At 44.2% G+C, this 72,089-nt stretch overlaps 2 long non-coding RNA genes across 2 annotated transcripts; one reads left to right on the plus strand and one right to left on the minus strand.

Annotated features, from left to right (window-relative positions):
* Positions 1 to 16,654: 16,654 nt before the first annotated feature.
* Positions 16,655 to 25,444, minus strand: LOC103879721. The gene is made up of 2 exons (XR_002518697.2): positions 25,323 to 25,444; positions 16,655 to 16,889 (listed from the first exon to the last, which is right to left on the minus strand). It is a non-coding gene; the product is annotated as an uncharacterized LOC103879721 (long non-coding RNA).
* Positions 25,445 to 25,522: 78 nt separating this feature from the next.
* LOC103879720 lies at positions 25,523 to 58,109 on the plus strand. Its single transcript, XR_640472.4, has 3 exons — positions 25,523 to 25,573; positions 41,943 to 42,090; positions 57,789 to 58,109. It is a non-coding gene; the product is annotated as an uncharacterized LOC103879720 (long non-coding RNA).
* Positions 58,110 to 72,089: the final 13,980 nt, after the last annotated feature.

Here is a 72,089-nt window from a genome sequence, read left to right on the forward strand (position 1 = left end):
GAAGTTATGCATGAGGGAAGGAATGAGATGGGAAAGGCAAGGATTAGGGTTGGCCCACAACTCCAGGCCAGCATACAACTTTTCCAGCTTCAGACATTTGAACTTGAATTAGAACTATGGGATGTTGCCTTAAAAAGATGGCAGCTGGTGACAACGGGCTTATTTCTAGAGCATAGATATTCTTCAGTCAGCTTTGTACTACTCATTGGCATGCATTTTTATATGTTCACCTCTAAGGGATTTCATATGCTTTTATGTGTGTTTGGCCTATCTCCCTATTGAAATTATTCAGTGTTGGGGTTCTGTAAGCTTCATGAGTTTGGTCCAGAATGCTGGTGTTCAGATTTTTTGTGTGTATGGACATAGATTCTGCATGCCATGCTATTCCAGCTCAGTCTCCTCTCTTTCAGCCTGCCCTGAGCTTAGGCCGGGAAGCAAGAAGTGATTAGACAGTATCAGTGATGTGAGATGACCTTACCCTACATAAAATAATGCCATGCGTGCCCTACCGTATCTATGTCTTTCCAGAAATATCGAGTTTTATTTTTGTTTTTGTTTTTTTTTTTTTGGAGACAGGGTCTCATACTGTTACCCAGGCTGGAGTGCAGTGGCACAATCATGGCTTAATGCAGCCTTGATCTCCTGGACTCAACTGATCCTCCCACCTCAGCCTCCTGAGTAGCTGGGACTACAGGCACATATCATCACACCTGGCTAATTTTTGTATTTTGTGTGTGTGTGTATGTGATGGGGTTTCACCATGTTGCCCAGGCTGATCTTGAATTCCTGGGTTCAAGAGATCCTCCTGTCTTGGCCTCCCAAAGTGCTGGAATTACAGGCTGTGAACCACCACGTCTGCCCTAGAAGTACCTGGTTTTAGAGCAGTTTAATTTCACTTTTTCCTGAGCCCCTGGTATTTGAATCCTATCAGAAAATTTCAGTGAGTTTTATGATACAGAGTCTTCCCCTCTCCCTGTTTTCTCAGTTATAACTGGCAGCTTCTATTCTATTTTGCTTTTATGCAATACCATGCCAACAGAGTTTCAGGGCACCTTAGGATAAGCCATGTCTCTAAGCCTCATGTCTCTGAGCAGTATGTGCCAAAAGTTTATTGTTTGGGTACTCACTGATGGCCCTGGTCTCCCATTCTTGAATCTTCTCCTTTTGATAAAACATGCTCTTTAATTAAAAACATCCTCCAGACACCAAGACGGCTGTTCATTCTCCATTCAGCAGCTACAAAGCTGGAGGAGGAGAGGGAAGGGCCAGGGAAATGGCTGAGGCCCATAACTTAATTCCTGTACATTAGCCCTGGCCTGCATTCGCCCTTTCCAATCTTGGCTTCTCTGCTGGTGAAACAAGCAGGATTAGCGCATGATAAGAGAAGCTGGGGTCATAATTACACCCTATGCGACAGAGCAGCACAACCACCAAATAAATCCCTGGACAATTATTAAGATGGCCCAATGCATTACACAAACTAGAACAGGCTGGGACTTTTTGGGAGAAGGGAGGGGAGTGAAGACCCAGTATTTAAGTGTTCTTGTAAGCCATCTAAGATATTAATGTTGCAAAGCTCCTTATGAATATTTAAGAACATAAAATGGAGCTTCGCTGCAGCCCCACATCACCACAGAAGCCTGTAATACAGCTGAGTCCACTTAAGAAGTAGAGCCTGTGTCCACAGCAGATAGAAACCAGATGAAGCAGGGCTGCCCGTTTGCGGTGGAAATGCTCCTTACAGACCAATTTAATGAGGTTGCGTTATAACCTCACAGAAGAGAAGTTAGTTAAAGACTCCCACTCACTTTGATGGGTGGGACTCCCCCATGATGGTAGACCATTTCCCCTACTCCTCAAGGATTTTAGGGGACTGACACAGAACTGATGAAATCTTTATTTACCCATTCTGTTCAGGTCTCAGTTACACATAACCCTCTTAGAACCAGACATGTGGGACCCTTTGGCTCGCTGGGCAGTGATTCTCAGAGCTGCATTTGGGGCAGCTGATTCTTCTCAGGGAGCAATTAGCTCCAAGTTCTTATAAGGAGTGAATGAAGTCTCCTGGATAAAAGAGAGGGCTGCTCTGGTGGGAGAAGGGTCATATTCTGAAATCAAGTTAGACGGTGTCTTTCCCAGGACTGGCCCTGGTGCATCCTTATATTGAGAATGGGGGTGTGGACTCTTGTAAGGTGGCTGGAGAAACCAAGTCAGCAGGACACAGGGGAGGATGCTGGACAGAACCGCGGGGGCCTTGAGTTCTGGCTTAAGCTCAGTCATGTTCTCACTTTCTCTCCTGCTTTCTCCACATCTGTCAAATGGGAATAAAATTATTGGGAAGTCTGATCATTAATGGAATAATAGATCTAGGTACACTTGGGAAGAAGGGTACTATAGAATGTGATGCCAGTATTATTTCTATTTTTACTTGTATTTGATAGCGGTTCTGCTTTACACCCTTCAGAGCTTCTCTGACTTCGTTCTGCCTCCAGATAAAGGAAAAGAAGGAAATGATCCTATCCCTGATCATTGACTCCATTCCCCACTTCTAGGCTTCTGGCTGCCTCTTTCAGAATTAGGGAAACCCCAAGGGCAGTAGACCCCATAACTTCTGTGGCAACCCTCAGGTGTGGAGGCCTGTGAGAAGGTAGAGCAAGTCTCTGCCTGCACAGAGGGATCTGAAAATGCCAACCTTCTTTATGACACAGAGATGTTGGGGTGGGAGAGGAAAGGAAGACTCCACACCTCCTAGGGTTCCAGGCCCTAGCGGTAGGGAAGGGAATGTAGCATGAGGGGCAGATGGACAGACAGACAGCCTGTATAAGTGCAGAGGAAAGGAAGCCTGGCCACAGAATATTCTTTGCTTGCAGGGTCCTCCCTATAGTCCAGGAGGAGAGTAGCACTTGTCCAGCCAAGCCTGGCTTTTCACACCCCATGGTGCCCATAACACACAGGAGACTATTAATTGGCAGTGCATGCATTTTCTCAGAAGCTAATAACAGAACAATTCCTTGATCTCATTATTTTTCAAACTTTGATGATGATAGCTACTATATATTGAGACACCACACAAGCACCCTGAGAGCTAGAGCTAACTATTATCATCTCCACTTGACACACAGAGCTCAGGGAAGTCTGGGCTCTCATTGATTGCCTCTCTCTCTCTTTTTCTCTCTTTTTCTCTTTCTCTTTCTTCCCTGTCTTTTCTCTGTCTCTATCTGAAGGGTTCAAATACATACACAAAGGTATCGTCATCTCAGGAAGAATTTTCTGTCTGGCCCAGACCCATTGACACCCAATACTAGCCCTCATAGTCACCTTCAGCCTGGCTTAACCATGCAAGAATCTATAAGCCATTGATTATAGCTTTATTAAAACTCAACAAATCTAGCCCTAAAAAGACAGCTGAAATGGGTTTAGGTCATATCTTCTTACTTACTAGCTGTGTGACCTTGTACAACTTATCCTCTTTAAGCCTCAGTTTCCTCATGGAAGAAGGGGTGGGAGACAAATGAGGGTACCCACCTCTGGGTTAACATGAGGATTCTGTGAGACAATGTCTGGAAAGGGCTTGGTACGTGGCACAGATTCTGTATGCATGACGTAGTAGGTACCATCATCGTCTTCATCACAGGTCTGAGATTCCTCTTGCAGAGACTCATTCCACTGAGAGCTTAAAACTCAGACACCTGCGGGGAACAGATCACATATGAGGTCTTTATCTTCCAACAGTGTTATAAGTCCAACAGCATGCAGTGTAGACAGACGCCTTCCATGGTCCCTGTCAATGCAGGGCTTTTCTAATTCTATTAAGTATCTGAGGGTGATGGGGACCTTGTACGAAGGGGGCACACATGATGTGCCTAGAGGCATAGGAATGAGGTGTCAAGAAGGAAAAGAAAGCCTACAGCAAGGAAAGAATAATCTTTAGGAGGACTATGTTTCTCTAGGTTTCTGGGCCAGTCTTATTCTTCACATAGTGGGTTCTTTGGATTGTTTTGTTAGATGTCTGAGGCAAAGATTACCAAATCTGACTTTTCCCTGAGTAACAGGTGACTTGCAAATACCATCAATCAACCTTTTGAAGTTACCATTAATTACTGTTTGTTAACCATGATGCAAAATACTTTGTCATTTAACCCCTGCTCACAATAACTATCATCTTTACGTTGCAATTGCAGAAACAAAGGCTCAAAGTCACACAGTTGGGAAGTGGTGGCCCTGAATTTGAAATCAGACATCTGTACCTCGATGATACACCCTTTACAAATGTTGCTGAGATTGTGATGCTTTCAGCCTGGCCCTGGCTTCAAATTCACCTTGTAGTTATAGAATACATGTGGTCCCTTTCATCTAAACACTTACCACTCAAAAACGTTTAGTATATACCTTTGGGCCAGGTACTGATGTAGTCTGTTGTTGGAAAAGATGCTACTGACTCATCATTACTAGGGCTTAAAGGAGGGTTGGGTTGGGGTTTGTGTTGGGACATCCATACTCTCTCAACTCCCTTTAACTGGGGGCTTGCATGCATTTATAGCATGCATCAGAGACACAGTCTGGAGCCAGCGATCAGAGGGTTTCTGTCTTCATGTGAGACTAACTGGCTTCCAGGTACAATGATGGTTCCCTGAGGATTATCGGGTCACAGAATTATGGAGCTGGAAAAGTCTTTGATCTCATCAGCATTTCGACTAACTGAGCTGACCAGGACATGTGAGGAAGACAGTAAAGACAAACACCTGCAGAGCAAAGGCACTTACATGCCTGCCATGTGTGGCTCCTTCACTCTTGCTTAGGAAACCTTCATCTTTCTCCTTTTGCTGTCTAAACCCCATTCTTTTTCATGAGATCTTTTGTCTATTTTAGCCCTCACTTGTTTCCTTTTCCTTTGAATGCAAGGGGCACTTATAATCTGTAGACACCTATATTATTGTATTCTTTTGGTGTTCTCTAATTGTTTTATGTGTAAGAGTTTTGTTTCTACTAGGCTCTGGTATCTAGGATGGTGAGTGCTTTGAGAAATGGGGTTGTGTTCACCAGCTTAGTGCCTGAAACACAATAGTTACTCAGTAAATATTCACTGGTTTAAGAAATGAACGGATGGAGAGAAAGTATGTCTTCTCTTGAATTCTGCATTAAGCCTAGCACAGGACTGAGCACATCATGGATACATAGTGGTTCCTTGATACTACTGAGCCTGCTTATATAAATTATTTTTAGAAAATTACTTAAAGGCAACTTCCAGTACCTAGATATGATGGAGAGTGCCACACAGGTCCTGGTATGGCCTCTAAGGTGCTGTGCTTTTCATCAAGAGAAGTATATGTCATAGTGTGCTCTTGGAAGGAAAGAGATGTGGTTTCCTGACAGGGTTGGTGGATTTAGGAAAGCAGGAATGCAATCATTTCTGGGGGCTCCCCTAGAATCCCACGAGGAACATCAAACCAACCCATGGTAACTAGAAAATCATGGAGTCTGCCAGGTGGACTTCAAAGATGATTGATTTTAGTGGCTTCCTAACCATTTTTTTTTAAAGTTGTAGATCTCTTCCTCAAATGAAAGCTGGAAGTTGAATTTGAAGTTTCTCTGATTAAAGTAGAGCGTAGGGCCCAGAACCTTGTATTCTTAGCTTCTAGAGGGATTCTGAGAGTCTCCTAGAGCTTCTTGGAGAACACTTTGAGAAACACATTGGTGACTGTAGGGGACAAGTGTTATTCATTTTGGTGACCTAGCATCTAAACTGGCTTTTAATTTTGGGGAAATATAATTTTAAGTGAAGCTGAATTTATGGATATGGGTACATCAGAGATATTAGATTCAACATGCTGTCTCAAGTATCTGAGATTTCTAAGTATTTTCTCAGATGGCTTACTGAAACCTGCTAATGGCTCATAAGGAATCAAGATGCCAGAAAACTTGATATAATGTAAAGAACCAAAAAAAGCTAGGAAGGCTGACATGGGTTTATCCTGTGTAACCTGTGTAATTTATCCATGTGTAACCTGCTCACACACCCTTAACTGTATCACCTAGGAGGGATCCGAAGATGCTTCCTTTACCAAAGCATTGTGAAATACTACAATGGGGAGGGCCAACATCTTTGATGAGTGCCATAAGGGCTGTGACTTTATGCTGAGAGTGCTGTGGCTGAAATGGGATCCCTGATTTCACAGGGGATGCCAGGATCCTCAGGGGAAGAAACCAAGGAGTGACAATTGTAAAACCTCCAGAGGCAAGGTGGTACATGCATTATTTAATGTTCTTAATTGCATCAGAATCCATGCTGGCTAACTTAAACAGAAAAGATATTTTATAAAAGGATATGAGGTAGCACACAAGATGCCTTTGGACAAAGCCCATGGCTGTGGGGCAGCTTTAGTCAGACGCTGCCACCCCTGGCACTGGTAACACTCAGGACTGGATGCCTGAGCTCTGCAGTCTCCCCCTTACATAGCTGGCGGTCTCTACCACTGTGCTTGCTAGGTATCAGTTCCACTGCATTTAGCTTCCTCTTCATCTTGCTCACTTCCAAATCCAATTTTCACGTAGATGTGTCTGAATTTTCAGAATCTAAGTCACATACCTATAACCTAATTACAAGGGAATATGAGAACTTTTAGCTAGGCATTTTACTGCACTACAAAAAAAAATTGCATTTCAGTTAGCAAGGAAAAAGTGGGGAATGGCTATTGGATAAGCAGCTAAGAATGTCCAATATTGCATGATTCCATAATAAGCAGCAGGCTAGTTTGCTAATTAGAATGGTCTGGATCCATAGGGATCTTCAGGATGGCTAATTGATTATGAGGTCTTTGCACTGAAATATATGGACAGTCTCCTAAGATCCTTCTTGGTCCATAGAGTCAAAACAAACAAACAAACAACGAACACTAGACTTAGAGGACAAAACCTTCTTTGAGTCACCAAGTATAGAGAATAATTGCTCCTAATTCAATTTCTAAACTCAAACCATAGACCCAAAGCCCACAGGAAAAAGGAGAGGCTAGATACCTCTGGGGAAGAACCCTGAAATTAAAGCAAACGTATATACTGCAAATCCTACTCCTGACTGTCTTTAAAGAGATCTGGAGTGATTTACCAAGGTAACAATGGCTTGGGAGAAATAGAATCTATACCTTTTAGATCTTTCATTGACTTTGGTTGGATCCAGTATACCACTTTGGTTCACTAGTCAGGAGGGGAACCTTGTAGGGGTCAGATGATACAGTTTGAAATCATAGTTGGCCTAGTAGACTCCAAGCCATTCTATGTTATTTTTCTCAGTTCCTGACTATATGGTTGGAATGGATATGTTCAGTACAAGAGAGAATTGTCTCCCCGAGTTTCTAAAAGATTTCTATGTTAGAAAGTGCCAAATGAAAGACTTAAAGTAGTAAACCAAAAGCAATACCTTGTCTCCAGGGGATATCACTGAAACCATCAGAGACTTGGAAGGTGCAGATGTTGTGATTTTTATCACAACCCCATTTTAATCACTTATTTGGCCATTGCAGAAAGTGGAGATATCCTGAAAAATGGTAGTAGATTATTATAAATGAGAAGAAGTAGCCTCCAATGACAGCTACTCCAGATATAGCCACTTCACTGGAGCAAATAACTCAGCTCTTGACACTTACTCTGCAGCTATTTATATGGCAAGTGGTTTTTTTAAAAATTTGGTTCCAATAGAAAGACAACATTTGCTTTCACCTGGCAAGGATTGCAGTATACTTTATTGCTCTGGCTCCCCATCTCTATGTCATAATTTAGTCCACAGAGATATTTAATCATCTCTTACACCTACAAGAAATCAGGCTGGTTTAGCATATTGATAACATGCTGAAAGGACTTGGAGAACAGGAGATGTATGTACTATAGATATCTGAATAAGATACATCAATGGCAGAGGATAGAGGTTGAATTACATGAAAATACAGGCACCGAATGGTCTTAAACAATTTCTTATTTCTGTTTAGTATTTTGCAATATACAAGCATAGATTTCTAAATAAAATTTTATGTAGTTATAATTTGTTGTTTCTATTTTATGTTTTTTTCACTTACAATAATTAGATATATATATACGTTTATGTGTGAACATTGTGAGTTTCACCTGTACCTAAAATGCCATCATCTGCTTAGCCTTGCTGCCCCATTAGAGCTTGGGTTGTTACTGATTTTTCTCTATTCTAAATACTGTTGCTATAAATGTCTTCAGAGAAATTGCTTCTTTTTTGGTTTGGGTTATTTCCTTAGGGTGTATTTCCTTAAAATGGAATTATTATGTCAAAAGGTACAAACAATTTTATAGCTTTTGTTACATATTGCCCTATTGCTCTCCAGACAGATTGAACCAATTTACAATGCTACTGACAGTACCTACGCATACTATTTTCCCACAGTTGACCCAGTTGGATTTTCGATGTTTTATTTATTTTGGTCAATTTAATATTGTGCAATGATACCCTGTGGTTGTGTTAATATGCATTTCTTTAATTGTTAGGAAGTCTGCACATTGCATAATATGACAACACTATTTGTGATTCTATAGTTTGCTCATATTATTCTGGTTTCCCTGATGGGTTTGTAAGTCTATCAGTGGTAGAGACTGTGAATCATCCATGTATCTATCTATCTGTCCATAATTTATTGACTGCTTATTATGTTTTAGTCCAGGCACTGTGCTAGGGCGAAGGGATACAGGAGAAAAGATGCAGTGCTGATCCTCAAGGGGTTTTCATTGTAGTTGGAGAGAGCAAAAAAGATCAGTGATTGTAATTAAATGTGACTTTACATGTGCACAAAGTGTTATGGGGTTCAGAAAAGGGGCATGAGGGAGGTTGATCCAAGTTGTCCTGTAAGAACATGGAATGCTTCTAAAAGGAACCATGCTTGTGTTCAGGTAGCCAACCTCAAAGAGGATGAATCAAGCTTCAGATGATAAGTAAAAGTTAGCTATGGGGAAAAGGAGTGAAAGATGGGTTGTGCACTCAAGGATAGAGAACAGCATGTGTAAAGTGGTCATGAACTGAGACCTCAAAGAGAGGGCTGAGCAGTGACATGTTGGGAGAAAGGCTATAAACTTAAGTGAATCTGTTAGAATGTTTTTGGCTTTGAAAAACAGAAAACTGACTCAACTAATTTAGATAGTAAGACAAACTTGTTTGTTATCTCGTTAAGCAAGAAGTTCAGAGGTTGAGCTGCTCCAGGGGGCTTGACAATGGCATTTAGGATCCAAGTTCTTTCCATTTTTCTGCCTTGTCATCCTATGGGGCTTCCGTCATGGTTACCAGATGGCAGTACCACTGTGCAAGGCATCTTTTGTAGACAGAACAATATGGGGTGGAAGAAAAGGGACTTCCTCTTCCTTACGTCTCTTTTCAAGAACAAAGAAACCTTTCCCAAAAGCCCCACAGAGGACATTCTGCTTCTCAGCACATGCTAGGTCACAGGCTTATCCCCAACCCAAGCTCCAGACAAGAGGATGGCATTACCATGACTGACTGAGATGTTTTAGGACTTATTTATGGATTGAAAATAGGCTCACCTTCCCTGAGCATTGGAACTGATCAAAATCATAGATAAGCAAAGAAAAATGGGGAAAGGGATGTTGGATACATAATCAATTGCATTTTCTATATTAGAGATTTAATATTTGTATTCCCTGTGAGGCTAGTTGATTCATAGATGGTCACTTCTAAATTATTTCACATGGAGATCTTATAATTAATCAGTTTTGAGCCATGTTCCAGTAGTATTTGGGGAGTCATAGATAGCAGTACCCTCCTCACTCTTCCCTAATAAAACTGTGAGTGAAGGGAGATGAAAAGAGTTATTACATAAATATTCATTGCATGCCTATGATGTGTTAGACACAGTGCTAGGTGCCATAGAGGCAGAACAGAATAAGATGATACAGTACTCAGCTTTTGCCCCCAAACAGTTCACAATGAAGGTTGAGGTGAGGAGATAGGTGAAAGGATAAATAGATATACTGATAATATATAATTATAAATATAACAAAGCTGTCCTTTATTGAGTATCTGCTATATTATACCTAAGAACTTTACCAAGTTTTACATTTAATCTTTACAGTTACCCTGATTTCTCCCATTTGCCATTGAGTGAAGTGAGCCTCAGAAGGAGTAGGTGCCTTGTTCAAGTTTTCATGGCTAGTAAGTGTGAGAGCTAGAACTCAATCTAAGGTCTGCTGACTCAGAGCCCATGCTCATCATTGCTTTTCTCTGTCATCTCCTTGTCATTGACTCAAACACCAAAGTGCCATGAATCTCCAGAGGAGGGTTATGCTCATGTTGTCAGGAGTAGGGCTATGGCCATTCTGCAAAAGAACTGCAGTGTGAGCTGCATTTTGGAGGGCTGGAGGAGTAACCAGATGAACAGGGTGTGAAAGATCTAGCCATGAGGAAGAACATGTATAAAAGCTCAGAGCATAAAAGAGCTGGAAGATGGAATACATTAAAAGTTGGGACTGAAGAGGTGGGGTGGGGCCAGATGGAGACTTCCTCTTCCTTATATCTCTTTTCAAGAGTAAAGAAACCTTTTCCAAAGCTCCACAGAGGACATTCTGCTTCTCAGCACATGCCGAGTCACAGGCTTATCCCCAACCGAGCTCCAGACAGGGGGATGGCATTACCATGACTGATTGAGATGTTTTAGGCCAGTACCTTGTGTTTAGAAGTTTAGACTTGTCTTTGAGGCAAAGTTTTTGAAGCAAAGACCACCTTGGTAGCATTTTGGAAGATGAATTTGAAGGATTCAAGATCCCGGGGAGGCCAGTTAGAAAGCTGTTGTATGATCCAGATGAGAGACAAGAGACCTTTTTGGAGATAGAATCAAGAGAATTTGGTAGATTGATTAGATTTTGGGGTGAAAGAAAAAGATTTGAAGATGACTCCCACATGCCTGGAGTGAGCAACTAGGTGGATTATGACACAGTGTATTCATGAATTGGCTTAATCAAAAAGAAACGTAAAGTTGTCTGTAGCTGGGAAGAAATTGAGGTAGCTCCTAGAGCTGAAGGAAGAGATGTAGGAACCTAGGTCCCAAGACTTGTAGGGAGTTATTTGTCTCTCCTGTTTGCTTATATCTGCTTGGCGTTTTCTGTATGCCAGCAAAGATGACCACCAATAACTTTAAATATGCATCCCCAATCATTGCAGTGGAAAGATAACTTTTCTTACCCATAAGCTTGCTTGAGTTGTAGGTTCATTCTGGACCAATCCCTGTATCCAGGGAGATAAGATATTATGGTGGCCAAGCCAGGATCAAATACTCAATTATGTGGTCAGAAGAAAGCAGATGGGGCAGAATGTACTGGGCAGCCCAAGATAATACCTATAATGCTTCACTTTAGATGCGTTGACCAAGAGAGAAGGCAATGGGGGAAGAACATTAAGTGGCTTTCAATCTAATTCTAATTTGAATGTGTGGGATTCACAGCATCAAACTCCCCAGCAGACTCCAAGTGCCGTAATATTTTATTGAAATCAACATGCTGGTGAGACAAGGAGCCTGACAGACAGCAGATGGCTCCCACACAGAAAGACTAATCAATTCAGACAAACAACAGTCATCATAAAAGAGTGGAACGTACACAGCATGCACACTCATCTGAGCAGCTCAGAGACAAAGCCTTTTGCTTGGCCTAACCAGGAAAGAGAAACAGCCTCTTTGAGACAATGCTGTGGGAACGTCTGGGCATCCTAGACCCTCTCTGGCTGACCTTACCTTCCACCACTCACCCACACAGATCTGTGCACCACTCGCACAGGCTACATTAGACTCCTTGAGCTTTCCCACCTCTGCACCTCTGCTCGCTTCCTCCCCTCTTCCTGGGCTAACCTATCCCCTCCCTTCTTTTGGACCCAATCCCCAAGGTCCAGCTTAAGTCCCCGCTCTTCCTAAAGACTTGGAGTGTTGTTAATGCTCCATGGATGTGTTTGTGACTGATATAGTTTGAATGTGTGTCCCTGCCCAAATCTCATGTTGAAATGCAATCCCCAGTGTTGGAGGTGGGGCCTGGCGGGAGGTGATTGGATCATGGGGGAGGTTTCTTATGAATGGTTTAGCACCATACTCTTGGTGCTATCCTCATGATGGTAACTTCTCATAAGATCTGGTCATTTAAAAGTGTGTAGACCTCCTGCCTCACTCTCCTGCTCCTGCTTTTGCCATGTGATGTGCCTGCTTGCCCTTTGCCTTCTTCCATGATTGTAAGTTTCTTGAGGCCTCCTCAGAAGCTGAGCAGATGCCAGCACCATGCTTTCTGGTCAGCCTGCAGAACTGTGATTCAATTAAACCTCTTTTCTTTATAAATTACCCAGCCTCAGGTATATATTTATAGCAACGTGAGAATGGACTAAAAAAGTACCTAATCATCTGAATTAGATATACTAGGCTGCAGATTTCTTGAGAACAGGTGGCATGCTTTATACATCCTTGCATACCCAGGAGCATTTGGCTCAGGACCTTGAACTAAGTTCTTAATACAGTTTCATTAATTCACTTCCAATCTTGGGGTGGGAGAGTTATATTTCTTAAGAGATGGAAAAAGTATTTACAATATATAGTAAAGGATTAATAATGTTAATATATTAAAATAAGCCTTTACAAATCAATAATAAAGGACAAGAAATCCAACTGGGAAGTAGGCCAAGAAAATTAACATGAAATTCACAGAACAACCCATACTTATCAAAAACATCAACTTTAGTAGTTATCAAAGAGACGCAAATTAAAACAATTTTATTAAACTGTTGCTTATCAAATTGGGTAAGATTGAAAAATAGATTCTGTAGTGTTGGTAAGACAGTGGTGAAACAGCTACTCATATGATACAAGGTGGGACTGCACATGGGTACAACTTTCCTGAAGATAAATTTGGCAATTTTGATTAAAAGTCTTTAAAATGTTCAAACTTTTAAAATCTGTAATTCTGTTTCTAGGCTTTTATCCTAAGAATGTTATCAAAGCTTCACACATAGATTACATGTGAGGATGCATATCTTAGTATGGTGGTGAATTAACTGGCTAATTCTCACTTATTCAGTGTCTAGAAGGCAGCCCATAAAGAGAAGTGAGATTTATACAGCTCCTTCTACTTGCCTGACTTACAGGTTGATAATTGATTTGATGCCTGCTGGAATGTGGTAAGCAGCTTTCTTTCCATTGGTAGGGGATGTTCTACCCTACCCGATGAACCTCCACCTGTGATCTTTTACTTTAATCGAAGCTTCTGTTATGAAGACCTCTATTTCCCATACCATGCTGCAACTTCTATCATTATTCTGCTCACCTCTCAGATCCTGAATGTCTTTGGAGAGCCTGATACACTATACAAGAGACTGAACCAGCAGATGAGGTACACACAGGAAGGAGGAACCATGCTTTATTACTCCTCAGGTTATTTAAGCACTATCAACCCATCCATCCATCCATCCATCCAAATGTCCATCCATCCATCCATCCAAATGTCCATCCATCCATCCATCCATCCATCCATCCATCCATCCATGCAAATGTCCATCCATCCAAATGTCCATCCATCCATCCATCCATCCATCCATCCATCCATCCATCCATCCATCCATCCATCCATCCATGCAAATGTCCATCCAAACATCTCTCCCTCTTTCCCACCCAGTAGTGATTGAGCACATGCTGTATGCCAGAGACTGTGCTGAGTGTTGGGTGCTAGATTTGCACAAGTAATAGGCATGTTCCCTACCACAAAATTACTCACAATTCAGGGGCATGATGGACTAGTAAAGAGGTAGTTAACTGTTTCTTCTAGAGGTCAACACACACAAAGAATCTGGAGCATGGGGTAGGGAGGGAGTGTACTCCCCTCAGATGGTAGATTCTGGAGGTAGAACCTGAGAAGGGCTTTCAGAGTTAACTGTGGGTTAACATAGGAATAAGGGGAAATGGGCATAAGGTATTTGACTGAAAGAGAGAGAGAGGGAAAGAAGGAGAGGGAGAGAGGGAGGGAGGGAGGGAGGATTAGAGAGAGAGAAAGAAGAGAAAAGAAGAAAAGAAAAGAGAGAGATGTTTAAAGGCCCAAGTATGAGAGGAAGCACGAAGCATTAGAGGACACGTGACTATGGAGTTTGAGGGTTCAAGGGAAAAATAAGAGCCTGGAAGGGCAGAGTGGGGCAGAGCATGAAGGTCTTGCTGGTCATTCCTAGGAGTCCAAGCTGTATCTGAGAGGCAAGGTCGGGGGAATTGAAAGGTTTAAGGGAGAGAAGATTTAGGTATTTTTGAAAAATCAGAGTAGGATCAGGGAGATGGATGGATTGGAAGCTTAAGGCCAGTTGGAACATGACTGCAGTGATACAGATGAGAAGTTATAATTATCCCAAGGAGGAGCTGGACTAAGATATGGGGGCAAAGGAGAGGGAATAGAGTCAAGAGATATTACCAAGGCCAAGTCGTCAGGACCCAGGGACTGGTCAGGAGTGTGTGGGGTGGGGAGGGTAAAGCAGTCATTGCAGGGATGAGGAGCAAGGAGGCATCAGCCCCAAGGAGGCTTCATCAGAAACTCATAGGTTCTTGGCATGAGCTAGCCAATCTAGATCTAGATGTTCTGGGGGAAGGCAGAGAAAATGATTTCCACTCTTGCCCCATTTCCTGTGGAAGCCCACCTCAGCATTCAGCTCTCCTCTGTTTCTTTTTCTCTTCTAGTCTGTCTCCTGGAGCTCCTCAGAAGTAGCTTCAGCTCATGGCTCAAACATGGCTCTGTGGCCAAGGCCTAGCATCCCCACAATTTCCTGGACCACAAATGGCTTTCCTGACAGCAAGTTCTGCAGCGTGGTCTCAGGAATGGGCAACTGCGGACACTTGACCCAGCTGAGAAGCTTCCTGAGTGGAGTTTGTACTTCATTTAACAAAATATTGCTGAGGGAAGGCCTGCTTTGTACTCTGCATAGAGCAAGGTGCTATGCAAAAACAATCTCTTAGATACTGATTGCATTTTTTATTCTGCTTTCAAGATCCAGCTTACATGGCACCTATCCTACAAAGTCTTTCTTAAGACTCCTCATCCCCCTGCAACCCTGGGTTCCCATGGTTTAACCCTCTATCCCATTCCATTTCACCTCAAATTATCAGTATTTCTTCATACATATATTCCTTCTGCTAGGCTGGAAATTCCTTGGGGGCAAGGGACAAATACAGTCCGCTTTCCCCCTTCAGCATATCCCATCTTTGCTCTTCCTCATCTCTCAGCATTTCGAAAGTGTTTGATACAGTTAGTACTCACCACTAGGACTTCTAACTTCTTTGGTGGGGCAATGCTGTTGTTTATTTCTTCACCACGAGTATTTGCTAACATTCTTGAGGGGCAGACACAGAAAACTCTCCCAGGTTTAAAAAGCTGGTAGCTGTGGCCTGAAGCTCTTAACACTCTCCTTAGTTACCTGATTTCCTCCGGTGGGTCTGGCCTACTCCAGGGAAGGCATTTTGCCCTGAAAATGTGATGCTTTCAAGACTCCATAGAAAGCAAAACAAACACTCAGCTTTCCGCTTGGGAAAGGGGCTTGTGCCTTTAAGACCTGCCTTGGGAAATCAGCCTGAGCAACATAATTGCTGTGAAATTACCTCAGATCACACCCACACATTCATTATGAGATTCCTTATTGACACCTTGACAATTTGTTTCAGAAGACATTATCGCATATTCCTCCCTCTGGAATAGATACAGACGCATATAGACATACGAGCCCACACATAATGTATATGCATATCAGTGTGTTTTTATTATATAATTATACAAGGCTATCAATCAGTTTTCATTTGGAACTCTTTGCATTTATAGTTCAGGAAGTTATTTAAAATCAAGAGGTGGAGAAGAGAGCCTCCTAGAAGAACCAAAGATGAAGAGTAGAATTGAGTAAGACAGTGGGCATGTCTTTGCTATTTGAGAACAGCACCTACCCCCACACCACACACATTCTTTCCTTCTTCACAATGCCAGGTTTTTTGCTACCAGTGGGAATTCAGTCCTGGAAAGCACTCTCAAGAGGAGGGTGCCAGTGGAACAACTCCATGGGGAACCTCTTCAGGGACATAGCAGTGTCATCTTTGGCCTCTCCAGGCCGTTCCCTTGGCTCTGGGGTAACCTCATGGCCACACTGATATGCATACAATGGCAAAGGGACAGCTGGGTGCCAGTCAGTTTCATACATCTCCCCAGGTCCCTGAAGATCAAGCATAGTATCTGAGAGCAGAACTTCCCAACCTTTTAAAGTCATGATACACATGAAAATGAGAATATTCATATTGCACACTATAGTAAACTGCAGAGGATTTGGGGCATTTATACAGGGCTTGGAAAAAAAAGTCATTCCATTTTCTTTATATTATACAAAATGAAAACTAAAATGTAGTATATTAGGAAAGACATTATATATTAGTATAAAACATTTTTCTAGTTCTAATGAGAAACTTGACTTTGCTTCCTTCCGTGAATATAACTGTTTCATATCAGGGTTTATGCTCAAAATGGTTATACACAGTGCCTGATGATGACTTTAAAATGATGATCTCTACAAATTCTTGGTAGTCACCCTTGATAAGAAACTTTGCACAAGTGGGTGATAAAAAATTTAAAGCAATTTTTATAACCATTAAAGTTTCATAACAGTTGAAATTATATTTAAAGAATTTAACAGCTCTTCCTTTTATTTCATTGACAAATGTAGTGTTGAAAGTTTTTGTGATGATGCAGATGGGTTTCAAATCCAATAGAACTTATTCACGTCAAGGAATCAGAAGAACGATTGCTCTCTCATTTGCAGAACTTGGTGGATGTGTTGCTGGAACGTTCACTCTGCAGCTGGCTTGGATGACTCTTGAAGGGCACAACCACTGCAAGCAGATAAAAGTATATAGCATATATGAAGCTCAATCCAGAGCCATTTCCACTATGCCCACCGTTAAACCGCACCTGTGTCTCTGCCACTTTTCTTCTCTGATAGGTGCACTTGGAGCTGCACACAGTACCCTTGACACATGAACATCTCCAACAGTTCATCAGACTTCTGTCCCTATCATGGTGACAAGTGGGGCTTGCAGCTGTCTGCTGGAGTAGGTGTCTGGAGGTAGAGTATCTCCTTGGTTATTCTTATTGCAACTCTGCAGAGCAGCATGGGTCAGGCACTACTAGTCATGCACACCGTCCCTGGGGACCACAGTATATGCCATGAGACCCTGCTTACCTTGGGTGGCCTTCTGCGGAGCCACTGATAGGGTTACTTGTGGCTACAGGAGACCATTCCTAGGTACTCTGTCTACCCTCAATGTCCTGGAGCTGAGAGGGTCAGATTTTACATGACTGTAATTCATTTGTAGCATGGCGGCTGGGAAGCACATGTTAGACAAGTCCCTTCTCCTCTCTGAGCTGCATTTTCTCATCTGTGACTTCCCTGGTTGCTTCCAGTAAGAAATACAGTCATGAAATAGAAAATCAGATATTGTTGAATATAACTAGGCAAACAAATGAGTAATTTAAGGAAGTGTTCTTGGCCCTTGTCTGGAGGTTGCTAGGCAGGGAGGGATCCGTAGAGTTGTGTTAAAAGGGGCAAAGGCAAGACCATCATATCTCTAGCACCCTTCCAAGGTTGCACGAGCTTTGTGGTGGGTGTTCTGGTAAACCTGTTAGGAATACTGGCCCAGCAAGCATAGGATAGTGTCCTGGAGCTGGTAAGAACAGGCTAAATTGTTTCAAAAAGTAGCTGAATAGATTCTGGAAACCATAGAAAGAGGACCAAGTGGGATAAAGTTGGAAAAGAGCCAGGGGCAGTGAAGAGATTGACAAAGAGCTGCATATCACTATAGCTCATGTTTATTGACTACTGTTAGGTGCCAGGTAATGTGATCATGTATTTATATATATTGTTAATAACTAATTAATTCTTACAAATCCTGATAAAGTGGGTACTATTTTCACTTAACAGATTTGAACACTGAGGCTTAGAGATGTTATTTAAATTGTCCAAAGCCACAGGGCTGTTAAGGGGCAAAGCCAGGACTGCAGGCCAGTATGAAAGTAGTGCCTGAAATTGGATATAGACTCGTTTTTTGGAGGCCCTGTTTTATCTGTGTGCTGCGTTCTTTGAGGATATTTAAGAGGAGAAGATGTTGCTTTCACTTTTTAAAACTTTCCAACTATTCAAAGATCTAACACCTAAAGAGATCCCATGAATCATTTACAGTGGCCAGGACCTGCTGCCTCTTCCTTTATAGGGTCTGTCTCTGTGTCTTCATTTCTGGCCCCCTTTTCACTGCTGTACTACTTGTAAAAGCTCAAACTCAGGCAGACATTCAAAGTCACTGTAACCTAGCTTCAACTGAATCCTGAAAGAGTAGCTGACATGCAGTATGTGTTCAACTGATGTTAAGTGAGTGAATGAACGGATGGATAAATCATGCCTTGGTCTCTTTCTTCCTTTCCCCCACTCTACACGGCCCTGGCTCTCACCAACTCTGTCGGCTTGCTGTGCCCTTAAACACCCTGTGCATTCTATGCCCAGGCCTTTGCTCCTTCTAGGATTGTGTCCCCAACTTCTATCCTCATCATTAAGTCCTACCTGGCCTGCAAGGCCCAGCTCACCTTCTCTGCCAAGTTCGATCTGACTAACATGTCTTCAAAAGACCTGCCTCCTTTGAACTTCTAGAGTCTGGGCCCTCAGGCAGCACTGACATCAGTGATTTGTGATACATTTTTGAACCTAATATGCTCTTGTCCAGGCTGAAGAGTGAGCACCCAAGTGCAACTAGTGCCTCAGGGGCCCTGTCTCACAGGACTCTGGAAGAGACTTATCTCTTGCTTAGTCCTGCATAGTGCCTTGCATTTAGTAGGTGCTCAATTCATATCATCAGAGTAATTGACAGGAAGCAACTTGTACACAGTAAACATATATAATTGATATGGTTTGGCTGTATGTCCCCACCCAAATCTCATCTTGAATTGTACTCCCATAATTCCCACATGTGGAGGGACCTGGTGGGAGACAATCAAATCATGGGGGGCAGTTTCCCCATACTGTTTTCATAGTAGTGAATAAGTCTCACGAGATCTGATGGTTTGATAAGGGGAAACCTGTTTCACTTGACTCTCATTCTCTCTCTTGCCTGCTGTGATATAAGATGTGCCTTTCAGCTTCCACCATGATTGTGAGGCCTCCTCAACCATGTGGAACTGTGAGTCTATTAAACCTTTTTCTTTTGTAAATTACCTAGTCTCAGGTATGTCTTTATCAGCGGCATGAAAATGAACTAATACAGTAAAGTGGTACCAGTAGAGTGGGGTGCTGCTGAAAAGGTACCCAAAAATGTGGAAGCAACTTTGGAGCTAGGGAACAGTCAAAGGTTGGCACAGTTTGGAGGGCTCAGAAGAAGACAGAAAAATGTGGGAAAGTTTGGAACTCCCTAGAGACTTGTTGAATGGCTTTGACCAAAATGCTGATAGTGATATGCACAACGAAATCCAGGCTGACGTGGTCTCAGATGGAGATGAGAACTTGTTGGAAACTGGAGCAAAGGTGACTCTTGTTATGTTTTAGCCAAGAGACTGGTGGCATTTTGCCCTTGACCTAGAGTTTTGTGGAACTTTGAACTTGAGAGAGATGATTTAGGGTATCTGGTGGAAGAAATTTCTAAGCAGCAAAACATTCAAAATGTGACTTGGGTGCTGTTAAAGGCATTCAGTTTTAAAAGGGAAGCAGAGCATAAAAGCTTTGAAAATTTGCAGCCTGATAATGCAATAGAAAAGAAAATCCCATATTCTGAGGAGAAATCCAAGCCAGCCACAGATATTTGCATAAGTAACATATGCTGGAATGTTAATCCCCAAGACAATGGGGAAAATGTCTCCAGGGCATGTCAGAGGTCTTCATGGCAGCCCCTCCCATCACAGGCCTGATGGTCTAGGGGGGAAAAAGTGGTTTCAAGGGCCAGGCCCAGGGTCCCTGTGCTGTGTGCAGCCTAGTGACTTGGTGCCCTGTGTCCCAGATGCTCCAGCTGTGGCTGAAAGGGGCCAATGTAGAGCTCGGGCTATGGCTTCAGAGGGTGCAAGCCCTAAGCCTTGGCAGCTTCCATGTGGTGTTGAGCCTACAAGTGCTCAGAAGTCAAGAACTGGGGTTTGGGAACCTCTGTCTAGATTTCAGAAGATGTATGAAAATGCCTGGATGCCCAGGCAGAAGTTTGCTGCAGGAGTGGTGCTCTCATGGAGAACCTCTGCTAGGGCAGTGTGGAAGAGAAATGTGGGGTCAGAGCCCCCACACAAAGTCCCTACTGGGGCAACACCTAGTGGAGCTGTGAGAAGAGGGCCACCCTCCTCCAGACCCCAGAATGGTAGATCCACTGACAGCTTGCACCGTGTGCCTGGAAAAGCTGCAGACACTCAACACAAGCCCATGAAAGCGTCCAGGAGGGAGGCTGTACCCTGCAGACCCACAGGGGTGGAGCTGCCCAAGACCATGAGAACTCATGTCTTGCATTAGCGTGACCTGGATGCAAGACATGGTGTCAGAGGAGGTCATTTTGGAGCTTTAAGATTTGACTGCCCTATTGGATTTTGGACTTGCATGGGGCCTGTAGCCCCTTTGTTTTGCCCAATTTCCCCCATTTGGAATTGCTCTATTTACCCCATGTCTGTACTCCCATTGTATTTAGGAAGTAACTAACTTGCTTTTGATTTTACAGGCTCATAGGTGGATGGCATTTGCTTTGTCTCAGATAAGACTTTGGACTGTGGACTTTTGAGTTAATGCTGAAATAAGTTAAGACTTTGGGGGACTGTTGGGAAGGCATGATTGGTTTTGAAATGTGAGGACATGAGATTTGGCAGGGGCCGGGGTGGAATTACATGGTTTGACTCTATGTCTCCACCCAAATCTCATCTTGAATTGTATTCCCGTAATTCCCGTGTGTGATGAGAGGGACCTGGTGGGAGACAGTTGAGTCATGGGGGCAGTTTCTCTCATACTGTTCTCGTGGTAGTGAATAAATCTCACGAGATCTGATGATTTGATAAGGGGAAATCCTTTTCGCTTGACTCTCATTCTTTCTCTTGCTTGCTGTGATGTAAGACATGCCTTTCACCTTCCACAATGATTGTGAGGCCTCCCCAGCCACATGGAACTGTGAATCGAATTAAACCTCTTTCTTTTGTAAATTACCAAGTCTCAGGTATGTCTTTATCAGCAGCATGAAAACAAACTAATACAACAATGATCCTGTTTAATATATTCTATCAAAAATAATAATATTTACCACCCATGTTTTGTGCAAGATTCTGGGAATACCAACAACTTCTCAGAGCAAAGAATGTCTGAATTGTGACTGGCAAAATGTACTAATGTTTCTCTTCTCCCCTCATTAATGGAATATCAAACAAATGCTCAATTAAATATAACATTACAGGCTCCTTGGCATTTTTTTAAAAACTTTTTTACCAGCTAGTTCATCATTTTTGCTTTTTCCAAGAGAGGCATTTCTGCTAAAAGGGAGGGGTATAAAAATGCAGGCTATTTTTGCACTAAATGAGCCCTCCCCACTCTGACTGTTCCTGGAGAAGACTTCACCAACTAGGAAGTGGGTGCAACTGCAGGACCAGGAAGGAGACGGTTAACAGCCACCTTATGGACCTTCTAGGAGTTGAACTTGGAGTTCAGAGTCCTAGGTTGCTTGAGTGCCTGTTTTGTTTTTTTCTTAATTTAAGTTTGTGATTGACTTATGTGCACTGGCACTTTTAAGAGATTAGAATAAAACACAGTGAGAGTTCAGAACAAATGTAAATGGCCTCAAAGAAAAGTGGGGGGAATGACAATAATCTTTTTTAATGGCTGTAAAATGTAGGAAGGATAGATCATGAGCTCTCTGCATGGGGCCCTTGTCTGATCTCAATCCAGTATTGTAATTTAGACATGACTTTTTATTTAATTTCTGACTGAGAAAGGGAAATTAGAAAACAGCATTATCTCAGCTGCTTCGTTATAATGAACAATATTTCACAGTGCCAGCCCTGAAGTTACCTTCAGAACTTCTTTTATGAGGCCGATGTTGACTCCAGCTCTAGGAGAGCTTGAATTTCCCCACACACTTGAGGAGCAGTTGTTGCTTGAGGAACAGAAACGTAAGTATGGTTTTTAATTAGAAGCTGGTTTAAGGCTTAGGCAGCCCACAGGTTTGCAGGTAGGGGAAGGGAACAGAGATCATAAAATGAGGCACTGGAAGATACTAAAACCTGGACTAGTCTGTGCTGGACTTCCTTCCGTGTAAGTAACAGTCCGCTTCTAATCTCCCAACCCATTTATTTGTTTAATTTTTAAATCTGGGGGATTTATCCCATCTGTAATTAACCCTTGCATCTGGCCAGAGCAGACCTGCCTTCTGTCCCTTCTCTTCCCTGCTCCCAGCCACTAAATACATAATGGTCTGATAAATATTTAAGCAGTGATGAGGGAGATAATGCAAGTAATCCATTAGAGCCGCCTGCCTGTGCTGGCACCGGGGAAAATGGGGGTGCTAAAGTGGATGGAGTAAGTGCTGAAATCCCAGGCTGAGCGGCAGGCTCCCTGACCGCAGAGGGCCCTGAGCACCGAGCCCGGCTGTAGATAGACCAGACATTTCAGGCCGAGGGAGCCCTTCCTCCCACTTGGCCTCCTTGAGCACATGCCCCTGCTCCCACAGTCCGCGTCCCTGCTGAGCCGGATGGGGTTGGGCCTGTATTCTGGAGTGGAGGATAACATGGGAATGGAGCTGGCATGAAGAATCGCTGAGGTATCTGGCACTGAGGGATCAGTGAGGTAGATTGGGATGCCTACACTGCTGTTGCTGTGGGGCCTCCAGGACAGCCCACTGCTAACCTCTAGAGCCAGGGCATCGGCAAGCCCCGGTTTGTGCAGGACAGTTCCATGTTATGCCATTTGCCCAGCATAGTGGTGGACAGTGCCCCCTTTCACTTTCACGTATTCCAATTTGGACGATAAATTGTATGGTCACCCCACCTATAATATGGGTCACCCCACCTATAATTGTACGATCACCTCACCTTTCTAATAAGATGCATTAGAATGATGGAGGGAGAAAGTGGTGAGGGGATGATAGCAGCACACTCCTCATAGCATATACCCCAAATGCAGCCATATATAGGGGTTCAAAATCCTACGCTTAACCCCAGGAGCCCTTCACCACACACATACACATACACACACACATAGCTCCCAGCTCAGTGTTGACTATGTTTGTGGAGTGAATGAATGAATTGTGGTTATCTGTGATTATGTTAAATCTCTCCTATTATCTCAGAAGGTCTTTGACTGCAGCAAATATTTTTTGATTCATCTTTACCCAGGGTATTATTCATATATCCAAATACATATCCAAATAAAACTCCCCTTTCAGTGAATGCACTCATCCCAAAATAATTGTATATGCACTTCATGCATACTCTCCTTCAATACCTCCTCTCCAGCCTCAGAAAATAGAAATATCAAGTTCCCCATTTTTTATGATTTAATCTTTACTAGCTTTTTCTTAAGTTTTGCCTCTTTGGAACAAGTAGACAGTAAAAAATTCAAGATGGTCCCTATTATTCATTCAATTAATCCCTTCTATTCCTTCCCTCCATTTCATTCATCTATTTCATTTATTTCTTCATTCATTCAACATTCACTCATTAGATATTCATTGAATACTACATGCTGGGCTAAACCAGTTCCTGGTGTGACTTCAGACAAGTCCTTCTGATGCCTCAATTTCCCCATGAGCAGAATGAATTAAATATTACATTGCTGGCTTTAGAAACATCATCCGGGGTGTTCCTCTAGATCTGACATAAATCCATGGGTCTGCCTCCTTTAAGCTCCCCGGGGGCAAATCCAGAGAGTGAGCAGGGAAAGGGTCTCCAGGGGCTTCACACCCTCAAGTCTATTTGTGCATTGACTTTCCCTCCTGCCCCAACCCTGGGTCAGCTCGTGCTTAATGCCGGTGACTCTGCTCCTCTGGGGAGCTGCCTTGGGCCCAGCCCAGCTGCCCCATCCCTCCAGGGTTATGGGCCTCTATGGCCTTGACGTCAGTCCCCACCACTGCTGTGCCCTTGGGGCTTTTACTTTAGTGCTAAATGCCAGCAGCGCCCCTGCAGTCTCTACCACCTCCCCTTCTCAGAAGTGAACTTGCCTGGACACACAGGTCTTCATGTTCTGTCAGCAACTCTGAGGGTTACCTATCTGCTCACTGACAGTCACATTATCCTTATTCACACACACACACACACACACACACACACACAGGCAGATGCATATGAACCTGCGTTTGCAACATGCATGCACTGATACATACATAAGGCTTGCAACTATTGCCCATAAAATCAACACATGCTTGTGCAACCATAAACTTCATGTGTGCACACATTTTATACACATATAGGCACACACATACACAACATACACATGAGCATACGCACCCTAAAATCATGGAAAACATGAGATAGACACCAGTCTTTAGACATCTGCAGGACTCCCACGTGTAAGGCACTTTGCTATATGCTGTGTGGGACGCGAGGAGTGAGGATGTACACTTGTGCATGCGTATGCACACCCTGAACTTATACACCACCTTTCCTCACTCTCTTTAACACCCCTTCCTTTATGACTGGCATTGCAGGTGGCTGCTTACAGCAATTGGCTTTTGTTGCATGTATTTAGAGATGAGCCTGGACTTTTGCGCTAAAATAAAACTTCAATTTGAATCCGGACCCCTCTTGTCCAAGATCTAAATGTTGCAGGACTGTGTGTTGGTGATGAATGCCCAGGTCCTTGGCATGACCACTTAGCTGAACACTGACCTTGGACATCAGAGGGGGCCACAGGTAAAGAAGCACTTTCAGTCCCTGGAGAGACAAGCATACCCACAACTACAGCAACAAGACAGTGCACAGCTCTGCAGTCAGATCGAGTCAAATGGTAATGATTAGTTAGGTGACCTTGGGCAAGCTCATATCAACCTTGCTAAGCCTCAGTTTCCTCATCTATGAAATGAGTCAATGATGGCCCTTCTTCATAGTGGTGTTGTGAGGACTGAAAGAGGATAATCTAAGCGTTAGCAGAGGGCCTGTCACAGTGTAAGTACCTAATAGAACTATCAGCTATTATTATCAGATGGAATATACACACAAAATATGCTGTCTGCACAGAAGGTAGAAGGGAGCAAGTGAACTCCTTACAGGGCTGGGAGAAGCTGGCACATTCTCGAGTTGCTTCAACTTGATCTTGGCCTCTCTCTCTCCGCTTCCCTTACCTGTACTAGCCACAGGCCACTGCCATCTGAAAGGACAACCCTTTTGGCTGAGTTATGAGGTCTTCACTGTGGAACTTCTTCATAAGTCTTTGGTGGTGTTTTCTTGGGCTGGGAGAGGCCTCTCCCCAGTGGAGAGGGCTGTCATAGCTGGAGACCATTGTGACTTATAGAACCTTCTCCGAAGGCCTCCTTCCCTACAGAGATAAACAGTGGAGTTGTTGGTGCTGCGAAGGCCACGTGCATTAGGACAGGTGTGCAGGCCTATTTTTCCATCATTTGTCCACTTGGGGAACTGTAATTTACCTCGGTTTTCCCATCTCTGCAAGAATGTGGAATAAAATGCCGAGGGAGGTTTATACTTGTAATATTGGAAAATATGTATTTGGCCTGCCACATCATTTCCTGGTAGACAACTCCTAAAATCCTTAGAATCTCCAAAGTGATTCTTTGTATGCTAATAAGTTGACTAATGGCTGGCAGTCTCCAACTAGTTTTAGGATGGGAGTTGGCCAGTGGAAAGACCAAAGCAGGATTAGAGGATTGGTACTTTCAGCTCCATCCCATAACCTCAGGGGAGGGGTGAGGGTCTGAAAGTTAAGTTGATTACCAATGGCCAAGGACTTAATCAAGCCTGTATAATGAAGCCTTCATAAAACCTCCAAAGGACAGGATTTGGAGAATTTCTGGGATAGCCGAACACGCAGAGGTTCCCAGACGGTGGCACATCCACCCAAGGAGGGCATGGGAGCTCTTCGACCCTCCCCTGATACCTCGCCCTATGCATCCTATCATCTGTATCCTTTGTGATATCCTTTATAATGAACCAGCAAACGTAAGTGTTTCTCTGAGTTCTGTGACCCTCTTTAGCAAATTAATCACACCCAGACAGGGGATCATGGAAACCACAACTTGAAGCCAATTGGTCAGAAAGTTGGGAGGCCCGGGCTTGAGACTGGTGTCTGAAATAAGGGTAGTCTTCGGGACCAAACCTATTACAGTAGGTGACTAGTCAGGTATGAGCAGGGCAGGAGAGGGCTCTCCCGCCAACACACAACAGAAGTGTTGGGCAGCCATCAGGTGATGGTTAGGCGATTGTTAATTGTTTCTCTAAAGTAATAATTAATTGATCACAGCTGGCACTAGGGAAAGGCAGTCTCCTAATAGCTGAAGATAGAAAACACCTGAAATTGATCAGCAGCTTCCCAATAAGATCTCAAGAATGGGGAGAAGTAACGCAAGATTCCAGAAGTATGCCAATGTATGAAACCCCAAGTCAAGTGATCAAGACACTTGGTTTCTGAAGTTGCCTGCTTGGCTCTCTTCCAAGAAAACTTCCCTTTCTTTCTTTCCTTACCTTCCTTTCTTTCCTTTCCTTCCTTTCTTTCCTTTCCTTACTCTTCTGAAGCTTTTTAGTAAACGTCCACTCCTGCTCTGAAACTTGCCTTGATCTCTTTTTCTGCATTATGCCCTGCAGTCAAATTATTTCTTCTGAGAATTGAAGTTGCTGCAGAGCCGTACAGATTCACTGCCGGGAACTCAGATACCTTTCACTGGTAACAAACCCTCAACCTGTGGGGTCTGACACTATCTCCAGGTGGGCGGAGTCAGAATTGAATTGGAGGGCACCTAGCTGGTGCCCCCTGCAGAACTGATTGCTTGCTTGGTGTGTGGGGAAAAAAACCACACACATTTGGCCACAAAAGGCTTTTGTGTTGATTGTTGTGGTGTGAGAGCAGAGGAAAGTACAGTTTGTGTTTTTCCACTCACAATCCTTGCTTTGGATGGATGATAGGACTTTGGTGAAACCCAGGGAAAAGCACCCAAGACCTTGACCAAAAAGTCAAACCTGTTACTAAACAGACAGACTGTCCAGCCAGCCAACCAAAAAGCAAAACGACAGAGCGGAGCACAGCCAGACCTCACACAGCAAGGCAAATGCTGGGGAGTTCACAGAAGGCAGGAGCAGGGCCATCGGGGCGGGGGTGCTTGGGTCTCTAATCACACCATGTGAACCTCTCTGCACACCCCAACATTGCTACTTAGGGCACAATGAACATTGTTGACAGCCTTCAAGGGGCACATAAAGTTCAAAGGGCCACTCTGAAAGAATTGGAGGAGGGAGAGAAGCAGTGTCCCCCTCCCCACCACTCCCCGCCCCAAACCTACTCCAATAGTGTGTCTTGGTGATAAGAAGTGACAGGGCAGAGACTTGGGGCATGTGTTCCTGGGCTGACAGTGGGAGTTGCTATGAATTGAATATTTGTGTCCCCACAAATTTCTATGTTGCAACCCTAGTCCCCATGTGATGGTATTTGGAGGTGGGGCCTTTGGGAGGTAATTGGGGTTAGAAGAGGTCATGAGGGTGGGACCCCCGTGATGGGATTAATGTCCTTATAAGGAGATGAAGAGACCAGCACTTGTCAGTCTGCCACATGAGGATACAGTGAGAAGGTACCATCTGCAGGCCAGGAAGAGGACTCTCGTCAGAACCTGACCATGCTGGCACCCTGATCTCAGACCTCCAGTTTCTAGAAGTGTGACAAACAAATGTCTGTTGTTTTGATTACCCGGTCTATGGCAGCAGTCCTCAACCTTTTTGACACCAGGGACTGTTTTCATAGAAGTCAGTTTTTCCAGTCGGGGTGGTGGAGGCAGTGAGAGGGATGGTTTGGTGATGAAACTGTTCCACCTCATTATTAGGCGTTAGATTCTCATAAGGAGCGCACAACCTAGATCCCTCAAATGTGTAGTTCACAATAGGGTGCATGCTCCTATGAGAATCTAATGCTACCGCTGATCTGACTGGAGGCAGGGCTCAGGTGGTAATGTGGTAATGCTCTCTTGCCTGGCACTCACTTCCTGCTGTGTGGCCCAGTTCCTAACAGGCCACAGACCGGTACAGGTCCATGGCCTGGGGGTTGGGGACCCCTGGTCTGTTCTATTCTGTTATAGCCCGAGATGACTAAGACAGGTGTGTATATATATCAGCCATGGCCAGCACTAACTGCAGCCTTCTCTTCTAGCCTCTCGCTCCTCTGCCAGAAGCTTTGTCTTTCAGCAACCAAGGGCCCACAAAACTCAAAGCAGCAATCTGGGGCCCAGAGTGTCTGTCTCAAAGCATTGCTATCTGGAGAGAGGCTCCAAAATATCCCAAGAACAGGTGGGAACAGAACCTGGAGCAAAGCCTTCAGCCCTCAGTGTCGGCAGCTTTTCCTTTGGAGGGTGGTCAGGGACAAAGGTTTGGATCCCAGTGCACAGGTGGGGACTACTCAGAGCCATATGGCACAGAATAAGACTTCATTTCCTGGCCAGGACTTGTTGATGTGATATTAGAGTAGGCTGAGCCCTTGCCTCTGTGCAGGGCCACATCCATCCCTAATTGTGCGGGTGTGAGAGGTCTGTGGGAGTGCTTCCTGCCATTATAAACAGGAGCTCTTTCTTTCATGGAGTTTCACTAGCAGAAGCCCCTGAAATCTGCTGTTGCTTATTAACAAGGTAGTTGTTGTGTTGTGTCCAGTCTGGAAACTTAGTTTAGACTTGGGGATTAGGACAACTAGTTTCTAGTCCTGTAATAACAGAAATCTCTATCTGGATCCCCCAACTGAGTGAGCTGGTTGGCTTTCTTGGAAACCATTGACAAGAAAGAAGACAGATCAAGCAAGGTGTACCTTTGATCCTTCCCACTTCTCTTTGCAGCCCTTTAGTGAGTTTGTCCCCCCTCCCCTTTTTTTTTTTTTTTTTTGCCCTCCTGCAGGTCAAATCTCCTGAAGTCTGATCTTAGCCCTGTGCTTTTGAAGGAAATAACATATACAGTGGTTCATTTCCAAGACAAAGTGCCTTGAATCAGCTTAGGTCAGTAAACTGCAGAAGAAACAGGATGTACTAGGCCCCTGCTTGGATAGCCAATGCCTACTTGTTGACCTCCCGCCCCACCACCCTGCCCCGCCTGAACCAAACTTAGTTGCTCTCACCTGAACCAAAGAAGTGTAGTCTAAAATGAAAGTTTACTAGCCTGCAAAATAACTCGTTTTGTCTATTCTTATCAGCCTGCTCAGCTACTTAGGTCATCAGTCAAATAACTTGAAGAGCCCGTAAGTTAACTAGGATTGCAATATATTGTGGACTGCAACAAAATGCAGCAAGATAACCCTAAGAAAAACACCTAAAGCCCCTACCTAACAATCAGTAGGAAAGATTGTAACCCAATAGTACTCAGCCTATGAGGAACCGGGGGAGGGACCTGCTCACTAGGGGATAAATTGCTTGTTGTGACCATACTGGGTGTGCCTGCTCATCAGACCCCCGAACTTGCAAGACCATCATTACAAGTCCCACTTTCACTGTTCTCCAGGTCTCTAAGTCCATTCTTTGGGTTTGGATGGGTAAGTTCGTTTCTCACACTCTGAACCACACCTTTACCATCAATGTCCCAGATTACTAGAGTTTAACTTCTACAGAGACCTTCCAGCTGGACTTATCTTAGAAAGAACCTGAGAAACGTAAGTCCTGTTAAGCTGTAAAATTTTATGAGGCTGTAACGTGCAGTTCCTTCCTGTGGTTAATTACATACTGATAGAGTCAAGGTCTAACCAAGATGGCAGACTTCCCAAGTAACAGAATTTTAGGCATCAAGAAGTAATAAGTCAGGAGTCTCTAGATAATCTTGGCAGACATTTTATGCCTTTCAGACAAGTCCTAGTTAGGGTTTCCTTCCCAGTGCAGACACCATCAGTTTGCTTCTTGGTGTCAAATAAAGCTCCACCTGTAGCTCAATGGCCCATTGCTTATAACCAAAATAGAAAGGAGAGAGACCAATGCTGTTGAGTCCAGTACTACTTGGTGAGGTCAGGGATTGGAGAAAGTTTTCTTATATATTTGCACAATGCACCTGGATCAATAAACAGGTTTTTTAAATTATTCATTTTACAACTCAATAAAGCTTAATTATGAGAAAGCAGGAAGACAAGCAGAAGCCATGCTCACATAATATTGTATTCCTCGCAGCAATTCCTGCGGGGCCTTCACACTTGCATCAAAATGTAGAACAAACCAAATTACGGGGACTATTCAAAATTCATTTAAAAACATCATTGAGGAGCATCATAATAAAAACAATGAAAAAGACAAGCTTGGGTTGTTAATTTGTAGCACTGTGTGTGTTTATGGGGGTCTGTATGCATGCATATGTGTGGGTGTGAGGTACATGTGGCTTCATTAGCTTTGCAGGGAGTAGCTGAGACCAAGGGCTAGAGGATTTGAGGCAATGGATTGGACTAGCCTGGCCCAAAGGGGACATGGAGAGGGGTTGGGGACTCTTAGGAAGTACCTCCAGCCCTGTTTTCTGTTTGGCCAAAGGTCAGCCAGGCAGTGTTGGGGCTTGAGTCCCAGATCAGTATCTGGGTGGTAGGGGATGGTGGGCAGCCCAGGGGTTGGGCTAAGGGAGTGCCCAGTTGTCTGCCTCTCACTCGCTATGTTTGCCCAGGTGAGCCTTCCTGTCCCCACCTGCAGACAAAGAGCCCCATGTTCTGATTCACTGTGGTTCCAACAGGGAGTACCCAGTAAGTGCTGATGGCTCAGGGGCATTTCATCGTGTGCCAACCACCAGTTGACAGCTGAGTGCCTGTCATTCAAACCCAGCAGACTCTGGTGTGGGTGCCTGTCCTGTGAGGGGCTCTGACCCTTTGTCAGAAGCACACTCAGCCTTTTCTGGATCTAGGGTGCCTGACCTCTTGGTCTTGGAAGGGAAGCACTTGTACCTACAGCCTTAGTTTAATTCCTGCATCTTGGACTCCTCTCACCCTACTTCAGCTTCTCTCTCACCAACTTCCTGCTTCCTTCCTCCTGGGCCTGCCCTGCCCTGCCCTGCCCTTTTGTTGCCCAAGCCTTAAGATGTTGGATTGAAGTTAATGTCACCCCCATCCCCAAATCCCATGTGGCCACTTTTCCTGTTGGGACTTTGAGCCCATTGCTTTGGGCCTCAGTTTACTCATCTGGAAATCAGGTGTCATTAAGTACACCTTCCCTCCCTCCAGGAGTGTTTCCCAAATTAATTCTCTTAATTAAGTAAAGAGCTTTGAGATACTTAGACAAAAGGTGCACTAGAATTGCAAATTACTATTTATTCTTAGTGAACCCTTCTTGGGAGATAATTTACTCCTGATTCTGAAGGGAAACACAAGGGACCCCAGGGGAGGAGAAAATGACAAAGATGGTTTTTTTGTTTGTTTGAGGGGAGTGGAAGAGAAGGGGAGGTTATTGTATGTGATTATTCTCTGGTAGGCTAATAGAGAATTAGCCAAGCATTCTTTCCCCTGCTCTGTGGTGCTGCCTTAGCCAGTAATGTTCACCCATGAAAGTGCAAAGGTGGACAGCTGCAAAGACAGAATGATTTTTAGATTCCAATTGCAATCTGGTTTCAGGACAAAGAAGTCATCAGTAGTAGAGAGAGATGGAAGAAGAGAGAAAGAAGGGGAGAGAGGAGAGAGAGAGGGAGAGCAAGGAAAGAGGGAGAGAGAGAAGAGACAGACTCAGGAAAGAGAGGGAGGGAGAGGAAAGAGGGAGAGAAAGAGGGATGAGAGGGAAAGAGAAAGAGGGATGAGAGAGGGAGAGAGAAGAGAGGGATGAGAGAGGGGAAAGGGGGAGAGAAGAGGAGAGAGATGAGAGGAGGAGAGAGGAAAGGGAGAGAAAACAGGAAAGGGAGAGGAGAGGGAGAGAAAAAAATGAGGGAAGATAGGAAGAGAGGGAGAGAGAGGAAAGAGGGTGAGGGAAGAGAGAGGGAGAGAGGAATGAAAGATGAGAGGGAAGAGAGGAGGGAGAGAGAAATGACAGAGGGAGAAGAAAGAGGAAAGAAGGAGAGAGAAGACAGAGGAAAGAGGAAGGTGTAAGAGATGGAAAGGGAAGGAGAGAGACAAAGATTGATTTTCAGTGTGTATTGTTACCACTGTGGGTACTCCAGGAGAGAAGACACACGGAGAGGGCTATTTATTGGGACTTCCAGCTGTTCCGTATGTATTTCTGAGCCAGATTCTAGGCCCCTGGGCACCCTTTGAGTTTCCTTCCAGTTCTGACCACACCTGGACTTCCAGCAAGCTTCCTTCCCTCCCCTTTTCCTTCCTGGGCCCAGACCTGAGCCAAAGTGTAAAGTTTGCATATTTCATCTACAGTGCTCCTGCCTCCCTACTTTACCATCCCCTCCACCTGAGACCCCATTATCTCCAACCAGGCCCATGGTTATCTTCCCCACTCCCTTCAAACACCTCATCTCAGGAAATGTGTGCATGCATGTGTGTGTTTGCAGAGTGTACATGATTTATTTCATTCACATGAGGGTAAATGACCCAGGGCAATGCAACTGGGTTTCTTTTTTCAGGGGTATTTGTACCTCAACAGAGATCAACTTCTATAATCAAACAACTTACTTTTGGGACCTAGAACCGGGAAGGAGGAAGGAATGGGAAGGAGCTTTAATTATTTCCTTTCTATGTCTTTGTATAGTTTGACATTTTTTCCAGTGAAGATGCATGATTTTTATTATCAGGGTCTCCTATCTCAAGTAGATGAACAAGTAGCCTAAAGAGGACATTTAAGGCATCAGCCAGAGGCAGTTGGCCATTCTTCTCCTTGACAGTTCCAACCCTCTGAAGTCACCTGCCTGCCATGGGAGCTGCTCCTGGGCTGAACTGTGAAGACAGGAGGTTGGTCAGCAAGGCTGGAGAAGGGGGAAGTAAGCCAGGTGGGGCAAATGGGGAGAGAGCCAAGAAACGCCTCCTGAAGCCCTTGTAGAATCTGGATTTTTGGGAGGCATTGAAAGTCTCCCTGCAAGATAAAGAGCAGCTGGGGCTTCATAACTGTGAGACATGTGAATTCCACAAAGCTGTGGAAGAAACATTCTACCTGAAATGAGTGCCTGCTCTGCATTGGCAGGATTTGGAGAGTTTCTGCCCCTGGAGAGACAGAACTACAGGATGACTTTGGTTGTCCCATAGGTGGGCTCTGGAGGCAGAGGGCCCAGATTTGAATTGCAGTTTTATCACTTGCTTTTTAGTAACCTTGGGCAAGTTATTCAAGCACTTTGGACCTCAGTTTTCTCATCTGTAAGGGGGAGTAATAGTAGCATCCACTTCACAGGGATGTTGTAAATTATTGCAATCTTAAACTGTACCTATTAGGAGAGACCTCACATTAATTAAGCACCTTCTATGTCAAGCATTGTTTGGGTGATTTACATGTTTACATACTATCAACAGACATTTTTGAGTGGTTAACTTGTGGTTGACTTATTTTTTAAAATTGTCAAGCATTTATTGAGCACCTGCTACATGCAAGAGGTAGTGGGGAATCCAGATACATTTTAAGAGAAGCCCATTGCGATGTAAACAAAGAAATAAGTTGGTTCTAAATGGGGTGTCAGCCTTCAAAGAAGGATTTTATGCAGTTTTATCTTGAAAAGAGACTTGATTAATTGACCTCTTAAGGACTCTTCCAGCCCCTGGTTCTGCAGTACAGTGTGATAAGAGAGGAAGGTAAATTATTTTCATGAATGTGAAGCTTTGCCAGCTTTGCTTATCTTTGTTCACTTCACTAAGACAGTATTAACAATTTGAACTCTTAAGCAGCTTCTATATTCCACCAAAGCAAAGACTTTTCAGTTGATTTTGTAAAATATCTTATTTTACTTCACTCTCATGATGATTCATAACAAAATAAAAAAATGAGTTATAACCAAACTGGATTACTAGTATGTAACCCATAGCATTGCTTAATTTGGTTTGCTATTAATGTTTTAATAGAAAATATAATTTGATTGCAATTTAGAAATAAAATTTGATTTCCATATTATAACTAATATGAATAATAAGTCCAAAATGTCCAATATACTTAGGCATTTCTATTAACACAACGAATATGTTTCAGATGCTTCCAGCATACTAATTCAAAGTGTCATTGTCTCCTTGTACTCACAGGTTAGCTTTCCTGAGTGCTTACTGACCTCACCCAGGCAGCCTTTACCAGCAATTAGTTCTCAGCTGTATTAGCCCTTTGGAGTGCCACAATAATGAAACTGTTATGCCTCTTTAAATGAAGTTGGCTTCTGGTGCCTGGCTGAATTGCTCTCCTAAGAGTGCCCCTTTCTCTGTGTAATCTGAGGTTGTTGGTAGCTCTGCCATTCTTGTCTCTGGGCTGGGACCTAGAGCTCATTTACTCATAATACTTGCCATTTCCAGATCCACAGGCTTGTTCTGTCTCACCAGAAGGGGAGAGGATATGTGCTTTCCTTCCCTCATAAACAACTGCTATCTATCCATTCATTTATTCATTCATCAATAACTATGAATGGAAAGCCTACTATACACCAGTACTGTGTTAGATGCTGTGGTTACCATAGTGATTAAAAACAGATACAGTACCTACTCTCACAAAATTGAGTAATCATAACAAAGAACGCATAAATGCTTGCTATGGAAAAGTAAAATATGATTCTAAAAGAGCAATAACAAAAGGAAGCTGTCCAAGTTGGATTTCAGGGGAGGGTTTCCTTTCAGAGGCTAAAATCCAAAAAATGAGTAAGAGTCATAAAGAGAAAGTCAAGCTGACGAATGTATCAGCCATGAGCCAGTGCCCTGTGTGTGCAAACAGGCCACTTTCAAGATAGGTTGAGAGGGATTGTGGAGGAGGGATGTATTACAAGATGAGGCTGGGGGACAACCAGGCCATGCTGAGCCTTGCTGGCCAAGGGATGATTTTCTGTATCTTAAGAACAATGGAAAGGTCCTGAAGGGTTTAAGCTACATGGCTAAGTATGCATTTTGCAAAGATCACTCTGGCTACAGTTTGGAGAATGGACTAGACGGATATAAAAAGGGAGGCTGAGAGACCAGTAAGAAAGTGTTTGCAGAATCCAAGCAGGTCACAGCAGCTTGGACTAAGTTGGTGGCAGATGGAGACAAGTGAAATGGATGAAGGATTGGAGGTGAAAGGCAGCAAGGGAAGAGAGATGTCTAAAATGGCCTCCACCAGGTTCACTGATCAAACTCCCTCCAGTGGTGCTGCTGTCTGGCTGCTCTTCTACTGTCAACCCATGGCCCACCCTTGCACTCAATTTGAGCTCTGCTCAACCATCTTCCTTGCCACTCTCCCTCTCCTGATTCTGCTTAGTTATTTTCATGGGAATTTTGAAGACATTATATTAAACATTGATTTGTTTGTTGCCTGTTCTCTCCAGTGGAATGTGAACCTCATGAGGTCATGAATCTCTGCCCCACCATGCCTGAAATATTGTCTGGCACATGGCAGCCTCTGAAAAATGAATGAATGAATGAATGATGCTAGGCTGCTGCCTCATACAATAAGGTAGCATCATGACTCAGAAAGAGATGACTGGAACGGGACTAGGTTTGGGTCAGGCGAGTGGGAGGGTTATTGTGTTCAGGCTCAGTGTGGATTTGGTGCACACTGATGCTTAGTAAAGCCTTCATGGATCTGCCAGTTATTTCAAACTTCTGGGTCTCCTTTTATTGAATACCCAGTATATGCTAGTGTTTTGGGGTCTGAGAGCAAAGGGGACACAATATCTGCCCGTTTTCAAAAGTCCTGAGTTAGTAGTCCCCACTGACTTCGGTTGAAGTGCCTGATGGTATCCGAGTTGGGAAGGCTGGCGTTGGTCATTCCTGGAGAGTGCGGGCAGTCAAAATGCCAGGGCAGCAGGCGTGATTCTAACTCCCTTCCTGTCTCTTGCTCATTGCGGGGATCCCCAAGGGACCAGAGAGCATTGATTGGGTGGCCTGTGAGCCATCTGAACTTTTTGGCATTTTGAGGCGGTGGGCAAAGAGAACAAGAACATAGTTGGGATCAATTTTTAGCACCTCCCTGCCTGGGGTCCTGCTCCTAGTGATGGAATGTGACACGTCTCACCCTTAAACATTGTCCACACATGGGATTTCAAGAATCCCCCCAGTCCGAAGGTCAGAGTTCACTGAGCTTGTCTTCAATTCCTCGAGTATGGCGGGAGCAAGGGAGGAGCCAGCCTCGGAGGAACAAGTACCTGCTGAATGCTCAGGCACAGGCTCAGAGGACAAGCAGGGAACAGCTCTGGGCCTGCAGTATGAGGCAAGGACACCGTTTTGGGAAGTGGGGCACAGGGTCAGAGGAGCAGAAAGTGGGCGTGACCTGATGTTCATCTGCACCGATTCCCCTAGACCCTGGGCAGAGTTGACTCTAGAACCCAAGGGGGTCAGCGGAAGCAGAGATGGGTTGGGAGCAAGAGGCTCTAGTCATGTGGGCTGGAAGGCTGCTAGGACCTGAGTCAGGCAAGACAGGTGCCTCTTCAGGAACAGTTAACTATGGCCCCTGAAACTGCATCCTTGGCACCTCGGGGCATAAACGAAATGAAAACCAAATAAAAAACTGTCTAGAAAGTGGAGTCCCATAGAGATGAATTGCATCCTGCACCTATTGCCTGGTTTCCTGTGGTGTTTCTTTTTACTTCCCACCCCACCCCACCTTCTAGGAGCTAAGGCTTATTGCCATAGCTGCCGTATGTGATTACCTGGAGAAGCAGAGATTGGGTAACCTCTGGGGCTTTGTACAGGCCACAGTTTTCTCCTCTAGAAAATGAAATGAGCTATCCCCTGTATCCCTCACAGGGGCTTTCACAGAAGTGATAAAGTGATTAGAAAGCAACTGTCAATTCTCAACAACATGGGGCCTCACCCAGCTCCTTCCTCTGACACTGGGCCAGAGCAAGGGCAAGGGGTGCCCTCATCAATAGGCAGGGGGCTCTCATCCTTCACTTTGTGGGACACCTGGAATTAAACAAGAAATATGAGTCTCTCTCACAGCAGGCACTCCATAAATATTCAATACTTCCCTCCTAGAAGGATTTGGAAGAGATTCTGGGTTAGCTCAGAGTTGCAATGGGTGAGGAAGGGACCCATTAGGCCCCAAGGGGCTAGGCTAGTGGGCTCCAGGGGACAGAGATTGGGAGGCTGCTGTGGGCCTGAGGGTGCCCTGACTCTCCAGGGCTGAGGCTGTGTTCTGTCCTCCAGTCCTGCTTCCCCTGTGTGGAGGCTGGGTGCTTAATATTATTATTAGGAGGGGGACACAATGAACCTGCCCCAGACCTGGCTCACAAGTGTATGGGTGCAGTCTGCAGGATCTGTTGAGGTGGGGCCTTGCCCCAGGTTCTTAGATAGTGCATTCCCATGTGTGGCCAAAAGCCATCATGTATGCAGCCCCTGCTTGGTTGGGCCACATTCTGGGTCATTAATATTTTCCAGTCCTGGGCTTTGTTAATTCTGTTCCTCCCAGTGAGAATGTTCACCTTGCTATACTCTGTGCATTGGATCCAGCTCAGGCTCTCCTTCTGCTCTAAGATGTTTCCTTTGGGAGCTTCTTCCTCCCTTGGTTCTGAAGTTGGTGCTATGGCAGAGTGGTTGGGCACACAGACTCTGGAGTCTGAGTGCATGGGTTTCAGTCCTTGCTCTGCCACTTGCTAGTTGTGTGGTGTTAGGCAAGTTCCTTAAGCCTTCTCTGCTTCAGTTTTCCCATCTCTAAATGGGTGTACTGAGAGTTCATTCACACAGGTGCAAGGAGCAGTGCTTAATGTTATTATGAGAGGGGACACTATGAATCTGAACCAGACCTGGCCTCAACACTCTCCTAACTGCCTGCCTTCCTACAACCCAGGTGTTGGCCACTTGCCTTCTTTTCTAACCATGGTGACCCTGGGGAAGTTTTACACTATTCCTGTGGTTGAAAAGCCCCAACTACTTCCTTTACCATAGCCCAAGGAGCTTCTGCATGCAGTGCCAAGTGACGAGGAGAGACCACAGCATCTGCACTGACCAGCAGGACTGGCAGAGGCTCTGGCCAGGGGACATGCCCAGGTCATGCCTCATGGGGTGGGCTTGGATCACAGAGAGAAAAGAGACAAGATAGGGACAAAGAAGACAAGATGACCTGCTCTTTCTCTTCACACATTCTCATGGATGTTCTGAGAGGCGGTTGTTTTGTGTGGCTCCTCTGGAAATGTCTTGCGAGACCGAGCAGTAAGCTGTACTTGTTGTATGCCCAGAGTGGCTGGCTCAGTCACGCCCCTCTCATTTTACACTCCCTTCTCCCACTTTGCTTGGCTCTCCCTCACTTGCCCTTCCCTGGGATTGCACCCTCCAATAAAATCCTAGCAATCGAGCCTTTGCGCCAAGTTCTGTTTTCTAGGTTACTCTGGCTAAGGCAGGAGTCTTATTAATATAAGATTTGTTTAGTGATCTTTTACAAGGCACGTGTCTTTTTGCCTAACTAGAGGATAATCTCTTTGGAGTATACAGGAGGCTATACTTTCTCTTGCCTCTCATGTTTCTTAGCAAAATGGTGGACCTAGAGTTTCCTGATGGTTTAATTGGCCCCATCTGTGATTATTCAAATCAGCAGGTCTGAGCCCAGTGTGAATACAGCAAAGTCCACTTACCTGGGACTTGGAATGACCCGTACTGATCCCACTCTGAAATCTCAGGCGCCTACAGCCCATTCTCAGACTACAATCTCTGTATAGCTCTTTCTGTCTCTCATTTTCCCAAAATCTTCTAACCCTTCACCTCCACAGTTGGAAGACATGTTCACGTCATTCTCATTTACCAACCAACCAGACTGAACCAAGCCCTCACTCAACCACACATCCTCCTTCTAGGTTTTATCCTATCTCACTCTTGCCCTCCACAGCCAAGGATTTGCAAGGTCTCTTGCCCTCATTCCCTCATCACTGCCCAAATTCCTCACAACTTATTGCAGTCTGTCTTATACCCCATCTAATCCATTGAGCCTCTCCTTGCTGGTCACCATTGAATCCAGTGGATATATTTGTTCTTACTTGACTTGCTTGAATTCTGTTGTCATCCCACCCTTTTAAGCATTCCATCTTTTTTGAAACTCTTCCTCTCTTGATTTGTGTGATTCCACGATCTCTCTGTTTCCCAACTACCTCTCAGGCAGCTGCTTCTCATCCTCCTTTGCGGCCTTGCTTCCTCCACTCACACCTGAGCTGTTGGCATTCCCCAATACTTGTTCTTTTCCATGTAACATTTGATTATCTCCTTCACACTGTGGCCTTAGTTATCACAGATGTGTTGATAGGTCCTGAATCTCTGAGTTCAAACTGAGCACCAACCTATCACTCACCTGCCTGCAGATGTACTCCAAGCATATCATCCAACTTGTCCAAACAGGATTCTCACTTCTCCCTGAAGCCTGTCTGACCCTCGCCTACCTGAACTGGTACCACCATTCAGTGAAGAATCTATGCCCAGGACAATTTTATGCTAGACTCTACCTTCCTTTTCAGCTCCCCTTGCTAAACATTCAGAAAGGTCTGCAGCCTCTATCTCTCTGTGATCACTACCTTAGTTCAGGCTCTTGTACCTGGATCATGGCAATAATTGTCAACTGATTACTTTGTCTCCAGACTATACTTCCCCTTTGATTCTTATTTCCACTGCCACCAAAGTACAGATGCTCCTTGATTTATGATGTGGTCCTGTCCCAATAAACCCATTGTAAGTTGAACATATTTCAAGCAAAAAATGCATTGAATACACCTAACCTACAAACATCATAGCTTAGCCTAGCACACCTTAAGTGTTAAGGCTACCACTTACATTAGCATACAGTTGGGCAAAACCATCTAACGCAAAGCCTATTTTATAATAAAGTGTTGAATATCTCATTCAATTTGTTGAATACTGTACTGAAAGTGAAATAAAGAATAGTGGATGGATACTTAGAGTATGATTTCTACTGAATGTGTATCACTTTTGTTTAAGTTGAACCATCAGCGGCCGTCTGCAATCTTTTAAAATCCCACACCAGATTTTGGCATGCCTTTTCTTAAAAGCCTTCAATTGCTGACTCCAAAAGCTTTCAGTTTGAAGTTCAAATTCCTGAGCTTCATGCTACAAGGTCTTTTGTGGTCTGCCCCTTGCCCAACTCATTAACCTTATCTCCTCATTCTTCTGCCTACTTTTCTCCAGCCAAATTGGAGTTTTTCAATTTCCTTGAACATGGCATGATGCTTTAAACCTCCATATCTTTGCCTTTACTGTTCCCTCTGCCTGGTACCCCATCTACCCACCTCCTTAGCTAGCTGATGTCTATCATCCTTCCAATCTTGGCTCATATGCCCCTCTTAGGAGAAGTCTTCCCTTGGCATTCCTGTCTAGGTCCCTGTGATCTCTGTTAATATTTTTCCAGATAGAAGCATATATGACACTGACTTATAAGAATTGACTTGTCTGTGATCTCAAGCCCCTTGAGGTCAGGGACTGTATCTTATATGACTGTCTCCTCAATCCTTAGCACAATGCATAGCACTTAGTAGATGCCCAGTATGTGTTGAATGAATGAGCATAAGCACCTACTGTGCCTCAATGACCACAGTGAGGAGTGGTCTGGAGAGGACATGTCAATGGCTCTTGAAAACCATTCCCACCTCTGAGAAGAACTCTGTTGCAGAGCTGTTAGTGCTGCAGCTTCTATATATGGCAGAGGTGATAGCAGCTTTGCTATTAGTTTCTAATTTTGACCCTTCAGGTCTCTTTAGGTGGATGTTTCCACCATCCCCTCCTACCCAGTCTATTTCACCCCCTCATGGGCCTGGGCCAGGCCAGGCCTCCTCCTTCCTCCCTTCTTGCCTGCCCAAGTGCCTCCCAAGTTCCCTCCACATGACAGGGAGCCAGCTTTTCCTTAGCCCGGTATTCCTACTTCAGCTTTTAATCTTTCCTCATAAATTAATCTCTCTTGCTACCTAATCATGTCTGGTGCCCTTTTCTGAACTCTCTCTACTTTGCCTACCCCTGTCAGGTAATAAGATGCCCACAGCTGGCTGCAATATCCCAGGCTCCCTCTCACCGCCCCCAGAGATGATTTCCTCCTGGCTTTGTGTCCTGGCCCCTACATATGCACACCCAAATCAACTTTTTTTTTTTTTTTTTTTTTTTTTAATTTCACTGCAACTTCCCATTGCAAACTCGTCTAATTTGCACTTGACTCTGGGGCTGCGTTGTTCTCTGTAGGTGCCCACTTTTGAGGTTCCCCCCACTTATTGAATTCGTCTGTATCTTTATGGTTATTTTTTCCTTCCTGTGCTAATGCTCATGCCTTTCTAAGCAGAGTTTAATTTAGAGCATCTTACCCAAACTCATCTCTTCTCCAGGTCACAGGACATTTTTCCTCACCCCTTACCAGACGGGGTGGCTGTCAGTTTCATGAGACAATTTCTTATAAATGCTAAGAAAAAAATGGGTCTCTCCAAATCATACTTGCTTCTTTTACACAATCTCATCACACTTTTTGGCCTCAACTATGAGAGAACTTAAAGCTAAGTTTTGCATTTGGTGGTAGCAACTGTCTTTCTCTCAAGACTGTGAAATTCAATTTTCCGCTTATTATATGGCACTCTTTCATAAATTATTACTATAAAGAGGCTAATATATATGAGCTTGTTTATAAGTTTGTAAAATATAAAGACATGTTTTAAGTTTAAATGTTTTTGGAAATAAGTAGAGTCTAAAGAATACATTTATTAACTGGACAGTTGATATACTTTTTTTCCTTTCCTCTTTTTATCCCTAGTCCCTTTTCCATGGCCTTCTGACCATGAGTAGAAGATAGTGTGGATGAGCTTCTGAGTCTGGGTTGCCTCCCTGACCCTCACCATCACCCTCGATGGCAGTTATTTGTCAGTGGCCTTGATAAGGGACGCTCTAGGTGATCTGCACAGGTAGGTGGAGGAAGTGGGGCAATGGTGGGAAAAAGATCCTGACTTTGGAAGATAGCGGATGTCAGCACCAGGCTTGATTCTGTTCCTTCTGGTTCTGTAACTTCGGACCAGTTAACCTTTCTGAGTTTGGGACTCCTCACCAAAAAGAAGTGAATAATGAAACCTCCCAGGATTGTGAGAAACAAGCAAAACAAAGTAGAGAAAAGGGTCTATCACAGTACCTGATGTAGAAGGTAAGGGTGGGGGTGCTGCATTCAACTTTCTATCCTTGGTTTCTTAGTGGTGTCCCCTGCCCATAGATATATCCCCCTGGATCTTGTATGGCCTTAAATTCCACAATTACGTCTCATTAACTGACTTTTACTGTAAGACAAATAATTCCTTTGGTATGTGTACCTCAGTCTGGCTGAGACTGCCTGGAAGAACAAGCTGTCAGTAGGGCATCAAGGTAATGTCAGAGCCGTTTGAAGCAGAGTGACTCCAGTAAATAGGGGCTGGGTAAAATAAGGCTGAGACCTACCAGACTGCATTCCCAGGAAGTTAGGCAGTCCTAGTCATGGGATGAGATTGGAGATAGGCACAAGATTCAGGTCACAAAGATCCTGATGAACAAACAGGATGCGGTAAAGAAGCCTGCCAAAACCCACCAAAACCAAGATGGCAATGAAAGTGACCTCTGGTCATTCTCACTGCTCATTATACACTAATTATAATGCATTAGCATGCTAAAAGACACTCCCACCAGCATTATGACAGTTTATAAATGACGATATCAGAAAGTTACCCTATATAATCTAAAAAGGGCAGGAATCCTCAGTTCTGGGAAATCCTTGCCCATTTCCTGGAAAACTTATGAATAATCCATCCCTTGTTCAGCATATAATCAAGACATAGCTATAAGTATACTCAGTCAAGCAGCCCATTCTGCTGCTCTGCCTATGGAGAAACCATTCTTTATTCCTTTACTTTTTAAATAAATTTGCTTTTACTTTACCCTATGGATTTGCCTCAAATTCCTACTTACGCAAGGTCCAACAACCTCTCACTCTTGAGGTCTGCATCGGGACCCCCTTCTGGTAACGGTAATAGTTTATGATGGGGTGTGGGAGCATGAATTTTGGAGCACAGTATTTTGGGGGACCATAGTCCTTCCTGGATGACAGTGTTGGTGGGGAGCAGTGTAAAGGTGAGGGAGAGACAGCACCTGATTAGAGGGTTGGGGGAGACCCTCCAACATTCCAGGGTTTTAGAGCTGATTCTGGGACATCAGAATCTAGTTCTGGAATGTGTATATGACTTCTCTGGAGGTCTTGTCACAAGCAGATGCAGATACAGGATGCCTGGGGTGGGGCTTGAAATTCTGCATTTCTGGCAAGCTCCCAGCCTTGCCCATGCTGCTGCTGCCTGGACCACTCAGACTGGAAGGTTTTTAGCAGACTTTACTCAAACCTCATTAAAAATCAGGCTCTGGGCAACGTGGGGGCACCCCTGCATTGGGGGTCCCCAGGCCAGGGCCCCCCACCAGGCCCATTTGAATGGTTATTATTTAGTTTTTACTCAGAACCTTGCCGAAGTCACTATCCTCAAGCACTTTCCTAAAATTGAGAGCATGATATTCACCCCTTCCTTTTATCTCCTCATCTGGCATTTCTATAGATTAGAAAAAAAAAAAGCAATTAAGTGTGTCTGGCATGATTTGCACCGCATCAGCTTCTGCTATTTACTGACCGTGAGTCCGTCCTCAAACTCTACAAAGAGTTCTTAATGCTGCATCCTTGGCTTACCTGGGAGGTAACTTCCATTTTAAGTTTTTGGAAAAGGTGATGCGCAGGCCTCAATGGACTCAACTAAATGCATCATTTTTATTTTTATGTTTTAATTTTTTTAAAGATCATTCCAAATTGCCATTTACTCTATGTTTATACTCAACAAATGCTAACAAACCTAAACTATAGTGACAATGACAAAACAACAACATAAACAACAAAACTCTTGTGAGGAAGCCAGGGCTAAAGTGACACACAGGTGGTCAACTCACTTCACTTAATCAGTATCTCTCATTCACTTGCATTTAAATCTGCTTTCTTTTCTTTTCTTTTTTTGCAGCACTATTTTTAAACATATACACACATGCTCACAAAATTGCCGGGATCCGGGGATCCCAGGCCTCCTTCCATCCTTAACTAGATACTTGATGCCAAAGTGAATGTCTAAGTCTTTGGAGCCTCATTTTCCCATCTGTTAACATAGAAGTAATAAGACACATCTAACATATCTCACTGCATGAGGGCCTACTGGAGGACTTGGTGCATATTAGGTGCTAAATGAATGTTTATGCAAAAAAACACACGTATGACTAAACAAGGCCTGATTTTGTTCAGGGTCATGCTCAGCGAGAGCTACACTCCTTCCATGCTCCCTTGCAGCTAGAAGTGGCCATGGAACACTGCTATGGTTTGGATGTGTTCCCCGCAAACTAATGTGTTGGAATCTTAATTCTCAAATTCATATGTTGGTAATATTTGGAGATGGGGCCTTTGGGAGGTAATTAGGGTTAGTTGAGGTCGTAAAGGTAGGGCCCTCATGACAGGAGTAGTGGCTTTATAAGAAGAAGAGAGACCTGAGTTGGCGTGTCTTCTCTTTTTTACCATGAGAGGCCTTTGCCATGTTTATAACACAGCAAGAAGGCCCTCACAAGATGCAGCTCCTTGACTTTGGACTTCCCAGCCTCCAGAAATGTTAGAAATAAATTTATTTTCTTTATAAATTACCCACATTCTGTCCAGTTAGATTTAAGCTGTTTTTTGGAAGGTGATGAGGTTCGGGTAATTTTTGGGCAACCTATGCTTTCCCGATATAAGGGCCACTCCCTCCTGTGGATCTGAAACAGACACGACACAAAAACAGCCATATTGCAACATGGGGCAACAAGCATGAGGATTAAAATTAAAAAAAAAAATAGAGTGGAGAGATGTGAAAAGAATGGTTTCCTAGTGGCATCAATGGGCTTCCACACAGTCCCACTGCCTTTGTCTGGGATGCTTGTTACAGGAGAGTGTGACAATTCAACAAAGCCTTTGTCACTATCCCTAGAGTCCCTACCTACTCCAAGTGCTGCCTGTGAACTAGCAGCATCAGTCTCACCAGGGAGCTTGTTAGAAATGAGGACTCTCAGGTCCCACCCCAGACCTTCTGTGTAAGAACCTGCACTTTAACAACCATCCCCTAGTGAGTTACACTCACACTGAAGTTTGAGAAGCACTGTCCAGTCAAGGTTTCTGTTGCTTACAGCTAACCACATCCCTAACCTAACACTCTTCTACATTTTCATGAGAAAGAGATACAAGCTAAGATCTGGATTTTAAAAAATGATACATCCAGGTTCTGTTCAGACCCTTCATTGAAATTTCTTTCAAATTTTTAAAAATCTGCCTCCGTTATGGAAATTATCAGTCTGCTATGTGACCAGCACAAAGAAGACTTTAAGTATTTGTTGTTGAGTAAATACTTAACTGACTACGTGTTTCATCTTCCTTACTAAGCTAACAGCTCAAAGTGGGCAAGGATTGTGTCTTATTTCTGCTCATACCCTCCAGTGCTTATCAAAGTATCCACACAGTCATGAGTGCTTGATAAATATATAAATTACTTCACCATATATTCCATTTACTGGGGCAATGAAAGGGAGTTTCTGGCAAACCTTCCATAGTACCCTCAAAATCCTGTCACATTCTCTGAGTATTCAGGAAGAGTTTGACAATTCTAAATAGTTGATTTTTATTTACTTCTATTAGCTATAAAGTAGAATGACTTTTACTCTTCTCTTTGGCTTTCAGGAAGCTCACAGCTAAATGTAGTTCAGTGGCAAAAACTAACTTTGGTTTGTCTTTCCTTATTTCCTCTAATCTCTCTATGGCTCCTGATTTGCTATTTCTGCTTTAATGTTTTTATTTTATTTTTGACCTTTATTTTCAGTTTCTCATATATTTTGTTTGAAATAGCAAGGGGAAAATTATACATCAAACCAAACCATTAGGAGTCTGGCTTGTCTAAGGGAGTGAAAGAGTTTTGCTTAATGGTAAGAACCTGGTTTCAGCTTTTTTTCCTTTATTAAAGAAAATTTAGGGGATTTGCCACCTGTGTCTACACTGTGGCGATATTCACAACACCATGGCCGGGTGAGAAAGGAGAAAACACAGAAACAGAGAGAAAAAGCCTTGCATATGTTTGATAATTGACATTCTCCACAACCCACTCCATTCCCCTTTCCCCCTCTGTCAATGCCTGTCATTCAATCACTAGTTATGCAACTGTATCCCTCACTTTGCTTTTCACACTGCTATGGTCTCTATTGGCTGTGTTGAAGTTTGAGAAGCTCTGTCCTCACTCCTGCCTCTCCTAGAGTGGCTTCTCTTCTTTCTGGAAATGCTATCTGTGCTGGGATATCTGGCTTAGTTATCTGCTCCTGACTGCTGCAGCTCATACAAAGCCCTGTCCCACCTGGACCCATGGTCCATCAACTTTGTGGTGTCTTTTTTGGCCCTTGTCTTGCTTCACTGAAGGGGTCCTCTCTTCCCAGGGCTGAAAATAGAGGCATTCCTGTGTTTCTCTAATAATGTCTAGCTAGGGGTTGGTATACAGTGGGCACTTAACCCATACCACATAAGATGCTACTTAGCATGTAACCATAGTCCCAGATATGGTCACATTATGTATTACACTTCTAAGTTCCCTGGTCTTATCTACAAGAACACAAATAGGTCAGCTTGTAAACCAAACCCATTCCTTAATACAAAGCCATAGGATTAATGTTAGAAGAAACCACAGAGCCATGTGAATCTGATCTTTCCTTTCTAGAAGAAGCCCTGAAAGGAGAGGACCTTGTGGAGGGCCCCAAAGCTGGTTAGGTGTACAGCAGAGGCTGAAACTAAAGTCATGTGACTTTGAGTCACCATAGTCACACTCCCCTCTGTTTATCCGTGCCAATCCTTCCACCCTCTTCAGAGTTTTAGCATGAATGCAGCAGGCTAAGGTTTGTATTAAAGCAAATCAGGGCACATTTCAACACAATGCTGGGTGATTGTCTAGAAACATGAGTTGTACAAAACATGAGTTGTACAAAATCAGATATATTTTAACTACATTGAGCTGTCTGACCAATTAAAGGATTTTAGAGGTAACGTTTTATAAAGTGAAGAATCATTTCATGAATTGAATAGTCACCTCTTTTACCCATTGAGATTTAGCAGCGGTTTTTTTTTTTTTTTTTTTTCTTAAATGGAAGATTTGCCTGTTATGCATCTTGGTTAGATTCAAAAGTAAACAGTTATGAATTCATTTATAAATTCTGCAATAGGTATAAATTATTTATGCAGTTGTGATTTTAGATGTGTAAAACTATTCCTTTCTATGTTTCTCTATAACAGAATTCACCTTTATTCTCTACCCTCATTTCCTCCAAATGTGGAAAACAAACTCCCTGGTTTGAGATAACAAGCCACTTTTCATTTAAACACAGTTCAGATTTGACCTCTGTCTTGCTCTCTTCGTCGGGAATAATCTAATTTCTGGGGCTTGGGCACCTCTGGCCCTATGGAAGGGTGCCTCGCTGACTCTGTTGAGGTGTCTCTTGTTCTGTGAGTTCTGGACTATTGACTCTGCCCTGCTGCACTAGTAGGAAGTGACCTTGGTCCCCACTGGGGCTTGCAGTTGCAAGGTCAATGCTTTTTGCTTTCACCTTGTCCCACCTGCAAAGCCTCTTTGCCTCTTTTCCAGCTGCCCTCTGGGCTACACTTATATTTCTTCCCTGCATGCCAGGGTGAACAGTCTGCCCAGGCTGATCTGGCCACCTAGACATGTACCCTCTGCCATTGCAGGTCTTCTGCGTAGGTACCATGTTGGGTAAGAGAGTTGAAGTCTCGTAGCTACGTTTTAGATGGTGAACAATATTCCCTGTTCCCTTCAGCTTTCAGATCTCCTATGTCCATCTGAGATCTCTCATCAGGGTTTCAGTCATCCTGAAGGCCCCTTTTGTCTACCCACTACCTCCCAGCTCTAATGGGGCCGTGCTGTTGGGGTCCATGCCTGGGACCTACTCTTTTAAATCCCAGGCCCATCTCCGATTTTCTTTCTCACTTGCTTCCGTGTGTCTGACCCTGGCGTGTGGGAAGGGCAGGTGGGTAAGAAAATGGCTTTCACCTTGTATTGTTCTCTACTCTGTGTTTAAGACCTATGCTCTGAGACCCCCCAAGCCTCCTTAAAGTGCCACAGAATTTTCTCTTGCAAAACACCTTGCTTTCGTGCCTCCATTTTGCTAAGGACTTTTAAAGTCTTGCTCTGAAATTCTGTAGCCATGTTCCTGGCTATATCCATGCCCGCCCCCTATACCACCCCTACTACCAACCTGGGAGGGCAGGGCACCTGGAGAGCTGCCTAAGTGGCAAAGAAAGGTAACACGAAGAAAGCACCAAGAGAGGAGCCCTCAGTTGTTGCCTCAAATTATTATCCACCATATTCAATAATTATAGTAGAAAGTATAATCTAGAACAAAGCTTCTCAACAGGTCTTCAGCCACAAATGGTTTATAAGTATGCAGAGAGATAGTTATGCCTTCGGCTCTGGAGGCTCCTGAGATACCCAGAGCCCTTGGAGCTATCAGCATTGGCTGAAAGCAGCCAAAAGAGAATAGGTTTCAAAGGACCTGCTACAAGTCCTCACCTGTAGCAAGCACAGGAACAATGCTCTGTCCCTCTAGGTTATGCTGAGTGCAGCAAGAGGTGCTCTGCTACCTGCCTTTCTATTTTTGCAGGCAGTCACCTTTTGTATGCAAGGGGCATGGGGAGCTGCTGGAGGACTTCTCCAGGCACCCAAGGGGCATAGGATGAAGCCTCAGCTTTGAGGGAAATCTCTAAGTCTCCGCTTTACATTTATTGATTCTCCCTTCCATTTGCAACTGATAGCTTTTAGGGAGGTGTAAGCTGACTGTTGAGTGGGTGACTACTCTAATATTGCATATGCATCCCTCAATCAAACTTCATCATTATGCTGAAACATTTGACATCTAAAATTTCAGCTCAACTAGAAGTCCAAATGTAATATCACAAGAAATTTCAACAGTACAATTCAACAGTACAGAAAACTCAGCAGTACAATTGCCAGTGAAAAAAAGGCAACGCTGTTAGATTCTTAAAATAGAATTTCAATTGTTGTAAATTTTTAACTTTCTGTTAAGAAAACAATTTAAATTTTTTACTACCTATTTGTGTGAGCAGTTTCTTGTGGGTGGTGGTTATTGAGAATTTGAGGAAACCATTTTTTATAAAGTATTGATAAGGAATTGGTGTGTAGTCATTTCAAACATAAAACATTTGTTCATGGAAGCAAGTTCATGTTTTTCATTACAAATTTCAAAAAAAATTTTGAAAACTTTATACATATTCAATGTTTAATATCTTCCCCAATACTTGTCCTTATTGTAATTATATAATGTAAAGAAAAGGTAATAAAAAATTTCCATCAAGCCCCATAGGAAGACTCTCAAATCTCTTTCAGCTTTATTCCGATATGCAGCACAGTTTAATTATTTTGTATACGTGCCTCAATGGAAAGAGATTTGGGAAACACTGCCCTGCTGCAAGGAATGTGAATTCTGGATGCAAACCAACTAGGGCTCGAATCCCATCTCCACCACGTGCTGGCTGTGTAACTTTATGCAAGCCACTTAACTGACCTGAACCTCAGTTTTTTCATCTGCAAAATGGGAAATACATCGACTTCCAGGATTGGACTAAGACCCAAAGACCCACACTGGTACTGCAAACTCATTTCTGCATCTGTATGTGACCTTGCCCTTCTGAACTCCATTTCCCAGAGTTGTGAGTTCAGATGCTGCCCCTTGTGAGCTAGTGTGATAGCATGTGAACCCACCGCACGTGAACCTACTGCCTGTCGGTGGGTTGTGTTAGGAGCTGGACCTCGGGAGGAGCAGGGCTGGGTCACAGAGTCCCCATAAAATAGCAGCTCCAGGAAGAGGGAACCAGCTCCCAACACCCGGCTGCCATTTGCTGATTTAGTATTCAGAATTCAGAATTTATGGAGCCGCCTTCCTCTGTCACATCATCCATCAGAGACAGACACTCAAGAGACGGAAGGGGAAAAAATTAAAAACCTGTTTATTGCTCAACTTGCTCTAGGCATGTTTTAGCTTATTGTTCAGCTCTGTTCATTTCGGTGCTGCAATCTGAATGGCTTTCTTAGTTGCCATGGCTAACATGTATATACACGTATAGATGGCTGTACTCACATAGATATCTTTTTCTTCAGAAAAATGAAAATCCACCAGAAATTGTGCTGCAAGTAAAGTTTCTAAGGCTCAGAGTGGACTGGGGCCTGCTGGAAGCCACTGTGGCCCTGCGCAAGCTTCCTGCATCCTCATACCCACCCAGGCCTCCCTTCCCTGGTAGAGGGTGCTGCACTGCGGGTGCTTATTGGGTATGCTGCATTTGTTCCTGTCGATGTCAAGGAGAGTTTGTGGGCAGAATGAGTATGGAATGCACAATGGCGACAGGCAAGAAAGGCAGACACCGGGATGTATAGAGAGGGAGAGAGGCGGGACAGCAACAAGGGCCATCTTTGTAGAAAAGGGACAATTTGATCACATCCAGTTCTTTATGAACCAAATAGTTCTTTAGGAACCAAACCCTCATATTTTAGCAAACACTGAAATGTGTCTGTTGCAGAAGAAAATGCTGTGAACGATACTCAACAGCAATTCGGAATCCTGGGTTAGAGCTGCCTTTACCACCATCACAGTTGAGTGGGGCCTCTAGGGTCACATTATTAGGGCTTGGTTCTCTCCTTCACCAATTCTAGCTGTTTGACCTTGAGCTAGTTACTTAAATATCCTGTGCCTCAGTTTCCTCATTCTTCTTATCTGTAAAGTGGGGATAATAATATCCCTGTTATAATTAGGATGAACGAAGTCTTGGCACCATGCTTGGCATGCAGAGGATGCCCGACATGTGTTAGTTATTATTATACATTTGCAGTGTGTGTGTGCATGGTTCCCTTCGCCTCCCTGGCTGTGAGTGCTCCATGAGTAAATCTGAGATGAAAATGCTTCCCACCCACCTCCAGGGCTGTTAGACTAATCACTCCAAGGTGTGGGATGCGTAGTTTTCAGAAGAGTATAAACTGTCACCACATGGTGGGGATGGTTAACACTAGAAGCCCTCCACCTATAATTGTCAGGCACTGAGCCTCTTAGGGATGAACTGGAGCTGGATTTCACCAGGAGAGAAGAGGCTCTTCCTTGCCTCCCCCTGAAAATGAAGCCCCCTGGCTTGGCTTGGAGGCTTTGTTGGGCCTGCTCAGTGAAAATCCTGCCTGTGGCTTCAGAATATCACATCTTGTTCAGTTTACATTATAATCAGCACCCATTATATAAAATATTATTTTATGTATTGTAGACTTTTGTTTTTGACATATCAATTCCCTCTGCTTACTCTGCATCTAGAGAAGTCGTGAGAGAAATCTAGTGTTTTAGCAACAGTTGTTTCTAGAGGGGACTTTGAAGAAAGCTGTGCTTTCCAGTCCAAGGCAGAGGAATCCAGCATGGTCTCTGCCCATGTTAGGGGACAGGATGAGACAGAAGGGGCCTGGTCTGGAATGGCTCAAGACCATTGCTAGACTAGGTAGGATTGGAGCTGAACTTCCATGGTTGTTTGGAATTTCGGTAGCTGGAGGGAGGTGACGGGGCTGCAGTGGATGTGGGGTGAGGGACATAGGGCTGCTGGGAGTACCTATGGATCTCTGACAAGTCACTTGAGATCTCTTTTGGACATAAGCGAGGCTCGTGTGCACACACATACATGCAAACACATACAGTCTGAGAATAATTAGATTCTGAGACCGAAGAAGTCAACATGACACCCACATCCATAGCTCATAAAGAACCTTTCCACAAAAGAGGATGCTGGCAGAGGTAGCCAATGCTGTCCACTGCATGCACAGGGGTTGGCTAGAACCGTGCAGGGCTGGAAACCATGCCACATGAGGCAAAGAATGAGAACTGGGGTAAAGATCATACCGGACTCTCAAGGTCCATTCAAGGTAGTTGTGGCTTCTGGGGCTGCCAACTCTCCTCACTGGCTGTGAACTGCAGAGTCAGAAGGATGTTCTGTGGGGCTGAAGCCTGTAGCTGAACTTGTCACTGTTTGATGACAGGAGAAGACAGCCTCTGAGAAAGTGTGGGGTTTGGGATTCAGACAGGTTCAAATCTCTGCTCTGCTGCTTCCTGGCTTCATGAACTTTAATGAGTTACTTGACCTCCCTGAACCTCAGTTTTCTCATGTGTAAAATGGATCTAAAACTATCTACCTTTCAGGATTATTTTAAGAAGTATAGTCAATGCATGTAAAGTGCCTAGTTCATTACAGGAGCTCAACAAAAGGTAAAAAACGCCTAACATTTTGCGAATCCTTCTGTGTTCCATGTTCCGTGCTAAATACTTTACGTGACTGAACTCGATTAATTATCACAGTAACCCCTTCAGGAAGACACTATTATTATCCTGTTTTCAGATGAGGACATCGAGGTGCAGAGAGGTTGACTAACTTGCTCAAGGCCCCACCACTTGTCAGTGGGATAACCAGGAAACCGGCAGCTTAGGGCTTGGTGCTACCTCTGTCACTACCACTTTTCTAGTGTGGAATTGCAATGAGGGAAGACAGTTCAAAATCATTCCCATTCATATGCTTGTTAATTAACTCAAATATGCTTTTTATATTGGTTAACATATCTCTATATAGTTGGGCAACAAAGCCCTGTGAAGAGCCATTTCACTCTTTCTTCCTTGCTAAGCAGAACCCCAGTTCTGCTGGGGCAGCAATGTGGCGGATTGTGCTTAGCTAAGCCAGCCACAGCCCACCTCTGCCTTCCTAGTCTCCTTTATGTTGGGAATGGCTGTGTGGGCCAGTCTGGCCAAGGTGGGGGTCAGATGGGACACTTCTGGGGGCGGGTTTTCACTCTGAAAAACAATTAATTGGGTTCTCCATTATCCCAAATATCTTCTCTGTGGAGTTAGTTTTCAAAGATAACCTGCAGAATATGTTATGCTGTTTTCTCTGCTTCTTCTTGAGTTCCTGGGGCTGAAGCACATTTGTGTAGAGAGGAGGGCTTGAGACTGCTCTCCCTTCACCTAGGCAGAAACACCCATTTAGGCAGACAGGTCAAAGGCTTCATATGGGACTGGGATGCATTCCTTTCCCTTCCTGGTCAAGGACATGCTTGTGGTGAGGTAGGAATGGAGTGGGGGTGGAGCTGTGGCACCACTGTTAGGCACTGTGCTAAGCAGGGAAGAGGCAAACATGTATCAGACCCTGGCCCTGGCCCCATCACTCCCCCTTCAGCAATATGAAGGGCTTCATCCTTTCCCATCAAAACAAGGAGCCACAAAAACGTTTCCTCTCCTGATCCTGTGGCCTCCTTCCTTCTTCACCTGGCGCTCTCCTCCCCTTCACAGTCAAGGTTCTCCCCTTCCGTCCCCTCCCAAAGCCCAGGTCAGACCTGGCACACCTGTCTACCTCTGCAGGCTCAGCTCCCACCTCCTTCCTGGCCTTTGATCTTTTGCCCTTCAGGCACACTGCAGCCCTGCTGGGTGTAGCTCATGATGGTCTCTACCTATGATGGTCTCCCAGTGTGGATCATTTTGTCCCTAAATTCCTAATTAGAATTTTTCCTAATTTTCGCTCACCTTTATACCTCAGTTCAGGTGCCACTTCTCTGTGACATCTTATCTCAGCCCCATGTACTTTCACGTTTCTTATTTTGTGGGGCAGTTGTCTTTTCATTTGCTTTCTCCATCACTAAACTTGACTGGTTGGAGGGCAGTGGCTATTTTTTTTTTTTTTTTTTTTTTTGAGACAGAGTCTCGCTCTGTCACCAGGCTGTAGTGCAGTGGCATGATCTCAGCTCACTGCAGCCTCCACCTCCTGGGTTCAAGCGATTCTCCTGCCTCAGCCTCCCAAGTAGCTGGGACTACAGGTCTGTGCCACCATGCCCAGCTAATTTTTGTATTTTTAGTAGAGACGGGGATTCACCATGCTGCCCAGGATGGTCTCAATCTCTTGACCTCGTGATCCGCCCACCTCAGCCTCCCAAAGTGCTGGGATTGCAGGCATCAGCCACCACACCCAGCTATAGCTATTCTTAAACACCACATTTTTGGTGTCCAGTACCTAGCTCAGCACCTGATACCTACTAAGTATCTAACAAATGTTAGTTGAGTGAGAAGACTAAGCCTTGCTCTCAAGGAATTTGGAATAAAATTGAGAAATACAACATGAAAAAATAATAATAAATCAATACAAGCCAGGGGCATGAGAATGGGTCTAGGATTTCTGGACAGAGAGATCTGTTAGGAGATTTATGTAGTTATCTGGGCAAGAAATGATGAGGACCAGATCTGGGAATGCAAAAAAAGACACTGAGGAAGTTCCATTTCCTCAATCATCCAGCAACCATCGATTAAACACCTACTATGTGCCAGGCACTGAGCACACATCAGTGAACAAAACAGCCTCAAATCTCTACCCCATGGAGCTGACATTTTTATTTGAGGAGAACAACAAGATGGATAAATAAAATGTAGAGCATGTCAGATGGTGCTGAGTGCTGTGGAGAAGTTGGGGCAGGGAAAGCGGGCAGCATGCTGCCCAGAGCTCAAGTGCATGGCGCAGTGAAATGTTATGAAAACCTCTTCAAGCCTCCCACCCACCGTGGCTTTCCCAGAATCCTTTTCTGTCCTCTCTTGCCTATGGTGACTTTGCTCTCATTTAAAGAGACTGCAGGGCACTGAAGGTCCTGGCTGTCCACTTGACAATGGGCACATACCCCTTTGCATCATTGCAAAGCTCCTCTGGTGTGTAGGAGAGTCTCCTATGCTCAGTCAGAAGCTCCCTGCAGACAGGGCCCACAATCCAGACTTCTATTTCCTGCTCTCTTGCAGCCTCATGCTCAGCTCCTATTAAATATTCAATAAATACTTGTTAATTTGATTGATTGCATGATTCATAAATAAAATTGCAAGTGAAACCTCCAGTTAAAGTCTCTTAAGGAGTTTTTTCAAGGCACTGATTACTAAACACTTTACAAAGGGGAAAACATCTTTAGAAGAGAAATTAGGATACTGACTATTCTGGCTCTGATGATAAAAATCAGAAACATGAACACACCGTCTTTTCCCCAAGGAAACCAGGATCTAGAGAGGAAAACAGTTCACCCAAGAGGCAAATAATTTGCCCATGCCTACAGTAAGGTTTTTTTGCTGACTCAATGTTCTTCTCTGTAAAATGGGGTGAACTACCGCCTAGATCATTTATTTCAAAAGATATTGTGAGGGTCAAGTGAGAAGAGGAGGGATTTTTAAAGGAAAGACTTCAGCTTAGTGTAATTGTTCATTTCCCGGTTGTGACTTCTCCCTTTGTTGCTGCAGGGACAGAGGGCTCCTGGTCCACAGAACACATTCCCTCACACTCATCTGCCTCCTTCCTGTTGGAAAATGAAGACTTGCCTCCCCTGTGCAGTCAGGAAGTACCTGCCATCAGGGAGAAGGGAGGTCGGGGAGAAGGCATTCTCCCTGTGAACCAACTGTCTCTCTAACAGCTTGCCTATTTTTAATTTAATCTCGTGCCACCCTCGTTAGCATCTGGTTATTATTAGACCATAACCACAATAATAAGTATTCCACTTGTATCTTCTATTTGTAGAGTGCTTTGCATTCGTTTTTACTGTTGCAGTTCGGTTGTCCTAGAAACCAATATACACATAAACAGAAAGAAAAATGGGGTGGGGGTTAGGGTAAAGTGTCTACCAGGCAGCTCAATTTGTCTTTGACCAGCAGGATGCCAATGTTCCCTTGGGGGCACTTCGAGAATTTAGACTAAGGTAAGGTAAGATTTTCTTTAGCAAGAAGAAAATCTGGAACCCAACTTCGGGATCTCTATTCAGTGGGAACCCCTAAATGTACCTGCAGGTGACCTGGCTACTGCCATCCAGTTAGTTAGTGCAGAACTAGCCCCATGGTTCAGGACGTAGAGAGAGACTATTCTTTGTCTTGCATCTGGGGCGACATTTGAAGAAATCGCCTTGTACATAAGCAAATGTACAACTCTCTCTCTGGGAGATCAGTCAATTACAGCAAATTGAGCTATTTCATTTCAGCTTGCAAATGGCTTTCAGTTACACTAGTAGACACATTAATCTAATAACTAATGATCATATATTTCACTAATCATACAGCCCTGCATGTGGTATAATATCTAATTATATTTAATATTAAGACATCTTCACAAGTACATTTTTACCAACAGTCTAGCTCAGAGAGCCATGCAAGAGCAGCATGGCAAAGACGAGGAACTGGCTCCCAGGTGGAGGGCTGGCAGGCAGGCAGGTAGGAAGTGGGCAGGGTCCAGGAAGCTGAGCGCTACCCCTCTGGAGGGGGATTCTTCTTTGAGGATGTGGAGGAAGATCTGTGTCAAATCAGGACCAAAGCTAACTCATAGGAAGCTTTTGTGATAAAAGCACCCCCTCCCACCCACCAAGGCAGACTCACTGGAAAAGTGGCCTGTTGCCCTGAACTGACATATCCTGAGCCCAGGAGACTCAGTTGAGCAGCAGAGCATGTACTGATTTCAGCCCCATTCGGGCTCCCTCACCAGGTGCCCTAGTTCGTAGCACCATCCAGGCAACCCTAGGCTGTTGCCCTGGAGAGCTTGGAAGCAGGATAGGGAAATGGAAAACACAGCCCTCTGCAGGGCCAGCTCAGGTACCTCATCCTGTATCTCTTCTGAAACTCCAACCCTGCAAACAGCAAATAAGCTTGAATGGGGGCTAGAGGAATGGCGTTACTGCACAGCAGGGGGAGGGAGGAGGTGAGACTGAAGAAGGCCTGTGGGTCCCGGGCCAGCTGTGTGTCTGAGCTTTGGGTCCTTCAGTATCAGCTTCTAGCTGTCACCTCCTCCACTCCTGGTTGCATCCCTGGGAGACTGGCCATCTGCCTGGTCATTGCGGTGACTCTGGGATTGTCATCCCTGGGATGGACAACCTGTGTCACTGTTTTCTCCAGGGACTGACTGATTGGGGTAATTGAGGTCTTTTTCCAGCCCAGCCATTCTGATGTTCTGGGACTGATGGTAAACAATTCTCTTGAGGCTTACAGGTGTGAAAAGGGCCAATCAACCAGGAGCCTGGAGTCCAAGCTTGAGCAAGTACTGATGAACTCCATGACCTCTGGCAAGCCAGTCTACCTCTGGGCCTAAGCTACTCCCACTCCCAAGGAGATGATGACCCCCTCCAGAACTTTAAAGTGGTAAAATGCAAATCAATAGAGGGTACTAATTCACCCTTAAATAAAAACAGCTGCCTCATCAATACCCATGGACAGCTCCCTTGCATACAGACAAAAGGTGTGTTCCCTCTGGGAACCTGCACTGCACTCCCTCTCTAGGCATCATCAACTTTCATGGCTACAGGAACCATGCAGGTGAGCAATGAGTGTCACAGGAGGGAGTGGAGGGGGTCATGGCATACTAGGTAGGCACATCCTGACTAAAGACTGTCAAATTCGAAAAAGAGAAAAGAGGCCTGTAGCCACCACTGCACAGTCTTTTACAAAGAACTCTACCTCTCTGCACCTTCAGGTCCTCTGGCAGCCATTGCCTATCACCCTGGACTCAGCTCCGAACCTCTTCCTGGTGCTCAAGTCATCTTCTTGTTTCCTCGGCAGGGACCCTGCAGCTGTGAGACTCTTCCAGGTACAGGTGCTTGTGCTTCTGTGCCCAGTTTCCTTGAGCACTTTTTTTGTTTGCTACAATTCCCTGTTGCAGTTGAGACAGAGACTGGTGAGGAGTGGGAAATTTAAGAACACAGCAGGCAGCATAAAGATGAGCATTAGAGGCTGGGCGCAGTGGCTCACACCTGCAATCTCAGCACTTTGGAATGCCAAGGGAGGTGGATCAGTTGAGGTCAGGAGTTTGAGACCAGCTGGGCCAACATGGTGAAACCCTGTCTCTACTAAAAATACAAAACTTAGCTGGGCATGATGGCAGGCACCTGTAACCCCAGCTACTAGGCAGGCTGAGGCAGGAGAATCGCTTCAACCTGGGAGGTGGAGATTGCAGTGAGCTGAGATCACGCCAGTGCACTCCAGCCTGGGCGACAGAGCAAGACTCTGTCAAAAAGAAAGAAAGAAAGAAAAAGAGAAAGGGAAAGGGAAAGGGAAGGAAAGGGAGAAGGAAGGAAGAAAGAAAAGAAAGTTGAACATGAGACAGCCTGAAAAGCCAAATGCTACAGTCCACTGTGATGGCAGCGGGAGGGAAGGAGTCAGTGGAGAAAAGAGAGCTTCAGCATTTCAAGGCATTAACCCAGAAGGCAGTGGTTGGGCTACATCCATAGGAATAGGACCAAATGGGTTGTTGGCTCATTCTTCATATCTTCAGCCATCAGTCTGACTTCTGCTCATACCCATGCCTTTCTGTGTGATCTTGGATATATCATTTCATGCCTTTGAACCTCGACTTTAAAATGAGGGATAGCATGGCATGAGTAAAAAGCAAATGACTAGAGAAGAAGAGATCAAAAAGAAATAAATATGCTTTGTGAGGTGCTTCAAGAAGTGGTGATAAAGGTCTCCCCAGATCTTATGGTTGAGTCGGAGAAATGTCTAGAAAACTTCTCATCTATAAAGTAAGAGTCATCATCCCAGTTCCTTCATGGGGTTGGAGTTAAGACTCAATGAAATGATGCAAGAGAAGCATCTTGTACGTTAACTGTTATTATTGTTATTACTGTTGTTGCTGTTGCTAGTCGCAACCCCATCAGGTGTAGTTGATATGTACCATGTCAGAAGCAGGACCAAAAACCAGTGCTTGCTTATGTAGGTCTGGATACAGCCTACAGATCCAGTCTAGATACAGCCTGGATCTGGGGACAGCCTATAGACATGCTTTTTCTGTAGTTCATATAGTGTCTTAAAGAAAATTTGAGTCGACATTTAACAGAGGGGGACATCGTGTTAAAAATTATAGATTTCATGGAAAATTAAGATGTATGATACAGTGACAATGGGCCTACACTCCATGTATTGAAAACTGGCTGGGTTTAGGAGGGGCTTCGGTATGGAAGGAAGTTGTGGCCTCCTGTGTGCCCCACCCTGCATACACCTTCACCCCAGACCTGCTCTATCCACATATAATAGCATATTCACGTATCTGCTGGCTTCTGGAGTCTTCAGAATTTGCCATTTCTGTAATTAATGCCTTTGGAGTTCAGGAGTAAAGTTATGCTTTCCGTCCTCAAAAAGAACAGCCACCTGCTAACAGTCAAGCCAGGCTAGGTTATGCTGCTGTAACAAGTGTTCTTAAAACAACAAAGTTAGTATCTGTGTCTCCACTCCTCTTAATTATTCAGGGACCCAGACTGACAGAGACTTCATCTTGACACACAAGTCCATGGTCCCATGGCAGAGACAGGAGAAAGGAAGCATGGCAAACCACACACTGGCTCTTGAAATGTCAGCCCAGAAACAACAGTCATTATGTCCCCTCTCATATTAGTGGTTGGTGCAAGCCTGAGCTCAACAGGGTGCGATTTATAGCCCTCCCACAGGCAGGAGAACCAAGTATTTATGAACCACATAATGCAGACTACCAAAAAACCATAATAACATAGCTCATTGTTTCACAAGTTTTAAATTTACTACAGGCCACCAGTCCTTTTCTCTAAAATGTTCCTACTCCAGTCACTCCCAGAAAGTCAGGCATGAATAGTCAGTTGCCAGGATATTAGAGAGAAAGGAAGAAAACAGGAGCTTGAGGCAATTAAAGACCAATGTGGCCTCATTCACAAGGTGCTAAGAATTGGTCCAACCACCTGCACCTCCAAAGGAGAGGCAAAAAGGTGTTGTGATAAAGGACAAGCCTGGAGACAGAAGTCCTGGGTACTGGTTCTGATGCTAACCTTGCTCTTGCCGTGAGGTGTTGGACAAATCACTTTCTCACTCATGGAGTGCAAGGGGGTCGGTGGTTTTCAAACTGTGTTCACTGACAATCCCAGAGCCCCACCACAGGCAGGAGGTGATGGAAGGAGAAAGGCCCAGGTGACAGGGAGGTAGTTGCCCAAGTCGTTTTAGCCAGAACAGCCTTACTTTTCTGCATTTTGAGCATTGGGGTGCCAAAGGAGATTTGCTTTGGCAAAGGGTTCTATTGCTTGGACAGGTTTGGCACCATTCTGTCTGGTTGATGCTCTCTTGGCTCCCATGTGGGAAAGTTTATGGGAAAGTCCTAATGGAGAAAGAGCTCCTAACATCCTACCCCCAGGAAGGTGACCCAAAGGAAGTGAGAGACATGCCAGAAGTTTAGAGTTTACAGGAGTAGCAGGGGAGACAGTTGGAGACACAGGCAGCAAACACAGGTCACGTGGTAGAGTTTGAACTCTATTTGAACAGGAAGTCTTTGAAGTGTTTTAAACCAGGAGGCATAGTCATATTTGGAACTAAGAAAGATCAAGCCTGAGGTATGGTCACATGGCCCAGGATACTCCTGAAACAGTGCCTCCAAAATGTTTCTGGAACAAACTTTTCCCTAGCCTCTGCCCCTCTCTTTCTCTCCATGCCTCTCCTTTGGGAAGGGATGAGGTGGATTTGGGTTCAGAGGAAAGTAGAATTGACAGGTAAACAATAGAGCCTTGACCCCCTGCAGGCTCTGAGCTTTTTGAGGATACCCCTCCCCACATTCCCCTCGAGCTTTCTACAATGAGGACAAGGAGACCACCCCTTGGGGGCTTCCCTCCTGCTCCAATCAATTCTCCTCAATTACCAACAAATCTAAATGTGATTTATCTGTGCAAGAATCATTCCAATATCACGCGAGAATCTATCAATAAAACCCCCAAGGCAATCTTGCTTAGAGTTGTCAATAGAAGCTCTAAAGCACAAAGGCATAGCAGCTAGCAATCAGGGTATTTTTGCCTCCCTCCCCCCTTTTTGGGGAGCACTTAATTAAGTCGACCAGAAGCTGTCAAAGATAATTTTCAAAGCGCATGACCTCAGCAGCTGACATTTGATAATATTACATTCCACGTTGATTGAAATTGATTTTCCCCTCTTTTTGGGGGGATGGAAAAAAGGGGGGAGGGTGAGGTCACAGAAGAGGGGAGGCTTAGATTCCTTTGGCTGTGGAACTCAGCCCAGACCAGCAACCTGTGGGGTCACCACAAGCAGGCTGTTGGGCTCTCCTACCTTCAATGGAACCAGGGCTGGGCAGCTGTTTTCCAGCTGAGCCATCATCCAGAGCTGGGATGTGGAGCTCCACTTGGGAGGAAAGATACAAGAACCTGGTGTGCAAAGACCGGAAGCTGACACACAAATAGCACCCAGCAAAGTTGACGGTGTCCAGTGGACTGTGTTTGCTGGGAAGATAGTGGCACTAGTGGGACAGAGCACAATGAGAGGTGGCGATTGGCTGGTTTCAGTTAAGTTTGTTTCTCACATTTGGCCATTTAGTCTATAATGGATGTGCTAGGTCACTATGGAGGTTGGCTTTCCCTTGACTTTACTGCTATTAGAGAAGTTCATTCCAGCATCTCCCAAACCCCCGCCCTGTACCCTCCTCTGAACCTGAATAAGAGAATGCCGGCAGTCACAGTCTTCTCATTACTCCATCAATGCAAATCTTTAAAGTCCTCAATAGACCCTGAGTGGTCCTCATGCAGACACCAACCCCTCATCCAAATGATGTTCATCCTCGGAGTAGGCTCAGCTTTTGTTCTTGTCCTACAGTGGGTGTGGGATGCTGACCATTTGGCTTCTTGGTTTCTGGATCTTTGTTTGGCATTAACTCCTGGTGTTGACTGATCCCTTGGCTGACCAGTTTGTGTCTTACTTCTGGCTCTAGGTAAAAAGAAGGTCTCTAACCTCTGCTCCCAATCCTTGGCTTTTCATGTGTTTCTGCTTTGAAGCACTGGCTGGGACCAGAACATTGACCTCCACACTGGACTTAGTGCATGGACAGGGCGTTGCAGTCTCAGGGGGAAGTTGCATTTAAGATCTCAGGCCCCTGGTCGGTTGTGCTCTTGGCATATTTGCATCCCTAGCATGGAAACCTTCTTTCCTAGGTTTTTGAGGACTTGGGCTGAGGTTTTCTTCAGAGACCTCTGCTAAGACTTCTTAAAGAGGGAAGGGAAGGAAACCTTGAAGACACTGCCCCACTCTGACTCAGAACCCAGGACTTTTCCACTCCTAGCCTTCCCCCTTGACATCCTCCACCCCCAGGGTCCCTAAAACTAACAGCTTTTGGTCTGAGGCTCCTCAACAGTGAGATCACCCCCACGTCTGTGCCATTCCATGAGGAAAAATTGAACACAGAGAGCTGGCATTTCCTCCAGTTTTAGACTCTTACTTTTACCACCTCAGGAAGTGATTCAAGGCTTAACTCTTTCATTTTTGGCTTGTCGTTTTAATCAGCCTCTCTGACACCTAACAGCTCAGCACCCTCTCCCAGCTCAGCTGAGTTCCTGCCAATTTTAACACATGAGTGGCACCGACTAGCTTGAGGCCTGGGAAAGGCATTCCAGGAAATGGGTATGGCATAAAGGATGTAAGAGGCACAGGCAGCTCTGGGGCTTTTTCAGCCAATCTTGAGCTGGAGGAGATAATAGTGAAGAGTATACAGCTAAGAAGGGGAGGGGAGTTTAGACTTGGTGCAGGAGGCATAGGGCCCACAGAGGTCTTGGTCCTATTCATACATCCTGTTTTAAAAAAGGAAAAACAGGCCATTATAAGTTTTGAGCCAGATGTTTAAAGGCAGTGTGGTCCAGTTGGAAAAGTACTGGACTGGGAGAGAAGACTTGGACTTTTAGTCTCTGCAACTAGCTGTGGGCAAGGCATGTCACCTTTCTGATCCTCCATTTTCTCATTTGTATAGTGAAGCTTCAGAGGTGATTGTGTGGACTAATGGTGCTACATATCAAAATATACAGTGTAATGATAGTAAACCTTTTCTTTCTTTCTTTTTTTCCTCCTCCCCAGGTGATGGGCATATATAACTTTTCATATATATGATGTCCTTGTCTTGGGGACTGCTTTTCTAAGAGTAAGGAGAAAGATGGATATATGTTTATGGTAATGGCAGAAAATAGTGGCTCAGATGACCCAAAACAGTAGATAAAATAATTTAGCTAACTTTCAGCTGCATAATACTATTTTACATTTATTGAGATAGATTCACTTTTTAAATTTTTAAATTTTTATTTTATATTATACTTTAAGTTCTGGGATACATGTGCAGAACATGCAGGTTTGTTACATAGGTATACACGTGCCATGGTGGTTTGCTGCACCCATCAACCTGTCATCTACTTTAGGTATTTCTCCTAATGCTATCCCTCCCCTAGCCCCTACCCTCTGACAGGCCCCTGCGTGTGATATTCCCCTCCCTGTGTCCGTGTGTTCTCACTGTTCAGCTCCCACTTATGAGTGAGAACATGTGGTATTTAGTTTTCTGTTCCTGTTAGTTTGCTGACAATGATGGTTTCCAGCTTCATCCACATCCCTGCAAAGGACGTGAACTCATCCTTTTTATGGCTGCATAGTATTCCTGGTGTATATGTGCCACATTTTCTTTATCCAGTCTATCATCGATGGGCATTCGGGTTGATTCCAAGTCTTTGCTATTGTGAACAGTGCTGCAACAGACATACGTGTACATGTGTCTTTATAGTAGCATGATTTACAATCCTTTGGGTATATATCCAGTAATGGGATGGCTGGGTCAAATGGTATTTCTGGTTCTAGATTCTTGAGGAATCACCACATTGTCTTCCAGTACCAAAAAAGATATATAGACCAATGGAACAGAACAGAGGCCTCATAAATAATGCCACACATCTACAACCATCTGATCTTTGACAAACCTAACAAAAACAAGCATTGGGGAAAGGATTCCCTATTTAATAAATGGTTTGGGGAAAACTGGCTAGCCACATGCAAATTTGCTTTTTAATGCATTTTTTCTAATAATTGCCACTCTATCTATAAACATTTTATCTCTAAATTATACAAGAGGTAAACTCTATACATACTTTCAGACAGAAACTATGTTAGTCATGGTAGGCCTGGTGATATTACATTAAGAAACAGCCCCCCAAACTCTGTTTATTATTTCTTGCTCAACCATGTGTTCATCAGGGGTGAACAACAGGCTCTATGCTTCTTAGTCATGGAGGGCCCCAGATTGATGAAGTCACTAATTCAATGTGTGTTTGCATGATTGCAGAGCCAGGGAAAAGAGAGAGAGTGAATCACATACTGGCTGTTAAAGCTACTGTCCAGAAGTGTTGCTTACTCTTATGTTTTCTTGGCCAAAGTAAGTCATATGACCATGACTAAGTCCATGTGGCAAAGAACTGCTATTCTATATATTCAAGACAAGAGGAACAAACATAAGACCAAGTGATGACTGTAGGAACCTGGGTACATAGTGGTTACACTTGGGAGCATAATTTCAACTTTGTAAAATTTCTGAAATCTTGGGCAGAGCCTCTGAAGAAGAGAACCATGATTGAGCATCTTTCCTTTGACTTTTGGCAAATGGAGGTCTTACTATTTGCAGAAGACCCTTTGGGTGCCCCATATCAGATCCTGTTGGCTTACTTCCAATACAGATGCCACTTTGAGAGGCAGTTCCAGGTGAGCTTGGACACATGCTGGCCTAGTTCCATTTTGATACGGGTTTACTATGTCCCCACCCTAATCTCATCTTGAGTTGTAGCTTCCATATTTCCCACATGTCATGGGAGGGACCCAGTGGGAGGTAATTGAATCATGGAGGTGGGTCTTCCCTTGCTGTGAATAAGTCTTATGAGGTCTGATGGTTTTATAAGGGGGAGTTCCCCTATACAAGCTCTCTTGTCTGCTACCATGTTAAGATGTGCCTTTGTTTCTCCTTTGCCTTCTGCCATGATTGTGAGGCACCCCCAGACATGTGGAACTGTGAGTCAATTAAACCTCTTTCCTCTATAAATTATCCAGTCTCAGGTATGTCTTTATTAGCAGCTGAGAACAGACTAATACGCACCTCAAGCACACAATGATTTCCACCCCCAGGCCTTCTCCAGCAGGAATTTTCTTAGTCAATTAAAAAGTGCATCACAGAAATGCGGGGGTATTACTGTTTCTGGGATGACCCTCAAACAATGAGAGATGGGAGCCAGTAGATAAATGTTTCAGCCTTCCATCCTTCAAATGGAATTCTCTATGATTCTCAGCAGACTTGTGGACTATAATGCCTGCTCCCTATGGCTGCAACCTTGACCATGACCCCTTACACTGGCTTTTTCTCTTTCCCTGACCCACTGTTCCTGATCCTTCACTCCTTCTTGGACCACCTCCCAAATAAATAACCGGTACCCAAGTTTTTGTCTCAGGCTCTACTTCTGGGAGAACCCTTCCTAAAATAATAAGTCTACAGAGAGAAGAGGATTGCATATATCTGCTCAAAAAATGTAGGGGGTGAAGAAGTATTGTTGGAAAAGAGGGGAGACAGCAGAATTAATTTAGGCCTATATCAAAATAAGTTTACATTCTCTGATGCTGGGGTTAAGGGGAAGACTGGGAAAGGGAAGTAAGGATGTGCATCTGAGGTTTAATTTGTCAGGGCAAATTTACAATTTGCAATTATTTGCAAGTAATTATTTGGGAGGTGACTGAAGCTAGCTATCTGATTCAATGTTATAAGGAAAACTGCAGATCAACCTGCACTGTCCATCTCCTGAAGTCTAGAGAAGAGAAAGGCCTTGACTCTTGCCTGAAAGGTGTAGTTAAGATCTCTAAGATCTCTTTTCCTGGCTTCAAGGGAATCCTTGACTGTGCAAAGGGGGCCTGGGTGGGAGTTTGGGGTAACACACAGAGCAGCTCTGCATAAGGAAATTAGAGAAATTGATTTTTTTGCTCTAGCGAGAGAAGGCCAAGAGAAAGAACAAGGTGAAGGGGGAAGAGGGCAGTGCTACTCTGGAGCCTGAGTTGTAGAAATGGCCTAGGTCCTTTTGTAGATATTATTTTCTTCTTAATGTAGAAGGATGTCTGGTGTTAATTTCCGAGTAGCTTGTTTTAGTAGAATTCCTTCTACCTCTTCAAATACTCAGTAAAGTCTACTACAAACCTAAATGCCATGTGTTCATGGTTATGCCTGGAAATTAATGGAAATTTTAGTCTGAGTTCTGAGCCCAGTAAACTGTATATCCAATGGAGATAGCAGGCTCGGGACAGCAAGGTGTTCTCCAAATGAAACAAATTCAGAGTATTTGAGGCTTAGAGATGGGGATTTGCAGAAATCTTGGGAAAGGGTTGGCCTTTCCCAAGCCTATGGAAAGAGAACCTGAGTTAGTCTTACCTTGACCCTAAGAGAGATGGGGACCCCAAATGATATATCAGTTACTGAACACGTGAAGAAAGGATTCATTAACCTATTTTGGTGGATGAGGAAATAATACTCAGAGCAGTTGCATAAATTTAAAACTTATTTCTTTCACCTTACAGAATATTTTGCTAAGTGCCTGTGGGGTGCTAGACTTGGACTGTGAGTGACATTTTAAGGCACTTATGCCCTGACCCTGCCCTCATGCCCTGCCTAATGGGCTAGGGCAAAACCAAATGTGCACTCTGGCTTGCTGACATCATTTGGGAACCTGTCAATCTCACAGCCTGCTGCCTCTACCTTCTCTTGTGCTCTCTAAGAATCAGGTGCTCAACAGCAGCTACCTTCATAGCCTCTGCTATGCCCAAATGAGTGAAGTTGATGGTTTTTAACCACTGCACTAGATTCAACTACTTGTTGATGTGGCCATTCCTAGCTTAATGTGGCCTATAAGCCTACAAGTAGATAGAGATATTTTAGAAGCTGAGACTGATGGGGACTGAATTCTGGGATGCTGATGAATTCTGTACAACTGTGTTAACTAATTCAACCACCGTTTCTTTCTTCAGTCAACTTATCAATTGGTGACTATGTGTTGGTTTCCTACTCTATGGGGAGGACTCTCTGTTGTCCACTAGGGTGAGGTGATGAGACTCTGTTAATAGCCGTGATTCAAAGAGGTAGTTTGAATGGAAACATTAGAATGGAAATAATTAGACTGAGTGTGGTGGCTCATGCTTGTAAACCTAGCATTTTGGGAGGCCAAGATGGGTAGATTGCTTGAGCCCAGGAGTTTAAGACTGCCTGGGCAGCATGGAAAAACCCCAGAAAATAAGCCGAGTTTGGTGGTGCACCTGTGGTCCAGCTACTTGGGAGGCTGAGATGGATGGAACACGTGAGCTCAGGGAGTCGAGGCTGCAGTGAGCCAATGCTGCTTCTCCACATCAAGTCAGCTCCTTTCTCCTTTCTCCCTGTCAACATCTCGCTCATTGTTCAAGGCCCAGTGCAAGTCCCCTCTGTCAAGAGGCCTTTCCTGGCCCTCTCGCCCTTCTAATTTACTGGATGTGTGTGATTGTTACTCAGTTGTTACTTCTATCTATGTCAGTGTTCTTTTGAACACTGATCCTTGGAGGTGTTAATAAACATCAGTGTAAAATACCCCATTCTCAGATGCATCTGGGAAAACACCAGGCTTCACAAAGGTAAATGGTCTTCTTTAAAGCAGGATGACTCAGAGCCTTTAATATGCCCATATTTGCACGTATTACCAGGTAACCATATCTAGAAGGGGGTGTGCCACTACAAGTGATGTCAGGACGATCGACAAAAACTGGGACTACCCCAAGCAAATCAGGGCATATGGTCACCCTAATTAAAATCGCTCCAAGTGGTATTTCCCAAACTCCTCAGACCAAGGATCCTTTTGTCAAGGAACATATCTCAGGGTACTATTAAGTGAATTACACTTTGAGAAATGCTGGCATCCCATGTGACCCAGCTGGAACACGTGCACCTCAAGAGCAGGGCCTGGGTCACGTCCATCTTTGTCCCCCTTGGCACCTAATGCAGTTCCCTGAAATAGCAAAATTAAAGAAGGAAGAAAATTACTTCTCTTTTCCTTGGGCATCTCAAGTAAGAGGTTATTTTAAGAGGTTTTGATACATATATTAGATTTCTTCAGAGAAATAGAACCAAAAGGAAATGAACACACACACATGAGACAGAGAGAGAGAGAGAGAGAGAGAGAGAGAGACAGAGATTTTAAGGAATTGGCTCGTAAGATTGGGAAGGCTTGGTAAATCCAAAATTTGCAGGATAGGCAGTAGGCTGGTGACTGAGGGGAGGGCTGCAGTTCACGTCCAAAGGCCGTCTGCTGGCCCAACTCCTTGCTCAGAGGAGGTCAGTCTTTGTTCTACTCAGGACTTCAACTGATTGGACACGGCCCACCTGCAATATGGAGGGTAAATCTGTTTTCTTCAAAGCACCAGCTTAAATGTTAACCTCATCTAGAAAAATACATTCACAGGGACATCCAGAATAATGTTTGACCAAATATCTGGGTGCTGTGGTGTAGCCAAATTGAACATAAGATTAACTACTAGAATAATATGGGAGGTTCACTTCCTTTTAATTGGGGATGTGTTTGGAGCACAGGACCCAGCTCTAGCCTCCGGAGAGTCATACAGGACTGAGCATGTGTGATGGCTGTAAGGGGCCCACTAGGATTTGAACTGAATGAGGGTCTTTGGCCAGAGAAGAGTTATGGAAAAGCCTGGAATGGGAAGAGCAGCAGCTCTTTCTCCTTAATAAGACTCTCAGTGCCAGAATCAGGAAAGTCCTGAGCAAATCAAGATAAGCTGGTCACCCTACCTGAGGGTCTGCAGCTCTGGAAGCCCTAAGAGACAGCCCTTTGGGAATGGATGTACCGGCTACCGAGCGTAGAGCTTCAGCAGCAAATGTCACAGAGATTCTGCCTCTAATGGCTTCTTGGGGAGCACACACAGAGATGAGAAAAGGAGTGGATGACAGAGCATGAGCTCCTGTGGGACAACTCCAGGAGATCCCAAAAAGATCTGGGAGCCACTTTGAAGGCAGCCAGAGTGTCTGCATCATGCAGTGGAAGGAGGAATTTGAGCAATTGCTGTTCACGTTATGCCATTTATACCCACAGGCTGGCGAGGCCTGGGGAAACTCAGATTACAAATTCATGTCATCCTGAGGAAAGCTCCTTCAAAAATCAAGCCTCTGGTCTAAGTGCGAGGTATAACCCTTGAAATTTTTCTACACCTGTTTGTTCCAGTAAGGTTTGTTCACTCATTCACTCAGCCAGCATTTACTGAGTGCCCTCTATGTGCTATGCACCAGCCACGCAAATCCTTGCAGATCTCACAGTCTACCAGGGAAGACAGTGGAAAACAGCCCTTATCTGCAGCATAAGTGGTGAAATTTGATTTTAGTGGAGTGCTGTGGTAGCCCTCCGTATTGATGGGTAGTTGCAAGACATTCTTCTCACTGGCATTTATAAAAGGGTCACTTTATTCCTGCACATCATTGGTGCTGCTAAGTGGATGCACTGGAAAGGAATTTTATGTGAAAACAAAGCAAAGAAAAAAGTCACCTAGGTCCATAAACATCCCACCTCCCTGAAGAAGTAGAAATGATTTTGGAGCCACATCAAGTCCCCTACTGGGGACTGTTTTCCAAAAGAAAGAACATGGCTCAGGTTTCCCGGAGCTTACTGCTAAGCTCACTGGTTACAGCAGACCCTGCTGTGTGCCTATTCAATGTCCATCCTCCCATTCTTTATCATTTATCAAATTTAAATTTATTCAGCATGGCAATGTGTCTAGTTAAAAACACTCACCTCAACCAGAGTATTTCCAAATCAATAAACACTAGCCAAATCTTGGAAATAACTGTTCTATTTGTCTCAGAGAGATGGGGCATAAGGAATACTAAGATGTAAGTTTTATTGCTTAATATATGACTAAAGGAACACATTGGCATACTTAATATCTAACAGAATAAAACAATTGAGAAAAAGTTATTAGAGAGTGTATCTGACATTATGTGTTAAGTTTTAAAACAAGGAATGGTCTGTGCTCCTGTTATTTTAGTCTGCAAGGAACAGAGGTGCACCTGGAACGAATGGAGCTGTTATCAGTCATGGCTTAATGTTTGCTACAGTCTACACGAAGTAATGTGACACAGCAACTGGGTAGGTAAGAATAATAACAACAAATGACTACCATTTATTGAGTCATTTTATACAAGGCACTATGCTCATATCTCATATCATTTTAATGGAATCCTGTAAGTTAGCTGTTATCCCCATAAACACACACACACGTACTCATGCACACTCACACATCCTCAGCTTCCCCAGGCCAATGAGACGTGAGATGATCCAGGAAGTTTCTGATGAGGTTTTTAAGGAGAGCTTGTAAAAGAGGGCAGACTCAGTTGCTAAAGGGCATTTCACTTTTTATTCCCCCATTCCCTCTCCCCTTCTTCTGGCCTGGAACTTGGATCTGGTGCCCGTTGGTGGAGCAGTCACCTTGCAAGTTTAAAAACCAAAGTCACATGCTAAGGATGGTGAACCAAGAAGAGAGAAGGAGCCTGTTTCTTGAATTCTGCACCTGGGCTACCTATTCCTAAACTCCATTACATGAGAAAAATAGCATCTAATTTGGTTAAGCACTCATTCAGGTTGTCTAATCTGTAACCAACCACCCCACATCTTCATGACTTAAAACAACAACAGTTATTTTGCTCATGAACCTGCAGTCTGGGTAGGTGAGGGCAGTCAATCTCTGCTCTACTTGAGGTCAGTTGGGAGAATAGAGGGGTTGGAGTTATCTGAAAGCTTGCTCCCTGTCATGTCTGGTGGGTGACATTGACTGGTGACTGAAGTCTAAGCTGGGACTTCAGGTAGAATTCCTGCATGTGGCTTCTCCTTGTGGCTTGGGCTTCCTTACAACATAATGTTTGGGTTCCAAGGTCAAACATCCCAAGAGAGGAAGATCCAGGCACAAGTCAAGTTATCTTTTATGACCTAGTCTTGTACATCATGCAGTGTTGCCTCCATCACCAGAAATGTGGCTACGGCCATTTTTGTAAAACACAATCTGCCACAGCACTCTTATCAGGTTTCTGTTGTATGCAGCAGATCCCAACACTAACTTACTGGGCAGGTTTGACTGTCATGTGTTCCCCGTGACCACTTCACAGTTTCCTACCTGTCTCTGGTTTGCCATGTAAGGTGTACAGTGCTACTGGTTCTCAAACCACCCACAGCAGATTATGGATGGCTACTTAAAGGAGAGCATCCCAAGGTGTGAAGATGCCTTCCAAGTCCTGATCATTCAATGAGCATCTTAACATTTCATCTGTTCACATATAGAAAGTGTTTTGTGACAGGTATAAAAGAAGTTGCGACTTCTAAGAGTATTTACTGTCTTCTTAGAGCATTAATATTTACACACAACACAATCAGCAAACAGTATGCAATGGCCAGGAACATGGTTTTAGAGGGCTGAAACAGATCAAGTGCTATAGATGATAATACACTGTAACAATCAGTGTGGCGTGAGGCTCTTCAGGGACAGCTCCATGGAGTGTACAGACGGGGGAAGGAGAAGGAGGACTTTCAGATAAGGCTCTCAACAGGAACCCAGCGTAGAAGTGAGAATGAATTTGGTGTGTTCACAGACATGGAGGCAAGTGGGCTGATTAGATGGTGCACTCTTTTAGGGGAGTTGGGAAACAAGGGTGAAGGGGGAGGAGGTCAATGGAGAGAGCAGGGTTATAGATAAGGAATTTCTTATAGCATCAGATGTCCAAAGACCCCCTCTCTGTGTCCCTCCAAAGGGATAAGGGAAGTTGGCTTGTCATCTTGAAGCACAAGGAGTGAACAAAGAATAGTTCCCTTCTTCCTCAAGACAAGAGCAACCACACCTTATTTATTTATGCAAATCCCATTTATAGATACACTGGTATGTTTTAGGCACTGAGGACATTAAAGTGAATGTA

This window comes from Papio anubis, chromosome 19 (genome assembly GCF_008728515.1).
Source record: "Papio anubis isolate 15944 chromosome 19, Panubis1.0, whole genome shotgun sequence".
Taxonomy (NCBI): domain Eukaryota; kingdom Metazoa; phylum Chordata; class Mammalia; order Primates; family Cercopithecidae; genus Papio; species Papio anubis.